The sequence below is a fragment of the Castor canadensis genome, chromosome 4 (assembly GCF_047511655.1).
Source record: "Castor canadensis chromosome 4, mCasCan1.hap1v2, whole genome shotgun sequence".
Classification (NCBI taxonomy): Eukaryota; Metazoa; Chordata; class Mammalia; order Rodentia; family Castoridae; genus Castor; species Castor canadensis.
Window position 1 is genome coordinate 171,585,831 of NC_133389.1, and position 72,089 is coordinate 171,657,919.

General features: G+C 41.7%; 1 protein-coding gene and 1 pseudogene across 2 annotated transcripts; one reads left to right on the top strand and one right to left on the bottom strand.

Moving 5' to 3' along the window:
* Positions 1–14,010: 14,010 nt before the first annotated feature.
* LOC109699511 (syncytin-2-like) lies at positions 14,011–15,498 on the top strand (annotated as a pseudogene).
* Positions 15,499–16,117: 619 nt separating this feature from the next.
* Fam124b (family with sequence similarity 124 member B) lies at positions 16,118–34,046 on the bottom strand. Of its 2 annotated transcripts, XR_012447395.1 has the most exons (3): positions 32,997–34,046; positions 18,682–19,583; positions 16,118–17,559 (listed from the first exon to the last, which is right to left on the bottom strand). XR_012447395.1 is itself a non-coding variant. In XM_020184260.2 (2 exons), exons 1-2 carry the CDS (start codon positions 33,726–33,728, stop codon positions 18,948–18,950), a joined length of 1,368 nt encoding a protein of 455 aa, XP_020039849.1. In that variant the 5' UTR covers positions 33,729–34,046; the 3' UTR covers positions 16,118–18,947. The 2 variants fall into 2 exon arrangements, 1 of the variants encoding a protein (XP_020039849.1); XM_020184260.2 differs by having other exon boundaries at positions 16,118–19,583.
* Between the last annotated feature and the right edge of the window lie 38,043 nt (positions 34,047–72,089).

The window sequence follows — 72,089 nt, forward strand, 5'->3', positions numbered from 1 at the left end:
TGCCTATAATGACAAAACTCCAGGAGACCTGACTTGAACCAGACCTCCTGCCCTCCCGTCCCCTCCAGGCAGCCCCTACTCTGATCCCTCAGAAAGGACATCACCTCTGACTTGCGAGTGGCTGTGACACTCTGAGACTTGCTTCCGGACGCCAGCCCCTGCTCCTCCGGGTGGCAGCTCCATGTTCATGTCCTTTAGTGTCATTTGCTGGCTGTGGACACTGGCATAACCATTTACTGCTGAAGTCAAGCCCTGCTGCCGTTTTTTCTTTTAAAAGTTCATTTTAATGTGGGTCAGTAAATTTCAATTTACTTGAACACCTATCTGAACGGTGTATCATTAAGAGTATGTATTAAGGGCTGAAGGTGTGGCTCAAGTGGTAGCACTCCTGTTTTGCAAGCATGAAGCACTGAGTTCAAACCCCAGTACTGCCAAAGAGTATATATTTAGGGATTTTTCCTTCATTCAAAAGAAGAGTTAATACTCTGCTCGCACCTTCTTACTAAACTTGTTCTCTCTACCAGTGCTGTGTTCTGTTAACAGGCTTCTGCCAGAAAAAGTTATTTTGACCGTATATGTCTCATGTCCTAGACTGTCTAGATTGGTAATCCCATTTAGATAGGATTTACCAGGAGAATGCCTTCAGGCAAGTTATGTAATCTGGTTAAAACAGTATCAAACCAGAAGCCTTTGAGGGATTAACTGAGTTCAAAGTTGATGGCACAATGGCAGACACAAAAAGTGCTAGACTTGTTTTACTGGTGTTCCTGCTGTTCTGTTGGTGCTCTTGCTGCTGTGTTGGTATTTTTGCCATTCTGTGTGTCAGGCAGGAATTCCCCCATTTATATTAAGCACATCTTTTCATCCTGATGCTTTGACATCTGGGGCCTTGCTGATCCTGAAAAGGCTGTGGGGTCAGCGCCAGTCAGGTCCTAGAGATAGTGCAGGGCTCACCTGTAATGATGGCTCTCACCAATCTGTCTAGAGCCCAATTCAGAACCTCCTCATCCATAGAGTCTCATAGGGCCTCTCATGTGGGCTATGATTCCTGTCCTAATCACTCCAGGGCCAGGTACCAAACAGGTAGATATAGCCCTGCACCCCTGAGTAATCCACTGAAATTACTCAAAGTAGGCAATCCTAAACCTGCTAGCTCTGATTTCCCTATTCCTTGCTGTGGAGACTAAAATAAAGACACTTTTTTGACATTTTCAATGACAGCATAGTAATTATACATATTTCTAAGGTACAGTGTGATGTTTTGGCACATGTATACAATGTGCAATGGCTAATTAGGTTATCTATAACCTCAAACATTTATCACTTCTCTGTGTTGGAAACATGTAAAGTCCTCTTCTCAAGCTCACGATACATTTCTTACTCACATTCTCCCCTCACTTCCTCTGCCTCCTGAACAACCCTGCTGCTTCGCCTTTGTGGTTCAGCAGTATGAAGTGCCCTCTGCAGAAGTGTGCATGGCAAGGCGTCTTCTCCATGGAAGTCTAGCAGTCATCTCCTGATCTGTTGGCTTTGTCATACTAGCATCATAATAAGCTACCTTTTAAAACATCATTCAACAAAGCTTAAGATAGATTTGAAATATTGATATTTTCAGTGCTATTAGGATAAAATTCTACTCATAGAAATGATTGCCAATAAAATGCATAGCGTCATTATTTAAGATCTTTTATGAGATTAACACTGAATTGTAAGACATGAGGAATACAGTAATTCTAAACCAGCAACTCGTGGACCTCATGATCTCAGCACCCCTTAGAGATCAGGTAAGTAACTTGAACTACAAGACAGGCTGTGATTGGCACAATTATAGTGGTACAAGAAATCAGGTACAGGGTGGGAGAAGGAGAGATCAATTCTTGGAAGGTATTTCCACTCCAGCATTGTTATTTATCTCTCATTCATTCTACATTTCTTTATTGTATGCAGCTAAGCCTTTCAGTATTAATTTGGAGATTTATAAAGACTTAAAAACCACTTTTTTAAACTAGCACTTTCTTGATTAGATTAAATTAAACCATTGCCACCTGACAGGACTTTTATGCATAAGGCCTTTACTGCACACGATTCCTTCCACAAGAGAAATGAAGCAATGTTCATACTTGGAAAACTCATGTATGTGGGCAACTTAAGTTTGGATGCCAACTAACCTGGCCTACTGATATCCTCATAGGTTGCATGTTTCCTTGGTATAAAGTTTAGTTAGCCATGAAAATTAGTCAAAGTATTTAGAGATTTTCTTATCCTTTTATTATACAATTTGATAATTAAGGGTGATTTTATGATGACTAAGAAGAATACCTTCACCTTTGTTTTCTAACTGGTGTCTCTGAAATTCTCCTGTGCTTTGATAAGCACTGTCATGAGTATTCCCTGTTAAATTTTCTCATCTTCTGTGCCAGGTTTCTGCACTTTTTCAGTCATGCAGAAAGCCATTCTGCACACACTCCTAGACAGAGCACGAATTTGCTGGAAACAATACTGGTAATTGAATGGTAGCCCCACAGCAAGTGTCTTTGTGTCCCACTGTGCACAGAATTACTTGCAAACCAGTCGGTGCCTTCATTGGCTTCTCCAAGCAAATGCAACTTTAATTCATTAAAAGTTCTTGGAATTTCATCAGATGGGAAGAATGCCAATGCAGACAAATGAGACATTTTTGAACTGAAGCTTTCATCACTGCTGTAACTCCTGTCTATTCCACTTGCCAGAATTTTCTGCCAAACACATTGGGCAAAGTAGTAAACAAACTTTCTTGGTGACACCTTGATATTTGGTTTTAGAAGCCTTGATCATATCTAATTCCAAATCTGTCATTATAGTTTAGAGATTCGATCAAAATTCATTTTCTTCTGCAAAGTCCACCAACTCTTCAAATAAGCATTTATAAAGTGCTTCACTTTTTTCAGGCACAAGTGACCAGGTAAGTTTTAGAATTTCCAGTTCTAACAATGGCACAAATTCTGTATTTTTGAATTTTTTTTAAAAAGTAGAGACTGTAAAATAGGTACAATGTGGGGTGGAGGTACTTGAGGGAGTGGGGAGAGTGAATGGAGGGGATGAAGTTGAAGGAATATGGTTGATGGGCCTCATATACACATATGAAATAGAAAATGAAACCTCTTGCAATTGCTTTAAGTGGAGCAGGGAGGGGATTGCAAGTGGGGAGGTGGTGGAGGTGATCTAACCAATGTACAGTGTAAGACTATTTGGAACTGTCACCATGAATCCCCCCTGTACAATGAATATATGCTAATAAAATGTAAAAAAAAAAAAACAGTTTTGAAAGTGCTGTCCATTAATGAAAGTGAAGCATGCATTGGGTTTTTGTTTTTTTTTCTGTCTCTCTTCTACATTCAAACCCTTCACCATTGGCAAGTGTCCTGGGCTCTGAAGGTCACCAAGCTTGCTGAATTCTTTTTGTTCTCTAATGAAGGACATTTGTTTGCAGGCAGGCATGGCCTGGTGTGTGCAAGGGGCAGAAGCTGTACACAATTGGATCATTTGGCAGGGGCAATTTCTCATATTTAACACCTGTGTTTTCACTTCTTCCATGATTTTCAAAACCCTCACTGCACTTGTACTTGGAGAGCAGATGTGGTCTACAAAAATTGTAAGTATAGGCCGTCCATTTTAAAATCTGGTTATTGCTTGGCAGGATCCACATATTAACCTCCTCTGGAAACACCCTCACAGATACAACCAAAATAATGCTTCACCAGGTTCTGGAATTTGTTCTAGCTAACATAGTGCACCTACCCTGGGTACAACCAAAAACACACTGATCTCAGTTTGTTATCTCTTTTTCATAGCACCCTCCCCCGCACCCGTTGGTATGGGAATTGCCATTTACAGGATTTTTGGTTTTCAGGCTTCCAGTTATGGATGTTAATCTTTCAGGATTATGAGTTTAGGATTTTAGACTTTAGAGAGTTACTCTTTCAGGATTTCAACATTGAGGATTATGAAGTTCAGGATTGCGTCATTTGGGATTAGGGTTGACAACCTCACCCTCAAAAATCCTAGTACCTCAGACACACTGACTACTCATCACAGTTTTCCCTGATAGCACTGAAGTTTGAACTCAGGGCCTTGTGCTTGCTCGATAGGCGCTCTATCGCTTGAGCTACACCTCCAGTCCTTTTTGCTCTGGCTGTTTTGGAGATAGGGCCTTGCTGTTTCCCCAGATCAGCCTGGATCATGATCTTCCCCATGTCAGCCTCCCAGGTAGCTAGAATTACAGGTGTGAGCCACCACTGGCACCTGGCTGTTCACCACAATTGTCATTATGCCAGAGAGCTGTGCGTTCCACACACAGGCACACACAGCTCTCCTCTTTCCTTAGTTCCACACTACTGCCAGTGGGCTGTGGCATTGCCCCACGCTTTCTGAGCCCCATATCTAAGATGCTCAGAACCCTACAATCCTCCCCATGGCAACCCCTTCGCTGAGAGTCAGGGCCATTGATTCAGCTCCTGTCACACTAAACAAAGGTCCTGTAGCATGGCCATTGAGAGTGGCAAGCGAGAACTTGGACCAATTGCTTTTCCCACTCCTGCTTGAGTGATTTGATTCCAATCCAGCAGAGTCATTCCTCCCTTCTCTCTCAGGCTTCCACTTGTTTGCAGAATAAAATTATCACACAAAGACAGGCATTTCTTTTTGCCCCTTCATAAGACAGAACTGTACCCAGCACTCCCAGCTCCTGAGCTGCTCACCTGCACAAGTGACCTCACTGGACCTTCTCACACCTAAGGCTCAGGGGTAACCAAACAGAAACAGAGTCATTGACTGAAGGAGGCTGAGCTTGAGGCAATTACTTTTCAAGTTTCTCCTATTTGGCCTCTTTGTGGGTCAATGAACTGAGCATAGCCTCCTGGGACAGCTGAGACCATATCAGTTTATTTCATTACATAACTTCCTATTTTCATCCTGTTCTGTAGCTTCCTGCCAAAGCAACCCTACCACACCTCACATGGGTGCAGAAACTTACCATGTATACTTTAGTACAACATTGGGTAGAGATGCACCAACTCATAGCATAACCCATGAGGCACTGCATTTTAAAGTCAGGTGGTGGTATTCACTACAATGTCACTGATGTCACCATTAAATCACTTTTCACACTTAATAAAGGCTGCCCAGGGCATAGTTACACTTTTGCCTCTTTCCTAAATAATGTTCACATCAAAAGAGAAAATTTTCGTTAGGATGAGAGTTTCAACTGCCTCCTTGAACAGCAATTACAGAGTCAAATGTTGTGTTAAGTGACTTGGGACTTGCTTGGACTTTTGTGGGTGTGGCTGACAGCCAAAGTGGCCACCTCAGTATGGTAAAGCCGGTGACCAACAATTTAATTTTGTGTCTCATGAATCTGATCCCAATTTGGTTTTCATTTGCTTAGATTTTCATCCCTATGATAGGTATTTTGGTAAGGTAACATTTACAAATGGACGTTTATGTTTTTGTGCTTTTGCAATGGGGGACCATTTTTGCGATTCCTCAAATACCTCTTCCCTATTAAAGCCTACTCAATTAGCATTGTGATGTGGAAAATCATTGTAACCTCCTTCTCTGGGCTATAGAGTACTTTGTTCAAAAAAACAAGAAAGCAGCAAGAATCCATTTAAATCCCTATAGTCCTGAACCAGGCAAATCTTTCCAGAGTGTCTGTTTGCTGGGGTGGGGGTAGCGGGGAGGAATGGTGGGGGGAGCAGTGAGTGAAGCCTTATTAGAGGCTGGCTGGAAATTCCCGTGCAGGGCAGATGTTCACAGACCTTCAAAGCTGTAGGGCTTCGGTGCTGTCTTCTGTCTTTGTGACTGTGAAGTGTCTGGATAGAATGCTCCACTAATACTTCTTCCCATTAGGTGTTTCAGAGTGATAAGGCCACTGGTCTGGTGGCAGAGCACATTAATTGTGCTTGTTTGAAGGAAGGCAAAACAGGTCCTGTCTGGGGGGTTGGTACAAGTGGGAGGGGAGAGGATATAAGGAAGAGGAGTAAGAGGGTGAATATGGTAGAAATATTTTCTACTCACATATATAAATGGAAAAATGAGACCTGTCGAAACTACTCCAAGAATGGGGGGAGGGAGGATAAAGGAGAATGATGGAGGGAGTGAATTCAACTATGGTATATTGTAAGAACTTTCATAAATGACGCAATGTACATCCAGTATAAAAATTTTTAAATTGTGATTATTTTACATATTCAATTGAAGGCAGTCAAAAAAATTCTCCTCCTATTTTTCAATCTATGGGACCAGTTTAATATCTATCTGAAGGTGCCTGTCCAGGCCTCAGTTGTTCAAGGCCAATTTAAGAAAATAAAAATTGGGAAATGTGACTGATTTGAAAAAGAGAGCTAGACGGAAAAAACACGTCTAAGTGCTGGCCACATGAGGTTCATTTTTTGGTAGCTGAACTTGTAATGCCATGTGAGAAAAGTATTAGGCACTGGAGAGATGCCAAATTACTTACATCTGGACAGGCAATTAAGAGAAAACCAAACTTATGCAATGTGTGGGCCATGTTTATACTTGTCTTTATTATTAATTTCTAGAGTAGCATCTAGCACATTATTTGGTACATAAATTTCATTGCCCTTAATTATAAGGCAGAAATGATTACCTAGAATTATGAAAACCAGTCTCAGAGAGTACATAGTAAAACTAAAGACCCAATGGTGATCCAATGGATTAAGAGTAGACTAAATTTATGAAGAGAGTGTTAAGGCGACACAACCCAAGGAGATCAAGTCAGTTATTCTTTCCTTTAGTCAACTAACATTCACTGGACATCTGGTTCAGGCACTGTGTTAGGACTTATGGACAAAATTATGGAGATATGGGCCCTAACTCAAATGGCGAGAGAGAAAAGAAAGAACATAAGCAAGAGAGTGAGCAGTGAAGTGGGCAAAAGGAAGGTGACAAACAAATGAGCCAGACAATGTTTTATCATTATAAAGGCATTGTAATGGGTTGAGTGGTGGCCCCCCAAAAAGTTATGTCCCCAGCCTACACTCGAGTACCTGTGAATGTGACCTTACTTGAAGAAGGAGTCTTTTTGGATGTAATTAAATTAAGGATCCTGAGATGAGCTTATCCTAGATTAACCATGTGAACCCACTTGTCCAGAGAAAAATGTCCTTGGAAGACACAGGGGAAAGACACAGAAGAGGAGACATGAAGATGGCAGCAGATGGGAGTTGTGCAGCAGCTGCCCAGGAGTGCATGGAGCCTCTGGAAGCTGGCTGGAGCCAGCCAGAAGTCTCTCCTGAGCCAACCTGGGAAAGCCAGCCTGATAACACCCTGGTTCTGGACATCTGGCCTCCGGACCTATGTGAGAATAACTGCCTATTTTAAGCCATGAAGTTTGTGGTCACTTGTTGAAACACCTAGGAAACTCACAGGCTCTAGAGCAAATAAAACAGATTTCTGAACGACACCATGTGCGGGAATAGCTCACATTGTCAAAAGGCTTGCTCTTTGTAGGAAAGAGATAGCAGGACCACCCCAGGTCTTCTTCAAAGGAGACACACAAACGGTGATCTTCTGTCCCTGCCGGCAACAGTTTGGGCCTGGACCAGATGCTGTTTTTGTCATCCATTCAGGGACAGAAGTGTACAAGTAGATCTCTTCTCTGAAGGGATCCTGACTCATCTCAATGGGTCTCGTCTTGCTTCCTTTTTAGCAAGAAGAAAGAAGCTACCCCAAAGAAAAAGAGTAAAAGAATCAAAGCCAAGAGAACTTTAAAGATACACTGAGTCCTCACATGAATAGTTTTTAACATCTTTGTTTATTCCTTTGAAAATTCAATTCCTTTACATGGTGCCAAATTTTGTACTTGACCTTAACCAGTAACGGTGCAACCCCTAAGTCAGCCTGTTATTTGGTGCAAAAGAAGGCTGGAGATGGAGACTGGGCTTAGGAAATGCACAAGAACAAAAGGAGCATAGCCTGGCAGATTCACAACCAAAATCAGGAACCAACAGGGTCTAAAGGCTCCATTGCCACCACAGCAGTGACTGGACATTGCTTCTCCCTGGGTTTAGAGTGACGCTGCCCATCTCTCCCACCCTAAGGAAGGCGCCCCATCCCTGCAGGACAGCATCAAACCTGAAGGTGAGAACACTTGACTGGCTGAGTCCAGGTCATGAGCTCACATCAAGGGAGTTCTGTCTTTCAGGTGAACTCTTCCTTTCACCAAGACTCATGTGGGGAAATTTCCTAAATATAGGTCTCTAGTCAATGGGCAAATGAGGAAATAAAGGGAAACAAGAGAGGGGCCCTCAGGAGTAGAACTAGAAGTTAGAACATGGACAGGAATGAAATAGCTATGTCTGTGTGGTTTGAATGTTTGTGAGTCTCCTGCCCTTACGAGATTCACATGTTGAAGCTACCCCCCAATGCGATGATATTTGGAGGGGCCTTTGGAAGGTGATTAAGCATGGGAATGGGGCCTTATGATGGGATTGGTGCCCTGAGGAAGAGACACTAGGGAGCAGGCTCTCTCTCTTTCCTCACCATGTGAGGACACAGCCAGAAGGTGGCTGAGGGTCAGGAAGAGACCGTCACCAGAAGACAGTGCCAGGACATGATCCCAGACTTGCAGCCCCCAGAACTGTGAACAGCCAATTTCTATTGTTGAAGTCCCCGCCCTATGGCGTCTTGTTATAGAGGCCCGGACTGACACACAATCTCTTTCCTCTGGCGTCGGCAGGTTGGAAGTCTCTTTCGTGTTCCTACCCCTTGCTGTGCATTTTAACTAGCAGTAGTAGCGCTTGTCTCAGCCCCGGGCAAGAGCGTTCGTGCTGGTACTCCTTTGATAAGGTGGCAGCTGGTCACACCCCTACAGGGGACTTTACCCTGAATTCTAGATGACAAGAAGGAGCCCACTGGGCTAGTCTGAGACAGAATGGTCCAGAAGGTGGGGTGTATGTGAGGAGCAGAAGGGAAGTCAGAGCAGTGTGCCCATTGTTCTGGCAAGAGTAGAGGCAGTGTGGACATAGTCTAAGCTGAGCCCACTTGGGGTAGGATAGCAGAGAAGTTGGAGGCACAGAATCTAGCCTGAGAGCCTGGATTCTAACCCACTGTGTCATTAATTGTGCAGTTCTGGATTCAGCTCTCCACCTCTCCATGCCTCAATTTTCTCATTTGTAAAATGGAATAACCCTACTTCACAGGATTGTTGTAAACATGGAAATGCGTAGGAAAGTACCTTGCACACAGGAGTGCCATGCAGACCAGTGTCATTATCAGCTCTGATTTAGTATTGTTGTTCCTGTTTAGAATTATTGTTCTTAAAAGACATTCCCCAGAAACATCTCTAATAAAGGTGGGATTGGGAAGGCAGTACATTCCTTCCCACGCTGAGCAGAGACTTTGTTGTGTCTTCAATAGCACAGGTGAGTTCTCTAGAACAAGACTATTTAGACGATAGATGTGAATTCTTAAGATAAATTTAAATTTAAGATGAACTGTAATTATGTGCCCCAACAGCCATAAGCATCTTTTCTTTCTTATCACATACTCCAGGAATTTAAAAAATTGAGAAACACTCAAGAAATATCTCAAAACACAGAGAAAGGTTTAGCTGGTGTGAAGAGAGAGAGACTTGTGGGAACAGACACCAGTTTGTTTCCAAGCGATGTGGGTTTAGTCACCCACAGCAACAGCCTGACCATGAGCTAGGAGCTGGGAGAAGTTCTTCAGAGAACACCTGCTCCTTCTGGGTCTCTCAGAGCTCAGTCAAGGAACCATCACAATGGGCAGCCCTGTCATCCCCCAAGGGAATCCCAAGCAACTCAGCAAGAAGTGGTTTAAAACAAAGTACAAACCACATGTGATGGTGTATGCCTGTGATCCCAGCACTCATGTGGTGAGACCCTGTATCAAACAAACAAAAACTGAGTAAGAAAGTATCAACTTCATACACATTAAGAAAGGAGAAGAGGGAGGGAAGATAAAAGATGAAAAGAAAAGGAATGGAAAGGTTGGGGAAAAAAGTGTAAGAAAAGTGATTTTCTCTATCAAAGTATTTGTTACCCTCTTAGATTACTTAAAAAATTCCAATCAGGTCCCCATCTTAGATGATTTGCATGTCTAAAGCCTGCTTCTCCTTCCGGATTCCTGTACAACTCCATTGCCAGCCAACTGCATGCCCTAACCCATCCCCCAAGCCTTTTAGCCAATTGGGAAAGACTGTGAACCTTTTACCTAGACAAATCCCAGGCACGGGGCAGGTACGACTGCGTCAGGGATATAAGGAGGAGCCACTGTCAGCCATTTTGTGCTTGTGTGTGTGCTTAGCAGGAGTGAGCACATGCTTGCACCCTCTTGATCAAGAGAAATTGCCTTGTCAAGACTTTCTGTCTCTTGTGTATCTGTTTTCAGCACCAGAGGGTTATCAATTCTAACAATTTGGGGGGGGTCACCCTGGATTTTACATTCCATCCAGGAATGGGGTCCTGGCCCTTCCCTGGGGAGACATGTCCTTCTGCCTGCTTGCAGAGGCCCCGAGGTTCAGCCAAGGGCAACAACTTTCCAGATCTGCAAATGAACTTGGACTGCAGCATTTCTTGACAACATGGTGAAAGAGCTCTGAAGACAGGAACTGCAGCAACCACATAAGTTTTGTGCACAAACCAAGACAAGAAACCTCACAGGGGCGACCAAGTAATGTCTTGGTGGTTAGAATACTGGAGGCTGTGTGATGTGCTAACGAGACATGTCTGGTGACAGGAAGGGAAAGTGAAGTCCTGATCCAAAATTCTGAGGAGTAGTTCTTAAACCTCATACTGTTTAAGGTGGAATTAGCTTCTTGAATCTAATCCAGATCAGTAGCATATACTGATCTGCCAGCTAAAAAGAGGTGCCTGAAGCTCCCACAAGGGATGCAGCTAGAGATGGACAAAGCAAAACAGAATCAGAGTACAAGAAACCTCCAAGGCAAAGAGGGGCTTGAGCTCCTGATAGAGCACAGTCAACCAGAAGGGAGAAATGGGAAATAAAGGCAGCAAAGGGTGGGGGGCAGAAAACAAAGGCCCAGGATAAAATACCCTGAGAGCCCCCTAGGGAAGATGTTAAAATATTGGGATGATAGCCCCCGTACTAAAGTGAAAAAGAAACAAAGAATTGTTAAATACTGTTGTTTTATCTGGACCCAAGAACTGATCTTAAAGCCTGGTTTTTTGACCAAAGTTTGGGTCTGATGAGGACTGGATCTGTCAACTATTAATTGAGAATGTAAATGATAAGAGCCCAGCCACTCAGGAGGAGATGGAATATGCCCTCTGTTGGAGACAGAGTCCTGTAGTCCTCTTTCCACTTAAAGAAAAGGAAAAAAGACAAAAAGATGAAAAACAAAAACAAGAAAACCTCAAAATCCCTTCTAACTGGGATTTACTCTCCTCCCCCCCCCCCTTTATAAACCTGCTGTTCCTCCAGCTCAGGTGCTAGAGCCGGCCCCTGTGCCACCACCCCAGGCTTCTGCCTCTCCACCTCCCCCTCCTAACCCTTCCACCTCCACCCCCTTCAACTCCCTGCCCCCTCACTCCTTACCTGAAACCTGTCCCTACTGCGACTTCAAAAGGAATTACAGCAATGTCGTGGGGACATTGAGAATCTATCTTTTCCTCAGTCTCAAGGGAAAAGACCATATTCCCTTTCCTCTCAGGAAGGTCCACCTAGTAGGGGTGATATTGGGTTTGTAAATACTCCTCTTACCAGCTCTGAGTTCTGAAATTTTAAAAAGGAGTTGTGACCCCTTCTTGAGGATCCCTTTGGGGTCTCAGAACAGGCCAATCAATTTCTGGGACCACAGATAATATACTTGGGCTGAGTTAATGACTATTTGGGGAATTCTCTTCTCAGGGGAGGAAAGAGCCATGATCCGTAGAGCGTAGACAACAATGGCTGTCTGGGAGTGTGAACATCCCCTAGACAAAGTGTCCTGGTGGCTGAGGTTAAGTCTCTTAATCAAGATCCCTAAGGGGATAACAACACCCCATGGCAATGAGGAAATATAAGAGACTTGAGAGATTCAATAACAAGGGGATAATCAGGGGGAGGTGATTAACACAACCTTTAGCTTTATGAATTTCCTGGGAAGCCAGGGACTTTGTATTTCAAAGAATAAGTTACAATTTGCTGAGACTGAAGTAAAATATCTGGGTCATTTGATCAGTAAGGGCCAATGAAGGACTGGTTCAGAAAGAATAGAATGTCCAGAAAGAATGGAATTGAGAAAGTTCCCTGGCTTAGTGGGATATTACCATTTGTGGATAGACTCATATGCCCTTAAAACTAAATCTTTATATCTCAAATTGACCCAAGAGGGACCACACTCCTTCTTTGGACCCCTGAGGAGATAGAACAAGTACATGAACTAAAACATGCCCTTATCACAGCCCCATGCTAGCCTTGCCCTCTCTTGAACAGCCTTTTCACCTCTTTGTAAATGTAAACAAGGGAGTTGCACTTGGGGTGCTAACCCAAAAATATGTGGGTCAACATTAATGTGTGGCCTTCTTATCTAAATTTTAGATCCTGTCACCTGAGGTTGGCCTGGGTGTATGCAGGCAATAGCAGCTACAGCCCTTCTAACCAAAGAAAGTAGAAAAATCATCTTTGGGGGAAGTCTAGTTTATTAGCACTCCCCATCAAGTTAGAACAATCTTAAACCAGAAGGTGGGTAGATGGCTGATGGTTCTAGGATCCTAAACTATGAGGCTATCTTGCTAGAAAAGGATGACCTGACTCTAACTACTGATGAGGCCCAAAATCCAGCCACTTTCTTGGAAGGAGGAGCAGAAAGGAGGAGCCCCACACATAAATGTTTAGATATTACTGAATACCAAATAAAAGTAAGGTCAGACCTCAGGGAAACTCCTTTCCAGAGTGAGTTCCATTTCTTTATGGGTGGATCCTCTTGTGTAATTGAGGGAAAAAGATATAATGGGTAGGTCTTGGTCAGCATAGATTTGTGAATTGTTTGCTCTAAATCAGATTCTTAAAAATCAACGCACTAAATTAGTCTTAGAGACCACATTACCTTGGATTAAATGCCTTCCTGTAGCACTACTCAGGATAAGGATGGCTCCCAGGAAGGACATTGGCCTCTCCCCTTATGAAATGTTTTATGGTCTTCCTTACCTTAGCTCTGTTACTGATGTGCCTACCTTTCAAACCAAAGACTATTTCCTCAAAAATTATGTACTTGGATTGTCCTCTACCTTACTTTCTCTTAGGAAACAGGGGTTGTAAGCACAGGTTCCTCCACTTGACTTTCCTGTTCACCCACACTAGCCTGGTGAGCATGTGCTGATCAAGACCTGGAAGAAAATAAGCTTGAGCCAGCTTGGGAAGGACCCTTCCTGGTCCTGCTGACCACAGAGACAGCTGTCCAGACCACAGAGACAGCTGTCTGGACCACAGAGTGGGGGTGGACTCATCACACACAGGTAAAGAAGGCACCCCTACCCAACCAGAAGGAACAATGGGCTGTGCTGTCATATCCAGGCAACACCAAAGTGACTTAAAAAAGACTATAGTGAAAATATTCTTTCTTTTTCATTTGGGAAATGGTATGTTTATTATTAATGGAACTTAGAGTACTTTTCCCTTAACTGTTGAATTCAATGCATGCCAGATCCTTCCTTGTGGAGGCCTTATGTCCCAACTCTAGCTCCAAGGATATCCCTTTTATACATGCCCCATCCTGGGACCCACAGGGAAGATGGTATTCATTCAGAGTGGACGGATGTGGGGTGAAACACTGGGTATAAAGGATACACTTCTCCTTTTTATGACAGTCCTAAGGGCTGGACCAGACCCCAAGACACTGGTAAGACTCCAATTTCCACTATCCAGAACAATTGACAGTCTTTTAACAGACTACAGTGGAAATTACAGCTGTTTTGGACACAAACTTCTCCTACTTGTAAAGATAAACAATGTAACCCACTTAGATTAGTTGTAGAAATCCCTTGGAGTATGACAAAAGGACCACCTATATTTCGTAGATATGGGTTGGGGGCAGATGTCTCAGGAACAGACCCATTAGGTGCTTTTGAGCTCCATCTAGCTCCCAATCTCTCCCAGGTGATACCCAGTTCTACCTCCACTCCAATGTTACCTCCACGTTCATACAACAATCGAACTCAGGTAACCGTAGTAGAAGTCAAGGACCTAAGACAAACTGCAGCTATTGAAATCGAGTACAGGGATACAAATGCTTGGATAGAATGGATAAAATATTCTGTCCACACACTAAATAAGAGCAATTGCTATGTTTGTACTACTGGGAGTCCAGAGTCTCAGGTGGTCCTGTTTTCATTAGGGTGGTCCCCGGACCCAGATGGAATGTATTGCATTTTGGCTTTGTTTCAGGATGCCAAGGCTTGGGGCAACGAATCTTGCCAGATGCTATCACTACTGTTCCCAGAGGTCAGAGGTCCTGAGGGTCAGCCCTCCAGGACTATTAGGCCACCCGCCCTAGACGTCAGTTATACCCCGTGTCTCACCAGATAGGGGGGACGATTGACAAATGTGGAAAACCTAAACAGGATGCAGTAAAAGCCAGTCCTTCAACAGCCTCATGAATCAGTCCACACTCTCAGTGGGCAGAGCTGATGTCTGGTGGTACTGCATGGACCTGTACTTGAGACTCTCCCAGGTAACTGGGCAGGCACCTGTACTTTGGTACAGTTGGCAATCCCTTTCACCCCAGTGTTTAGATCCCCAGCCCGTGCCACAACATCAAAGGAGAGACACAGATAAAGCACTGCAGCCAGCTGCAGAGGTTCCTTTGATCACCATGTTTTCATTGATGCCATTGGGGTTCCTAGAGGGTGCCAAATGAATTTAAAGCCAGAAATAAAATTGAAGCAGGATTGGAATCAGTATTCTTCTGGTGGCCCACTAGAAATGAAAATGTCGATTGGATTAATTATACTTATTATAACCAACTAAGGTTTGTTAACTATACCAGGGATGCTATCAAAGGAATAGCAGAGCAATTAGGACCAACTAGCCATATGGCTTGGGAGAACAGGCTAGTGTTAGACATGATGCTGGCCAAAAAAGGGAGGAGTCTGCATAATGATTGGAGTTTTGTGTTGCATATATATGTCAAATAATACAGCCCCTGATGGAACTATTACTAAGATCCTACAGGGATTAACTACCCTATCCAACGAGCTAGCTGAAAATTCAGGTATAAATGATCCCTTCACTGACTTAATGGAAAATCAGTTTGGAAAATGGAAGGGGTGGATGCTCTCAATCTTAATCTCCTTGATCGTAATTTTTGTAGGATGCTGAATAACTCCTTATGTCTGAGGACTAATACAGTGGTTAGTTGATACAGCTCTCACCAAACAATCACCCCTGCCGTACCAAAATAACTTGTTTCTATTAGAAACGCAGGAACACGAGAGCCAACGGCTCCTGAAAGAGTTTGAAGAAAACAATTTAAATTAAAAGAGGGGGGAATTCTAAGAAAAATGATCTTTTCTATCAAAGAATTTGTTACCCTCTTAGATTACTTAAAAATTCCTCAGGTTGCCATCTTAGGTGACATGCATGTTTAAAGAGTCCTTGCTTCTTCTTCTGGATTCCTGTACAACTCCATTGTCCACCAAACTGCATGCCCTAACCCATCCCCCAAGCCTTTTAGCCAATTGGGAAAGGCTGTGAACCTCTGACCTGGACCAATCCCAGGTGAGGGGCAGGTACAACTGCGTCAGGGATATAAGGAGGAGCCACAGTCAGCCATCTTGTGTTTGCATGCTTGCTTAGCAGGAGTGAGCACATGCTTGCACCCTCTTGATCAACAGAAAATTTCCTTGTCAAGATTTTCTGTCTCTTGTGTGTCTGTTTCTGGCACTGGAGGGTTATTAATTCCAACAGAAGGAATAGACAGGAAAAATGGGGAGTAGAATCCAATATAAGAGGTCTTGGAGAAGGTACTAGAAAGACAGACAGTATTAAGTTACTTTAGGAATTTCTGAAGACGTTTTGTGACATGGAAATGAAACTTAGGAGTTTTTAATCTCCTAAATTAGTAAAGTTAAAAGTAGTTAAACAACTACAACACACCTTTATTTTTAGTTTTTATTTTTATTTTTTGGTGGGACTGGGGTTTGAACTCAGGACTTTCATGCTTGCAAAGCAGGCACTCTACTGCTTAAGCCACACCCCCCCAGTCCATTTTGCTCTGGTTATTTTCTGAGAGAAAACTATTTGTCCAGGCTGGCCTTGAACCATGGTCCTCCAGATCTCAGCCTCCCGAGTAGCTAAGATTACAGGTGTGAGCCACCAGCACCCAGTTAATACAGCTGATTTTTTAATATACCTATCATGAAAAATAAATGAATCTGATTAGGCAAGCTCTCAGATTTAAAAAGCAATATGCTTTACATTTTAGGAATTTCAGTATAATTATAGTCAAGCCTGACCTATTTAGATTAAATTAGTTCATAGTTTATTCTTGCTGCATACATTCTCAGACATATTTGATTATTTGTTATATATAACCTTCCTGTGAGATATAAGAACTTGAAAACAAATGGCATTTGTAGTAAAAATCTTAGGTGGATTTATTTTCTTATTGTCTCATTGATTTTACTAAACCTGGTCTCATAAAAAAAAAAAAAACTTTGTTCTCATGACATTTTTAAACTGTGGATCTAAATGACTAATTGCATAAACAATACAATATATGAGAAAATATAAACTAGAAGACAATAAAATATAATAAAAATATCTCCTGTGTTTATAGTCCTTAATAATACACAAATGCTTTCACATACATCACCTTGATTCTCCTAACCACCTTTGTTACAGTAGATAAGGCACCAGAAGAACAAAGAGCCTGGCGTGTTCAAGATCACATAGGTAGAAAATTTAAATCTGGACTTTCCTCACCCACTCACTGGCATTTCCATCCCATCATGCTGTAAATTAGATTTTATACTGAGTAGGATACAGTAGGTGACATTTTAAGAGTATGTTATTTTACAAGTCAATTTTGTAATTTCTCAATATTCTTGTGATTTCCATGTTCTTATATTCTCACCCAAGTATTGTGTTACAGAAATAACATAATTTTGTTTTAATGAGAAGGAAATTCTAAGACTTCTCCCTGCTGTGCCTTTCTAGGCATCTCAATAGTTCAACTATAATAAGACATTTTTTAAAAACCCTGATACAGAAAGCCATACCAAAATTAAGTTTTTCATTCTATTTTTCCTGATCAAATTTTAATCTGGAAAAGAGAAAATAGAAAAAAATACTGATATTTTATGGACAGAAAAAAAAATCAATCATAAGTTTCACTTTGTCCATTCTTGAGTGTCCTCATTTCTATCAGTTTTCTGGGCAGAGCACACAAACCCAACCTCCACTTGATCTGTCTTTAGACCTGAGTTCATCTTTCTCTCCCATTAGGTATAAGTATCCAGGTCTTCAAAGATCCAGCTGGGGGTGTAGTTCAGTGGTAGAACACTAGCATCCATGGGGCCTTAGGTTCCATTCCTAGTACTAAAAAGAAAGGAGTGGGGAGGAGAGAAGGAAGGAAGTCAGCTAAATCAGCATTTATATTCTTTGCTTTGGTTTGGTGGTGCTGGTGTTTGAACTCAGGATCTCATGCTTGCCAGGCAGGCATTCTACCTACCACTTGAGCCAGTCTGCCATCACAGAATCAAGTATCTTTATAAATTAACTAAAACACACAACCTTGGATTTAAAAAAATGTGTATAAGATCTAACCAAAAACTTCAGCATATGGATGGTTGAGAATTTGTCCCTTCCAATCATAATTGTAATTCTCAACACACCCTGTCTCCAACTGTGACTTGTGACTACTTAACTATACCCTGGTGTAGCAAATGTGGGTATCAATCATGAAAGAAGTTCATAGAAGAATAAGTTTGAACGTCAACATCTTTTTTCGAGTTAGTATAGGGGCAAGTGCAAGGTCCTGAGTTCAAACCTCAGTAGCAGAGAGAGGGAGAGAGAAAGAGAGAGAGAGAGAGAGTTAGCAAAGTAGATTTATCATAGTTGTAAAACCATAAACACCTTTTAGGTTTGATTGCCACTGAATGTATATGCAATTTATGTACAATGTCTTATTCAAACAAAGGTGTTCCATAAATATTTGTTGAATGAATATACAAATGAATGAATATGAGTATTGCAAAGGACCTTGGGGACTCAAATATGGCCAGAAGAACCCAAATCCTATGTCTGCCTTGGTTTGTAGCAAGAACCACTGGCCTCTTTGGAGAAGGGCATAAACACACAAGAGACCAAGGAGTAGGAAAACTTGAGAGTCTACCATCCACATTAACCTGATTTTCTGGCTTCCAGTGTTTCTGCTCTCGTTTATAATTTTTCAGAACACTTTTTATTTTCATTCACTGCAGATGCAAACAAGTTTAAAGGCAGAATCACAAAAGGGTATGTGGTAAACAGGGCCTCATTATCAAAGGAGGTCACATAAAAATTAAAAAGCACTAACAAACAGTTCATGCTGTCCAGGGGATAAGCTATGCAACCCCAAGTAAAAATTAAAACCAAATTACATACACAAATCAGCATTGCATAACACATATTCGATTCATTTGCATACAGTGCAATTATCCAGATAGGTGCTGAACTCACACATCCAGCTGGGTAGGATGCATCCCCAGAGAACACAGGCATTGGGCTTTCTTCCTGTCCCTGGCTGTGTTTCCTTATGATCGGGACAGCAAACAGTTACTCTAGCATCTGTAGACTTTGAATATTTGAAGTGAAAGCAATATGGATCTGTGCATCGAAAGCACTCAAGCCCCTCAGATGAACAAGAAACAGGATTCTGGGTGATTGCTCCACTTACTTCTAGAACATTCTATCTGTCTGTGTTTTAGAAAAACATATTTATTATACTATATAAAGAATTCTTCTTTTTCTTCATCCTGCACCGGCAGATGATAGGAACATTCTGACATTGTCTTCCTTGCTCCAAGGTCCCTTTTGCCACCAAGTGACAAAGGAAGGACTTTTGCCTTAATGACTCTTTTGTTTTGGGAGGGAGCCACCTCCAAGGAAGAGCCTGGCAAGCAGGATGGTGGCTGGCTGGTGCCCAAGTCCCTTGGAAATTTGCTCAAACAAGATTGCCTGGGTTTGGAATTGATGATGGTGAAGCCTGTGTCGACATTCGTCTCTGCCTCAAGCTTCTGGAAGCTGTTTTCCTTGAGGATCTTCATTCTGGTGCCAGGTTTGGTGAGGGGAGAAGGCAGAGGTCGCTGGGTGCTAGTGGCTAAACTGCTAGCCTGGGAGAACCAGCCAGGGCTTTTCCAGGAAGTACCACTAGAGCTGTCAAATATCCCACTGGGCTCCAGAAGCTCCAGAGAACGCACCTTGAATCTCCTACCCTGGCTCCTCCGGCTCCTTGATTCCAGTGTTCTATGTCCAGAGACAGAGGTCATCTGGGAGCTCTGATGACACATGTCAGCTCCCAAGGTGCCTTCTAGAAAGGAAAGCTCACCATTCCTAACAGCAAGTCCTGTGTTTAACTGGACCTATGGGACAGGAAAAGAGGAACAAATAGAATGTTTTCCATGAACCATGTGCCAACAGCACCACATGCTTTATTCACCCCCTGCCATGCCACACCCATAGCATTCTTTCAGTGAAGCTGGTGGACAGAAGTGACAAGTAAATCTGATTATGAGATGTAATCAGCATCAGCTCATTTTTTGACTCCTTATGCTAACTACTTGACAAGGGTAAGACTTGCCCCTTCCTCTTCTCAAATGGCCAACTGACACATCATACTTACAGTAGATATAGATGTATGAACAATGCAAAGACATTCACAGATGCAATTCAGTGACCTCAATAGATTCAGTAAGTGATATATTACTAACCAAAAATGAAAAAAGAGCCACCCAAATGTGGTTACCATCAACTTACAGACTCGAATAAGAAGCCACTCTTCCATATTTGGTGGTTCTTCTTTCAGATCATGCTAATTATGGCATATCTCAAAAAATAATAATAATGACATATCTCTTGGGCTATTTCAAGATACATCAGCACTGTAGGTACACTAATAATTTGGCACCTTTTAAAAACAAATATTCTTTATATTCTCGGGGGTGCCATTTGTGTAGAGTAGAAGCTAGTGTTGTATGAGGAAACAAAAAAGGGGAGTGCTTGTGTGGAAGCTCTGGTGTTTTAACCCATGGCAATTCCACTTTGGTTCCAATCTTACAGAGATCACTCAGCAAAACTCCCAGCCTACAGGTTGCTCCTTCTCCCTCCATAGGATGGAGTCACTGGTGCATCCTCACCCTTGTACTCTTGGGAGCCTTGCAGCCTACCCCTTACACTGTACTTTCTGGAAAAGGCAATTTTCTCCATCTTCTTTAGAGCCCTTAGAAATTCATATAGGGACTCATCTCTGCCTGGCCTAGCCCTTAATCAAATACCAAAAAGAATGGTACAGAACTCTAACTACATATTACTAGTTGAAAGAAACCAACCTTAAAAGGCTACCTACTGTGTCATTCCAACTATAGGACATTGTGTAAAAGGCAAAAGTATGGATGCAGTACAAAGATCAGTAACTGACAGGGGCTGGGGGGAGAGAGTGATGAATAGACAGAACACAGAGAATTTTTAGGCTATGAAACTACTCTGTATGATACTGTAATGGGATGAATGTGTATATTTATATAACCCACAAAATGTCTGAGAGTGAGCCCTGATGTAAAATATGGACATTGGGTGATAATGATGTATCCATGTGGGTTCCTTCATGATCACAAATGTACCACTCCAATGGGAGATGTCATAGTGGTGGAGGCTGTGTGTCTGTGGGGTTGGGCGTCTGTATGGGACCTCTGCTTAATTTTGATGTGAACTGCTCTGAAAAATAGTCTATTTAAAGGGGGAAAGGAAGAATGACACACATTTATCTCCCAAGACAAGAAGGAAGAAATCAGAACAGTGAAAGAAGCAGGTCTAAGATAAGTCAATTGCTATACACATACAGAGTACTTGTTTGTGTATATGACACACATATGCATTCTCCTCTAATTTCTCTCTGAAGAAATGGAGAGGTGACAATTACCAAACTGCAAAAACAAAGAAAAAAATGAGGACATCTATTGCTTCTTTTAGAAGTTGACAAATATTTCCTGTGAAGGGCCATGTAGACTTTATCCGAGCTACTCAGCTCTGTGTGAAACAGCCATAGATAAGACACAAATAAATGTAGCTGCATTTCAGTAACACTCTATTTATGAACACTGAAATTTGAATGTCATATAATTTTCATGTATCATAAATGTTTTTCCAATCATTTAAATATGGAAATCTATTCTTAGCTCCTGAGCCACAATTGGCCAATCCTCACTCTCTCTAAATCAGTGATTCAATGATTTTCACATTCTCTCTCTCTGAAGTCTTTTTTCAGTCTAATCAGAGCAGTTCAGGGAGTAAAGCACAGGAGTGGCCCCTGCCTGTTAGACCTCCTTAGTTTGTCTCCCTGCCCATCCCATTGTGGCTCCTGACCCCACCTCAAAAAGACTGGATTTAAACCCAGTCCTTTCAACCCACCAGCCCCAACTCTCAATTCTCCCATTTCATCAACACCAGCACTGTTCCTTACTTTCCTCGTCCGAGTCTCCTCCTGTCTTCACTTCCCTTCCAGCCAATTTTGTGTCCAAAGACTGTCACTTCAACTGGCTCCTTGCCAATACCTCCGCCTCTCCTGCACTACTCCCTTTCTGTCATAACCTCCTTCAAAATTTCCCAGCCCTGGATGAGAGTCAGGATTGAAGTCACACATCTACATTTTTTTGAACTTGTGCCCAGGATGCTGTGGAAAAGCACGTGGCTGTGATGGCTGGTGCTGCCAAAAGGTGTGATATCCAGCTTCATCCAGGCTTCTTCCCAGTTCTCCTGTTTTTTGGTCGCCTCTTTCTATGTGTCACAGCAGCTGCTCCAAACTCTCTGAACTGTCTCAAAACCTTCAGAGGCACAACCTCTCCCTCATTCTCATCAGATGGTCTGACCATCTGTGTTACAGAGAAAGCAAAAGCATCATTAGTTAGCAACTCTCAGTTTCCTACCACCAAACTTACTGGTGACTTCACCCATCCTCTCCACCCAGTGGCCAGTCTCCTCTACCTGACCCAATCTATCAGTCATTCATTTTTTTCCATTTTATTATGGTATATATTCAATCTCAATCTCTCAATCTCTCTCTCTCTTTCTCTCCTTTTTTCCAACAGGAATTAAACTTTCTCAAGTCTCCTTCACTCTCTCTCCTCCCCCCAGCCTTCCCTCTCTCTCCTTTCCATCAGATCTCTTTATAAAATTTGGCAATTCATTTTTCCTACTAACTTCCCCTGACCTGCTTCTCTTCTCACTCCACATCCCCAGGGCAATCTCAGACATCTCTGCCTCCAGCTCTCATCAAGATGATAAAGGTTCCCAAAGTTCAACAACAGCTCAGGTCTGTCTCTTGAGCTCCACACCTAGATATCCAACTACCTTCCAGGCCTCTCCTAGCCCCTCAAAAATGTGCCCAAAATCATCTGGACCATTGGACTCACCTCCCTCTTCATACCAAATCTATTCTGCTTCCTCTTTTCCCTGTCACAGAAGGTGGCATATCATTAGATCTGGTGTTACCCAAGCAAGAGAATCATCTGCCCCCTGGATGACCCACACATAGCCAGTATCCATTCCTGTGAACTCTGTCCCCTAAAGATCTCTCAGATCCTCTTCTCCCCACTCTTACTGCCATCAGTCCTATAGGAGGCATAAGCAACTCTCTTTGAATTCTTGCAACAGCCATCTATCTCCCCCACAGAACCCACTGGTTCTTCTCTCACTCTACTACCAGAGGAGCTTGGAAACACATTTGATAGTGTCACTGTCTTGCTTCATGGCTTCTTGCTCTACTCAAGATAAAATCCAAGGCCCTTGATTGGTGTACCTTGCCCTTCACAGTCTGTCCCTTCTCACTCCAGTCTGATAATTCATCACTTTCTTCCTTTCAAACTCCATAGGCCAATATTGAACTTAGAATTCCTTAAATGAGTTGCTCTTTTCCAACGCCAATGTTGGTATATACTATTTTTTCCACGTGGGATGGGCCTTTTCCCCCCTGAAACCTCTATTTATTGTCAATTCCAAGATCACATATCCTTTCCTCTTTAAAGTCCTCTCAATGGCACCAAGCTGGTGTTACATGCCCCTAAATATTGACTCTGCTGTGGGATTTTAGACAAACTACTTAATATTTTTTGCCTCAGTTTCCTCATCTGTAAAAGAAGATAATAGTAAGTGCCAACATCATAAGACCACTGTGAAGATTGGATGATAGCAGTGCCTGGGACTCAGTGACACTAAATATGGATTGGTGTGATGGCCGTCATTAATGTCATCTCTCATTCTCACAGCAGCTGCCTCCTTCACCTTAGCACTTGCTGTATTGTTTTCTGCATGGCTAGTGGACTCTGATCTACCCCTAGACTTTGCCATGTGGAACAGCAGGGGTTGTAAACACCTTCTCGTCATTATACCTCTAGAACCTAGCACAGTGCCTGATATATGACAAGTAACCACAAAATCGCTGTTAAACAAACAAAGCTTAACACTTAACAAGATGTAAGTGTCTGCACATAGAGATGAGTGGAAATGTAGCAAATGTAAACAAGGTCCCTGATTATGATTTAGATAGACATGAAACCTTATTTGAAAATTTGGGGTTAGGGATGTCACCAAGTGGTAGAGCACAAGTTGAGCACACTTAAGGCTCTGGGTTCAATCTCCACCACAGAAGAACAGAAAAAGAAAATTCAAAGTGACTTGTCTTTTATTATGGCTGGACATCCTAAGAAAGAAGAATGTCAATGTTTTTTGAATACAGTTCTAAGATCCTCTGACCATATGGCAAAGTGAGTGCAGTATTGTGAATACAGAAATGCATCTGGAAAGAAAAATTTCCAAGAGAAACAATGCTGAGTGATTGAGAGAAGTCCTGGAGGGAGAATAAAACTCCTCTAGCCAAAAAAACAAGCTGAAATGTGTTTGTAGGATTTCTGATCATTTAGAGCTCATCTTTCTAAAAACTATTTGTAAAAGTGCTGCAAATTGAGAGCTAGGTTTTTCCAAGTTCAAGGAACTTTAACAACTATCATGCTGAACAGTGAAATCATTTCTCTCTCATTTATGACTCTCAATCTTTTTTTTTTTTTTTTGGTGACTCTCAATCTTAAAAAAAAAAAGAAAAGAAAATGCATCAGAACAAAAAATGAGTAAGCTGTTAAGGGGCAGGCTTGCTTTCCAGGAAGGGAAAAGAACATTGCTTGTTCCTGATTGTGAGTTCACAAAAAATAGCCAAAAAAGGGTGTAACCAACACTGGGGGAAAAATAGTTGCATGGAAACAAATTAGATAGACAATAATAAAAAACCCAAATAGATTTACTGACGAGTGGAAATCAGTCTTTTCCAATTAACTGGTGACTTGAAAGATGCTTATTTTATTGATCAGCCAAACTACTGACTTTGGCCTGCTGTTCTGTAGCACCAGAAATTGAGCAATTCTTGGGTTGCTGCAGCATGACCCAAGCATCCAGTGAATGCAGAAGTGGGAGTGGACATGGGTCTCGCTGCATGCGGTGTGTTGGGAGTGTGTGTGGAGAATGAGAAAGAAAGAGGAAGAGAGAGTAATAAAGCCCAAGCGAGTACAACCGGAAGCCTCAGACATGAGGAAAGGGATGTTCTATAGAAGAGGAGAATAAATTGCTTATTTTTGGAGAAACTGTGTTCTTTTATTTCAAATGGGAAAGAACATAATGATGAAAACAGCTAAGTAATCTGTTGATTAAATGAATTAAAACACAGGCTTGCTTATGCCAAACTAGTATCTGGCATATATGCATCTTCTTTAAATATGTAAGCTTATTTTCTATAAACAAGGAGTCGATCAACTGACAAATACTGCATAGCAGCTGTTTGCCTAGTACTCTGTTGGAAATAAACACTCATTTAATAAAAGACTGAAAAAAGAGAGACTCATAAAGTCCCACCTTACAAGGAGATGGCACAATAACAGGAAAAATACACAGTCACATATCACAAAGATTTAGGTGCCAAATATTGTAGTCAGGAATGGACGTTAACATGCCCTTAGGCATCATGAGGAGTTTCAGTGAGGAAAACAATTTGAGCAGAGCCTTCAAGATGGATAACCATAGAGGAAACACAAGATATTCTTGAATAAGGAGCAACTGGGGCAATGTATGGGTGCAGATATACATGGAAAGGAGTATTAGTCATTCATTAAACGAGCTGAAATTCTAATAAATGCTGCAAACATGGATGAATCTTGGATACATGCTAAATGAAACAATCCAGACACACAAAAAATATTGCATGATTCTGCTCCTACGAAGCAGAAATAGGCAAATTCACAAAGACTGAAAATAGAATTGAGGTTAACAGCGGCTTCAGAAGGAGGGGATGGTGAGTTTGGCTTAATGGGTATGAAGTTTCTGTTCAGGGCAATGAATTTCTGGAAATCATCATAGACTTGCATTATATTGCAAATGTGCTTCATGACACTTAATTGTCAAATTTGATGTGGTGTGTATTTTAGCCGAATTTTTAAAAAGAAAGGAATCTTCCAGAAAAATTTAAAAAGTGCAAATAGTAAAGTTTTGTTGTGAAAATTTTACTACAACAACAACAAAAAACAATTAAAGATACAGGTGCAAGAGTAAGCCAAGAGTTCTGGAAAGGAAGGAAAGGCAGGAATATGGTGACGGCCAATGAGTATGAAGAGCCTCAGGTAGACTTGATTTTATTTGCTCACAATTCATTATTGAATTGAGAAGGAAAATAAACCGGGCAGACATTTAAAAATATCTTTTGAGCCATGCACCAGTGGCTCGTGCCTGTAATCCTAGCTATAGCAGGAAGGCTAAAATAGGTGGATCACAGTTCAGGTTTGCCTGGGCAAAAAGCAGACCCTATTTCTAAAATAACCAGAGAAAAAAGGGTTGATGGTGTGGCTCAAGTGGTAGAGCATCTGCTTTGCAAGCACAAAGCCTTGAGTTCAAACCACAGTACTGTTAAAAAAAAAAAAAGGCTTTCAAAGTGCCACAAGGAAACTCCGTGTGTAGCTATCTTAAACAAGCAAAAAAGTCTTTTTTTCTAAAATCAGAGAACAGGAGGGCACAACAGGTCCTGCCTGGGGGGGGTTGGTACTATTGGGAGGGGAGGAGGTGGGGAAAGCATGTAGGAGGGTGAATATGGCACAAATACTGTGTACACATGTATGTAAATGGAAAAATGATACCTGCTGAAACTATTCCAAGAATGGGGGGGAAAGGAGGATAAAGAAGAATGTGGAGGGGGTGAAGTCAAGTATGATATATTTGATATATTGTAAGAACTTTTGTAAATGCCACAGTGTTCCTTCACCCAGCACAATACAAAACAAAAAAAAAAGCAAAAGAAATGTTTAAAAAATAAAATTCAACAAAAGTCTTTTGACTGTTGTGTACAGGTTAATGCAGGAGGCCTGGAGTCAGGGCAAGGTATTAAATGCCACAGTCATCATATACATTTGAACCTATATGGGCTGAAAGAAGGAAGTAGAGAGAAGAAATGACTTCAGAGGATAATTAGAATAGTTGGCAACTGATTAGATGTGGGGTTCTTTAAAAAGGAGGCTTTAAAAATAACTGGTTGGACTTGTGGAGTGGCTCAAGTGGTAGAGCACCTAGATACAAGCTTGAGGCTCTGCGTTCAAACTCCAGCACCACACAAAAAAAACAAAACTGATGTTTCGAAACCTGGGCACTCTGACTTTCAGAGTTAGGACAGAAAAACCAACCTCAGTACTAGAGAGCCACATACCTCATGGTCTTTAAAGAAATCACATTAAATGCTGGGCATTGCTGGGTGTGGTGGAGCACACACCTGTAATAACCCCAGCACTTGGTAGACTGAGGCAATTTCAGTCTACCAGTCTAGAAATCTCAATTTCTAGGCCATCCTGGGTTACATGGCAAGAGCCTGTATCAAAAAAAAAAAAGTGAAAACATGCTTAATCCATCTACCACATTTAATAAAGTTGATGATAAATCTCTTGATTGTTTTTCCAAAAGTCAAGTTTCACACTTAGAAGATGAGGCTTTGCCACCATCCAAGCTACTCATGAGATAGTTACAGAAGCTTAAATTGCAAGGAACAGCCCAAATCACTAAATCATCCTCCAATACAGTAGTCACTAACCACATTTAAATTCAAAGAATTAAATTACTTTCAATGGTAATTCTGTTCTCCAGTCTCATTAGCCACATTTCTATCGTTCAATAGCCAAGTGCGGTCAGCAGCCACCATGTTGAACAGTGCGAATATGGAGTATTTCATCATCATAGAAAGTTCTAGAGGACAGTTTTAAGTGTAGGGTGAGTCTCAGTTGGAGAGGTGAAAGAGGAGTGTATGGGTGAAATAAAATCTATTTCAAAAGCATATGGTGGCCTGGGGTCATGGTGCAAGTGGTAAAGGGCTTGCATAGCAACCCTGAGGCCCTGAGTCAAAACCACCAAAACCAAAAACCACTAACAAAAACGCATGGTTTTCTCCCACATGCCCTGTCTTGGAGACTTGAGTGAATTCTCACTCAAGTTTCCCAGGGAGGAGACCAGAGGGACCCAGAGGGAAGACCAAGTTCTGCAGAAAGGATAGGCAGGCCTGAGTTCAGCTCATTTGGAAGAATAAGTTGGAAAAATCCACCAGGGCAGATGGTGCACAAACCAACATTTGTTGTTGACTGGAAACTCCAGACTTACTGATGTTGGGTTCATGTGCTACTGTATCTGGTCTGTCCTGACCAGGTCAACTATTCCTAGGGGTAGGAAATGTGGTGGATGTGACTTTCCCCTTTCACTCAACATGCAAAGTGCTCACCTGGTCCCTGAAAGAAGACCAGGAAGGTGGGTCTTACTGGGGATGGGAAGGGAACCCTCCTTCTTCCACTCTGAGTTTGGCCTGGGTGTGAAAAAGACTTGGAGAAGATCCACAGAGGACCTCACAGTCTCTGTGAGGTTGGCCTAGGAGCCCTGAGGATGGTGACATCTAGAGACGTTTAAGTTATTCTGCTTATAAGGAATCCTCTGGGTTTATTTTTTTCCCTCTTTATCCTCCAATCTTCAGAAAGATCTTGCTGAAAATTATAGCTTGGTCTCAGTAGTGTTGTGAGGACTTTCCTGTAAGCCCAGGGAGTGGTGACAGCAGTAACCAGTAAAGGACATTGATTCCTACAGCAAGTGGTACAAAGGGCAATGGCAACACCACCAGTGGCCTGGTGAGGAACCTCGTGTGGAAGAACCCGAGAAATTTGCCCTAGTACACCCGAGATGCCATATCTTAGGACTCACCATGATCTTCTCCAGTTTTCTGGTCACTCCTTCTCAGTTTCTCTCACTCATTCATTTCCCCTCATCCCTCTTGAAGTACAGACATGTCTCAGGTCATGTTTCATCTCTTCTCAATCTACACTCTCTTCCTTGATAATATCACTCCTTCTCCAGGCTTCAACTACCACCTTCAGCCTACAGTGGCCCCTTGACTGTCTTCACCTGTATGACCTTTGAGTACCTCAGACACCAATGTGTCTAATTCATTGCCATCTCTGAAATGCAGCTCACATTTAGCGCCATATTCCCACTGTGAATTTCCTATTTCACAAAGTTGCTGGCCCTTAACTAGACAACTGAATCCACGTCTGAAGTGCTTAGTTCATTCCCCACCAAATCCACCGTATTGGATGGTACCAGTCACTGTCCTCAGTTCTATGTTACAGGCATGATCATGTCTGTCCCTTCTCTATAATCCTGAATAAATGGCTTTTGTTAAGTCATACTATCCCTTCTTACTCATTCTCAGTGATCTGAAAATTGTTCTCTTCAACTCATTTGAACTCTCTCCCCTTGACCCTATACTCTGCTACAGTAGATTTGGTCATCTTCCAAGTCATACCTCCTTCACTCCCCAGATACCCTTGGCCAATTTAACCTCTCCTTTCCCTGTATTCAAGGTAGGTGCAGCTCTACAGTTGCATTTATCACAGGCCTGTGGGAGGGTCAGCTTCACGTTAGACTGGAAGGGCAGATGACAACACACAGAACACCTAACCAGAAGTTAACAATGTATGTAGTCTGTCTTCTATCATTGTAACAATACCCAAGATAATCACCTTATGAAGAGAAAGATTTCTTTTGGCTCACATTTGGAGCTTCTAGTTCATGGCCAGCAGGCCCCATTGCTTTTAGGCTTGTGGTGGGGAAACACATCATGGTGGGGAGCACAAGGTGGAACAAAACTACTCACCTCAAATCTGGGAAGCAAAAGAAAGGAAGAGGAAAGGACCAGGGTCCCACTATCCCTTTCAATCCAAGGACTTTTTAATTAACATAACTTCTCAAGTAAACATCAAACAGAATAAGATTTTAACTCAGTGATCTGGGTGGGATTCTGAGTCCATCAGAAACCTGACACAAGAGCCACTCCCTGGGCTTACAGGAAAGTCCCCACAACACTACTGAGACCAGGCTATAATTTTCAGCAAGATCTTTCTGAAGATTGGAGGATAAAGAGGGAAAAACTAAACCCAGAGGATTTTACTACAAAGCACCCCATTATATTCCCTCATTTGAGGTTCATAACACAAGTTACTGTGCCAGTACCATTCACAGGATCCATCAGTGATTGTGCCTAACACTGAAGTTAGCATAGAAGCTATTTATCAAGACATGTAATCATTCATTCATTCATACCAGAATGTATTTGCCTGCCCTGTGCCAGACAATGGTCTGGGTTTCAGCTTCACAGGAGTGAACTAGAAAAGTCCCTTGCCCTCTTGGTGCTTCTGTCCCATGGCTACCTGCCCAACCTCTCCCCATGAGCCCCCTTCCTTCACTCCAGCCACATGGAACCTCAGGCAGTCTACTACATATGCCCTGCTAAGGAAGTGCCATACCACACACTGTCCCTCATTGTCCCCCCTTTCTCCTTCAGGCCTAACTTCTCAGGAAAAGTTCTCCATGCCCCCTGGATCTAGCCCCCCACACGCAAGCTCCTAGGCACACATCCTCCATCCTAATCCTGTGGAGAGGCTAACTTGTGGTTATGGTTGTCCCTCAGATAGTTATTATTTTCTTATTTGTGGTAGACATCAATCATTTGGAACCATTCTGCGTTCCTCTCCTGCACTCTGATCTTTGCCTCTTTGCCGTGGACCCTCACTCTTCCCCAAGCACCACACAGAATCTAGAGTACAGGGTAGAGCCTTGACCTCGAGACTGGCTTGATCCATACAGTCCCATTCTCCTGAGTGCAATTGTTGGTTTAGAGACTAGAATCTGAACCAAGTTGGTCCAATTGGAGTTGGGTCCAGAAACTGTGTTGGGCTACAATAGGGGCAGGATAGGGCCAAGACAAAGGGGGCAGAGCTAAGAGTTGGCTCTTGAGTATTCTGTTTAAAGCCTGAACTATTTACTTACAAAATCCAGAGCATCCATCACCCATCCCCTTCCCTTGCCCCAAACCAAGAAAGTTTGGGCTGGGCAGTCTATCGATCCTTAAAAATTCACTCCATCTAAGAGTGAAACAGCCCTGTGGTAGTTATAACATGCTGACGTTTATGATCTGTCATAACCAAGCCTCTGGTACTTTCATGACAAAAAGCAGAGCAGAATTTTCCATCCCTCATTTTGTTTGCAAAAACATAGAGTCATGGATGCAGCCAGATCAACGAGAGGGGGCCAAGACCAGTGTTTTAGAGCAGGAAAGAAGTACAAAAAGTTTGGAGATCTTCCCAGGAGATTGGGAAGGAGCCTGTGAGGACAGCTATGAGACAGAAGAACAAGCGCTCTGTCCCCAGGTGAGAGGTCGGCAGACTCCTAAAACTCTCCTGGGAGGAATGGGGCTATTTTTTATTCCTCACGGTTTTGTCTGTAAAAACTCTTCCACTCTCCCTGATTTGACTAAGTTTTTCAAAGCAACAGATTGTGTAAGATGTGGCTCCAAGAAAACATGTTTGCTTTCAAAATAGGAATGAATAAGACTGTTCCCCCTACTACACACAAATACATTGTATTTTTATTTGCCAGTGATATTGCTGCTAAATTAACTAAGACTGAGAGAGAAACATCAGACACTTGGCAAATAAAGGAGTAACTAAATACTAAATAAGTAACTAAAAAAAAAAAGAGTGCCTATCTACCTTTTGTGAACAGAAAGATAAACTATTTAGAAGTCATAATAGAGAATCGGTATGATTCATGCTTTGTGAATTAAGAAGTCAAAGCAATGCCAATAAAATCAACTATAGAGAAAGAGTCATGCTTACACTGCTGCTGCTTTACCCTCTAGGTCTTAACAGGGACTGACCATCTCTCAAAGCCATGGGGTAGTTTGCTGTGAACATTTACACACACATACACACCAGTGCACTGACCACTGGACTGCAATTGTTGGATTTTATTGTTTTTGTTGTTTTGGTGGTACTAAGCTTGAACTCAGGGCCTTGCACTTCCTAGGCAGGTGCTCTCCCACTTGAGCCACGTCTCTACCCATTTTGCTTCAGCTATTTTTTGGATAGGATTTCAAATTTTTGCTCTGGGTCAGCCTTGGACCACTATCCTCCTACCTCAGCCTCCCACACAGCTGGGATTATTACCATGTACCACCACTTCCAGCCCACAATTGTTAGCCACACACACTTTAAAGCCTGATAGATTTTCCTAACTGTATGTCGGGCAAGTAACCCTTGTACACCTCAGTTTTTTCATCTACAAAATGAGAAAAATAGTATGACTCCATAGGTTAGTATAAGGATTAAATAAAATTATTAATTTAAAAACCTTGGTTGAGGGCATAATACAAGCAATAACTACTAAAACTGAGTACTTAATAATATGCTTTATAAGTAATTGGTCATTTCATGTAGATAACAACCTTTACTATAGGAAGATGCCAATGGTGAGCTAATTAAGAAACTTGAGGCCCCAGGTCACAGGGCTCAGCTATCACATCACACCCCATAAAGGACCAAACACGACAGCCTTCTTGGTTAAACACACACTCACTGTTTGGCTTCAACAGAATGGCTACAAGACAAGGTTATGGTTTTAAGATTTTCTCTTGAAGGAGTTCTAGCCACCTAACAATTTGTGATCAAATACAAATGTGATACAAGGTGCTGGAAACTTAATTCAACAGTACTACAAACAAACATCCCCAAACTTAATTACAACTTGAACTTCTTTAGGGTGAGGTGGAAAGAGTGTATCATATTCCTGACCTGTGTTGGACAAAGTGAAGGACTGACTTGCTCAGTAAAGCCCTTCTGGGGGGAGGGGGGATCCGCTTTCTACTTCTACCACAAACTACTCGTCAGCTGCAAGTTCACCAGGCCTGAGCTTTCTTATCTGTCACGTGAAAGAGTTTTAATTAGATCAACCCCACTACATTGTAGAATTAATCAAGAAGCTTTTGTTTAAAAGTCTGTCTAACTGGCCTGCAGTACCACCCTGGTTTGGGAAAGTATGAAAGCTCCCCAGGACTTCCAAGATGCAACAAGGTTGAGAACCATCTCTTAGGCCCATTCAGATGTAAAATGACACAGTCCCATATGTGTATACAAGACCATAAAGGTAAATAAAACAAGAAATATCTTCAGTTGTCAATGGCTCACACCTGCAATCCTAACTACCGGAGAGGTAGAGATCAGGAGGATTGCAATTTGAGGCCAACTTGGGTGAATAGTTCAGGAGACCCTATCTTGAAACTACCCACTACAAAACAGGGCTGGAGGAGTGGCTCAAGTGGTAGAGTGCCTGGATAGCAAGCATGAGGCCCTGAGTTCAAACCCCAGTACTGCCAAAAGAAAAAGAAATACCTGTAGCAGAATCTTGTTGCCATCATAGTCCTCCGTCTGCCACCTGGTGCTGCTGATGGGAACACAGGGATTGGGTAGAAGAGGCACCAGCTGGCCGATCTCTTGAACCTTGAACTGCAGCACGGAGGACTCCTTGGGATCCACAGACGTGCCCAAGGGCAGCTGCTTCAGGGAGAGCTGCAGAGCAAAGTTCTGGGTGGTGTACAGCACAAAGAAGCAGAAGTTGCTCTTTTGCAAGGTGGGCTCTCTCTGCAGGATCATCTCATAGAGTCTGATGGCATCTTCGTAGTTATCAAAACTGCAATACAGTGTCACCCTGAGGATCTCAGGACCACAACGCACCTGCCTTACACCCCAGACAGGCATCTGGTTGTCCAGGCTGTAGAACTCCTGAGTGGCAGGGGGGCAGGGGCACATCCTCCCCTGTGCAGCCTGGGTAAGGTAGCACTGCCAGGGTGGATGCTGTAGGGAGTCCAGAATGCGAAACAGCCGCTCCTGTCCCAGGCTTTCCTGCAGGAAGAACAAAACAGACATCCCTGGGAACCGGGCCCGCCTGGGGTGGTTCTTCTCACAGTATGTCACAGATCTGATCCTCTCAGACACCAGAAAGAGGCGTACTTCTGGACAGATGCAATCCAGGAGCTGGTCCAGAGCCTGCTGCAGAAGCAAGCCGTGCCCAGAGTTGGCAAGGAGATGCACGGTCATAGCCAGAGGCTCCTGTGTCTCATCCATGGTGGAATTGCGTGAAGACACAGGGCAAGCGTGGAGGGCCCAGTGCTCAGGCTTCTCAGATGAAGGAAAGAAGTGAGGAGGCCACTTGGGATGTAACACCAGGCTTCAGACACCAGAGATGCTTCAGCTACCACAGCTCCTTCAGAAAGGAGCCCTTGGCCAGAAAACAATCACGCCTGACTGAGGGCGGATGCTGGGGACAAAATGACACGCAAGTCTGGCTCCCAGCCTCTGCTACACACAACAGAAGTGGCTCCACGTCATCCAGTCTGTGAAGAATGTAACTGCTTGTTTGGCTTTTTCAGGCATTCCCCAGGGTTTCTGTTTGACCTAAAAACCTATAATCCTGAGAACCACCCGAGTGGGTGGTTCCTGCAGACACTCAGTAAAGGAAATGACCAGGCACAGAGTAGTGGCTGATAGTGATCTGTTTAGTTGAAAAGACATCCATTTGAGGACCCACAATGGGCTCTGATTTCCTACTTACATCTCCTGGTGTTTACAGTGGCCTGCCAAGCCACCTGAATACAATGATTTCTTTAAAACAATTCCCAAAAGTTGTTCCCCTGCCAACTTCCCTCCCCCCAACCCTTCCTCTCCTTGAGTAATTTTTTTCTTGAATATTTTATGCTGTGCTTAATGCATAAGGTTTAAGACGTTTTGTCTAAATAACTTCAACTTCACTGAAAATTGTTTGCTTTACTGAATGAAGAATGTGAATGCACTAAAAAGATGTCGAGATACTAAATTGCCTCAATTTGTGCAAATTGTTTAGAAAGGGCGAACATTCCAATGTGAATAATAATTGCTTATAACTGTTGAGGATCTACTGTGTGCAGTCATAAACTGTCCTAAAACTTGTTATAAATCCATTTAGTCATCCAACAAACCTGCGAAGAGAATATTTTTCCCCAGTTGCTAATGAGGAAAGGGGCATAGAAAAGTTAAGTAGCTTATCTAAGCTCTCACTGCCAAGAAGTGGCTTTAGAAAGATTTGAACCCAGGAACTGAGAGACCCACTTTTTGTGCTGCTGCTCTGGGGCTGGGAAGTTCCTCCCTATATTTTCTTCCTTAGGGTAAAGTAAGGACCTCCATGGCAACTTCTCGCTGACACATTTGCCTCTGACTATGTGCTGTTGAATCTTAAAAAAGAATGTTGTCAAGCTTCAAATATAACCATCTAATGTGTTCTAAAGATCAAATCCGAATCATTTGCTCTGTTGATGGCTGTGCTCCTAAATAGGTGTGGATGTAATTCTATACATTCTTTAAAACTCTTAACATTCTTTAAAATTATTAAATGAAGTAATTTATTAACTATAATGGATTACAGTGTGGCTTCACTTTTACAAATTAAAAACAACTTTTCAGATGAAAACTATAACTTCCTCTAACTTTAATTTTAGATATGTGGATCCCTTGAATAGTAGAACAACCAAATTTAATTCAAAATTCATTATCCAAGGAGGGAATTGAGGCAGGCTAGAAGTTTGGGGCTCATGTGTGTTGCCTGGGGATGGCCCAGACCACCCTCACATGGCTGGGAACCGCCCATGCCCCTCCCCACTCTTTCATTATTGGGGGAACCTCCTGGGCCTGCCCTCCCATGGGGTAGTGTAGGTTTTAAAGGCACTTGGAAAGAAAAAGGACTCTCTCTCTGCTGGCAGACTCCACCTGCACCCACCATGCCCTCTGCTTCTTCTTCCCTTCCCTCACCTGGCAACAGGCGACTCCCCTTTTCTCAAAAAAGCTATCCTACCTCACCCCACCCATGTGCTCTGCTTGGATTTTTCCATTTGGAGCATAAAAACCAGGATCCTCAGATCACAGATTGCATCAGAATCATTTCTATTCAGATTTACTTTGTAAATCTACCTATAATTCTAATCATTTGAGTTTCATAATTCCTATTCTTTCTTCACTGGAAAAATATAAAATATGGTTTATAACAGATGAACTTATTTACTACACACAACTCAGTAATTAAATTCCTTTTACTTCAACTTATCAAAAAATCATTAGAGTATTTTTTAAGGAATTACAGCTCTCAAGCTTTAAAAAAAAAACAACAAAAAACACCAAACTCTTAACTCATGTCATGCTGGCATTGGAAGGCAATAACTTTGTTTTCTCTTAGTATAAGTCCCTGTCCTTCCACTTACAGAGCTGACTGTGCCAGTCATGTTAGACAAAACCATGGTTTTTGAAACAGCTTTTGAAATTCTGGAAACAGCAGAAATAACTCTACAGATTGGAGGAGAAAAAAATGATACCCCCAAGACAATAACATGAACTCATAACATTTCGTACAAGGCATGTGTTTAAGCTCGTGTATAGAAGATTTGGCTTCTTGATAGTGCTGTTTAATCTTCCATCCAGTGCTGAAAATGGACTTTTTATCTTGAGGAGGTTATCATTTCTGTCAGGATCAAAAAGATTTCATTAATCTATTATCAGCCAAAGTGCAAGGAAATTTGGGTCAGGGGTCAGAGGAACAGGGGACCACCAGCATCCTTCTGACTCACTGTCTCTGCAGTTACTTCACTAGGAACAATGTAAAGTACTGACCCACAGTGGCTGCCTCAAATCACTGCCACCCTTTTCCCCCATCCCTCCAATAAATGCCAGCTTCTCAGCCCTGCTTCACAATGGGCTTTGTTTTTGCAGGATGCTCCTGAAGAAGGCCCAGCAAAAGCCTTCGGGAACTCATGGTACCTGCATAGCTGACACTTGACTCTCTATCTTATTTTCCCCAAACTTGGCACCAATACCCAGGTTCATCAGTCAGTCATCAGGGCCTGGATGGCAGCCAGCTGTCCACCCTTCACAGCAAAGTAAAGTAGCTGGTTACAGATGGGACCTGGAAATCTAAGAAATCAACCCTTGTGAGGACTTGCTGAACCCATGGAAGACCTCAGGGATTTGTCCCTTCTGCAAGTCTCCTATACACAGTGGGATACATGCAAAACCTGAGCGTCCTACCCCAGACCTCAAAAAAACATTGGGAAAATTGCTTCCCATCTTTAATTTATAAAATAGGCCATTTATGCCATGCCTTGAGAGCCAGGCACTGTACCAGGAGTGGAAGATAGCTACCAGGTCCCACTGTGAAGAGGCACCTTAAATGATGCCATCAATGTCATGGTCAAGGGTAGCCGGGGTACCTCCCATAGAGACACTGGGAAGCTTAGAGGAGAGATGCTACTTAAACCCTAACAATTGAGGGGGACTAAGCAGGTCAGGAGAGGAGACAGGGCTGGGACTGAAGGGATCAAAAACTGATCGGAAAAGGGTTCTCAGGACTGTGGCCCGCTGGAGGAAAGGCAGGTAGCACAAGGTGACTGGAGGACAGGCAAGGCCACAAGCAGTCAAAGGCCTGCTTCCCCCCCCACACCCCTGCCCCGTGCCCCGGAATGGTTTAGAATTTGTTCTGAAGTGTTTTGACAAAGGCAGTAATACTGGAGTGGCTAAAGTGGTAGAGAACGTGCCTTCCAAGCCTGAGACCCTGAGTTCAAAGCCCAGTCCAGCAGCACAATCACAAAAAAATAAAAGGAACCCATGCTTTGAGGAACTATGGACCACAGTGACACATGGGAACATGGGAAGCCAAAGGTCAGGTTTGTTACCCAGTGGTATGTGGGCAGAGAGCTGCCAGACCAAAAGACCTCCCTGAGTGGAGCTCATGGGTGTCTGGGTAAGGCTGCCAGTCCTGTTAAGTCCTATGTTGAGAACTTGAGGCAGGCTAAAATTAGGGAAAAACATTACATCTCAGGACCACCCTCACCTGGCCAGAAACCGCCCATGCTCCTCCCCATTCATTGATTATTGGATTGGAGTCACCTGCTTTCTCCCTTCCTGCAGATTAGTGTAAATTTTAAAAGTACCTGAAAAGGCACGCTCTCGGCCAGCAGACTCCTCCTGTGCCCGCTGTGCTCCTTCTTGTATTTCCCTTCCCTAACTTTTAATAAACTCCCTTTATACCCACGTGTCCTGCCATGGATTCGTCCATGAGGGACCAAGAATTTGGAAGTCTTCTGATCACAGACTGAACTGGCGCCTTTAACAGTCCCAGGTAAGGAATACTGGAGAAAGGGGGCAACCAGGAGTAAAGATGAGAGGGTAGTGTGGACGTGTTGAGAAGATGTCTGTCAGAGGCCAGGGTGGAGGTAGATGTGCAATGGCCATTTCAGGTGCAGCTGCTAGGGGAGCAGCCTACAGCAGGGTACAGACTGGGGAACATTGATCTTTGGGTAGCCATGGGGCTGGATGTGATTTCCCATGATGGGGACAGGGTAGCTGGAATGACTTGAGATTAGGGAGGAGGGACATTCAAGTGGTACTTTTAGGAAAAAACAGAGAGGCGGTGTAAATCCTACCCCTGTGTGGATTCTTGGACCTAGACAGACGAGCATTTAGCATTTCAGGATAACTTTGGTGACTCAGTCTACCTTTTCAACCAGGCTAATTCAAAAGAAGCTGCTGAATCTCAGCAGAGCCCAGAACCATGCACACCTAATTTTTCCCAAAACAACCTTATCTTGGATTCTTTTTAAAAAAATTTTTTATTAGGATAAATTAATTGCACAAAGGGGTTTCATCGTGATATTTACATACTTGTATATAATTGTAATTTGATCAAATTCACCTTTTCTATATTACTCTTCCTTAACCCTTCTCCCCCATCCTTTTTAACAGTTTTTATTGGGGCTCATTATGCCACTTTAATATATATAATGTACTTCCATCATATCCACATCCTGTCACCCTCTCCTTTCCAAACCCTCACCCCCTCCTACTGATTCCTCACCCCCCTTTTACAAACAGTCCCCCTTTACAAAATATCATATTGTTATGTTTTTCAGGTCTAATTCTACATATGAACAAAAGCATGTGATATTTGTCTTTCTGAGCTTGGTTAAGCTCACCATGATTTCTAGTTCCATCCAATTTCCTGCTTATGACATAATTTCTTTCTCTTTATTTTATTTCATTTTATTTTACTTGTGTGGTACTGGGGCTTGAACTCAGGGCCTTCGCCATGAGCCACTTCACCAGCCCAATTTTTTGTGATAGGGCTTTTTTGTTTTGTTTTGTTTTATCCCCAAGGTAGGGTCTTGTGAACTATTTGCCCAGGCTGTGATCCTCCCGATCTCTGCCTCCTGAGCAGCTAGGATTACACGTGTGAGCCACCAGCGCCCTGCTCATTCTTCTTTATGGTTGACTAATATAAATATAAATATATATATATAAACATATAGACATGAGCCACATTTTCTTTATCCAATCATTGGTTGTTGGGTTAATTTGGATTCTTTGAGTCTCCAGTGCTGTTCAGGCACCAGGTACTATAGAACCTGAGCTGTTACTGGAGAAAAGGAGCTGGTGCTGCCAGAAAGTTTAGCACTGATGTATACCTTGGTTCTTACCTGTGGCAAGAGAAGAATTCAGGCAAGATGTGAAAACACAGTAAAAGTGATAGCAAAGTTTATTAGGAAAGGAGTACCCTTTCCATAGATTGAAAGCTGTCTCTAGAGAGACAATGACAGTGTCAGCATTTGGAGCTGGAATACTTATTGGGGAATTCTCAGACCCAGATCCTTCTGATCCCTAGATTGGGCTCCTGGGCCTGGGTCTTTATCTTTTTAAATTAGATTTCCTGTATGAAATTCTCAGCCCTTAAATTTTGGGATGAAATTCTCCATCCTTGGTCAATCTGACCCCTAAGGTACAGCTCTTGGGCCTGGGTCTTTATCTTGTTAAATTAAAGAGATTACCTATGAGGACCTCCCAGCCTGGCCTAGCTGATATTGAGGGTGTGGCTTACTCTTGAGTAAAGTTTAGCTGAGTGTCAGACTTTAAAGCATCCTATGTTATCCCCTGGCTTCTGTGGGCTATTTTGATTTTAACAGAGACTGGTCACCTGTGGGGCTGGAAAGTTAACTTGTAAAGATTTTCTTCCTCTTGTAGCCAACACTATGTCTATCTGCCACCATCACTGGGATGGGGCTGTGCTATCATGCTTCACCTTTTGACCCCTATCAGCAGCCTATGACCCTGTACCTGAACAGCGGGCACTGAATGGCTCTGTCAGGGATTTCTAGAGTTTAGACCATGCTTCCCTACCACAGCATAGAGGAAGAGTACATAGCAGTTACGGCTACTCAGGGAAGAGCCTTGGAAGTTGAGGACACATCAAAAGGAAAAGGGGAAATGCAAAGAGTAGGGATTATTTTCAAAACCCTAACACAGTGTCTGGGCTGAAATCCTCTCTATTCCAGCTAGTCTCCCAACCTGGCCCTTCCCCCAACGCACCCCCTTTCACAAAGGTCTTTGAGTCACAGCTCCTGACTTCTGGGGAGTTCTGGCAGGAGAAACAGCAGGCAACAATGGGGGCCTGTGCGCCTCCAGCCCCTCTGGGCTCTCCTAGAGGGAGGGAGAAGGCAGTGAGCACCTTCTCCCAGCTCTGGCAGGTCTCAGCTGAAAGCTTCTCTCCCAGAGGACACCTCCTGCTCAACCCCAAACAATGCTATCAGGTTCCTATTCCATTGCCATCTGTTTCCCCTTGTCCAGGACAATGCAGCCCAGACTCAGTGTGAGTTGACACCCTGGCTTTCACAGGTGCAAACAAAGAGGGTGTATTTCCTCCTGGCTCTTTGTTGTGTGGTGTACTGCCACTTAGCCTTTCCTCCCTTGCTCTGGCCGGCTAGTTCCCAGCTTCCCAGCAAGGCCAGAGGCTTGGGCCCTTGACCTGCCTCTGCTGTGCATCCAGAAAGGACCTGAGATTCCCAATCCCAGCCATTCACTGAAAAACAACAACAACAACAACAAAAAAAAACAACCAAACAAAAAGTAATGGGAATAACTGATCCAATTCTCAAAAGATTGGATTGAATGAATTCAAGGGCCCGGGAGCTTTCTGAGTCCTCTCTACCATGCAACACATGGCAGACTTTACACTTCTATTGTTTTAATCCTCAAATAAAACCCAGTAAGTGCAGTGGGTAAAGTTAAATAAATTAGTGAAACTTATTTTCATGGGATGGTCTGCAGGTGTGAAAACCCAGCAAAATAACCTCAGAGAACTAGCTTTGCATCATCTGATAAGGACAAGATGTGCACATCTTGCCCTTCGGCACTCTCCTTCCAATTAGAACCTCTGGAGAAATCCTCCTGCATACACACTGGGTAAGACTGTTTATGGCCACATTGATTAAAATAGCCACAAAAGCAGAGGGAGGGGAGAACCATGTAAATGCACACCAGTAGAAGATGGGAGTATTAATTATAGCATATTCTCACAGTAGAATAGTCTATGCTAAGGGAAATGAATAAATCGGAGCTACTCTTTTCATTTCTGAATAAAATAAATCTCACAAACGAAATGTTGATGAAAAGAGAGTTGCAGAGGATGCATACAAAATTCTACCTTTGATATAAAATTTGGAAATATTCAAAGATACTCCAATGGTTGTAGAGATAATCCTCAGTAGTCAAAGAATAGAGGGATGGGTGCCAGGCACGGTGGTTCATGCCTATAATCCCAGCTACTCATGAGGCAGAGATCAATAGGATCATGGTTTGAGGCCAGCCCAAGCAAAAAGTTAGCAACTTCTCAACAAACAGGCAGAATGTGGTGCTGCATTCCTGTAATCCTAGCTACATGGGAGACATATGTAGGAGGCTGGCTCTGGGCAACAGTCCAAGACTCTATATGAAAAGTAAAGCAAAAAGGGCTACGGCATGGCCAAACATCTGCCTACCGAGCACAAGGCCCTGACTTCAAACCTAACACCATAAAAAAAAAAGGGGGGGGGGGGGCTGGGATTAGAAACACCAAGTTGCAGAAACAGTGGTTATGTCAGGTGTGGGTGGGAGAGGATCAGTGTATTAAGTTGTGAGAAGTTCAAGAGAGCTTGTTTCATTTCTTTCAGACCTTTCTGGAGTGAGATTATCTACAGATCTAGACGTACAGCTCCACTGTGGGGGTAAATATCTTCCCAGAAACCCCTCATGCGCATGTCTGCAAGTGCAGGCGGTTTGTCACACGCGGGTGAGGGATGCTGGAAGGACAAATGCCGAACCTGTACTGATAGCGGCCTCATAGTGGATACTTCTGGGAAATGAGAACCAGAGTTCAGGAGCGTGTCATTTCTTCTCATCTCCCTGTCGTGGTATTTGTTACAAACATCGTGTACAGCTTCTGTAATTCAATAATAAATAATACTGGAACCAATTCAAACAATACATGAATTATTCCCTTTGAACCCGTACTTTCAGCAAATGTTTACTAAGGCCTTCTCTGCAATTCAGGGAAAGGGCTGGAGCAGGAGGATACCATGATGGAACAAAATACTTCCCTGGTTCACTGAAACTTACATTGTGGTGGGAAAGGCAGGCATTAATCACATTACTGCGTATAAAATGTCACCTTTGCTGAGTGCAAGACAAGTGGCACTAGCAAGGTCAAGGATTTGTCCCGCTCAGGCAGGCCATCTCAGCCAAAGCAACTCGAGCTGTGGCCTTTGACGAGCAAAGGCAGAAGGGAAAAAGGTAGCTAGGATGAGGAGTCGTAGGGAAAAAGGCCTTGTGGCAGATGGCAGCATAGTGGATGAAGGACCAGCTTGTTTCTAGTGGTATGGCATGGTAAGACAGGAAATTCTGCAAGAAGAGCAAATTTGGCTGGAGTGTGACAGGAAGGTTTTTGATGTATGAGCCTCTGGGAAATGTTACGATTCAAAAATCATTTAGCAAGTCCAGACAATTCAATCACTGGACAGATAACAAGAGCAACTGCTAATACTTATGGAGCATTCAATTTGTGCCAGACACTGTTTAAACACTGACACACATTAACTCACATAAAAGAACATATGTGTATATATATTCCACACACACAAAAAAAAATAGGGCTCATGGCACAGTGCCTGGCACCTAGAGAGCACTTCACAAATGTCTGCTACAGTCAACTGTTAGCTATACATTTGCAGAATTTTCCACTTGATATGTGCACCTGACTTCTAGTCTCCTGAGAGAAAAATGTTAGCTATTAGTCACCCATCTGAATAGTAAGACAATGAGTAATCCATCTCAATCTTCCCTGATGAGAAGTTTAGGAAATGACTCCTCTAAACACAAATAAAACAAAACAACAAAAGCAAAACTCCTGCCAGAGATTGCAAAAGGAATCCTGATGTCAGAAACACTCACCTTGCTCTTAGAGAAACACCTTTCCTACCTAGGGACTTGCGTTCACAAACTGACACATCTATGAAGTGGCAAAGGTGACACCAACTGACTTTGAACCATAAACAAATGTGAAAACATTTTACTAACATATAATGCGCACCTTTAAAAGCAAGGTAGAAATGGGCACTTACTAGAATACCACACCTGAAATACTGCTAAAGATGATGCTCCAACAAAAGTCTGGATTTAATTACCATGTAGGTTACAAATAGAGATGGATAGGCTCATGGCAAGGAGCCCAGCCTCCTGTGCCAACCTTTAAACCACTAAAGCCTGCTCAGCAGAAAGCCAGCCGTCCATCAGACCGAAACCAGTGTGCCTGGGCCATAGGTTGGCCCTGCAGGGCCTGGAGCTGTGCTTTGCTGAGTCAGCTGTTCTCTGTTCCTCATGGGCCTCAATTCCCAGAGGTATTTATATACCAGCAGCTTCAAAAGGACTTGGCTGGGCCAACCAGACAGACAGCAAAAATAGAAAGAAGAGAGGAGGAAATCAGGATGGACATGCATAACCACTCTGCTTTTAAAATACAAAGCAAGAATTGTGGTCTATTCAGCTTCATAAAAGAACTTTCATAAGACACAAATGGAGGTTGTGGTTTCTATTGTGGCCTAGTACATATATCTTGTGACTGATTCTGTCTTCTAATAGGGATCATTATGAAAAACTTTTTAGATTCGTTGGGGGTGTCTATTCAGTAGAGTAGCACATGAGAAAAGGGGGGTCAGCTCTTGAATTGCACACAATGTAACCACCAATGACAATATTGCTCAAATATGCAACTTCAACTATTGAGTTTGAACACTAGGAAAGGAGTTGGTCTGAGAGGAAGGAGACCTGAGTCAGAATCCTGGCTATGTTGCATACCAGGTCAAGGTGCTTTGCTCACTCCAAAATGGACAAGCTAGCTTCCCTGTTGGTCCCTGTGTCCTTAGTAAGATAATGAGCCTGCTTGTGCAATGTTATCAGGTCTAGGTCCTGCAATGCATTTTTTTAGTGTAGCCAATGTATGTGCAGAATGTCAACTGATCCATTCAGTACTACCATATTTACTTACTGTCTTTTTTTAATCCAACCAAATTGTAAGTAACCTTATAATTGCACAGATTTTTAACATAATCACTGATGTTAAGTAGAAAAGTGAGTAGTTTGTATATGTGAGAGACCTAAAGCAAGTAGACCTAGACATGAAATGACCTGTTTAGCAAAGTCATACTTAAAGATGACGATCAGGGACATCCTGCATCATGGCTCCCTAGCCATTATAGAGCCTGTTGGTGCACACAAAGGCAAGAGCCTGTTGGATGAGGTTAGAGCAGAGGAGAGAGAAATGGCAAATTGGATTTACTATTAACATGAGGTCATTGAACTCACTGGCCTGATGGGGCCTTACAAGCCCAGTCCCATCTCCTGACTCTCAAGTTGAGAACATAAAGTTAAGGAAAAAGATATCATAATGATTCAGCTGGAATGAAGTCTAATGGAAGCATTTTAGTCGACAAGTGTAACCTGTGCTAGTTAACTACTGGGCAGTCATTTCATGGAGAAGTTAGGGTTTTTTTAAAAGGTAATTTCCTTTCATTGCATGAAAATATTAAGACCCATTGCCCACACCTCCAATGCATGTGTACTGTAAGATGTAAGGTTACTAGAGAGAATACTAGCACTGATTGTCATTCTGTCATGGGAGTCCTCATTTCCATATGAGAACAGAATTTTAAAAAGATGAGATTTAGCCAGTGAGAGAGAAATTCTGTAACTATCTTTGCCCCTGGTGGAGATACTTTATAGAGCTGGAGGAGGTTGCACACATTCCTAAAGTCAGCCATGGAAAACCAAACTGAGAACCATCAAAGAGGTCAAGGGAAATCACATGGGGTGTCCAAACAACTGATGCCCAATCAGGGAAGATTAGTCACCGACCCAAACACCCACAGGATTGAGGAACAGGGATTCTGCCTGAACCTGCTACACATCCAGTCAGATTCAAGTCATGGCCAGGGGGTTTGTTTTATTTTCTTTGCTCTTGAGGTTGAGTTTTAGTAAACACCAGATCAAAACTATCATTCATGAAATAAAGACACCAAATTTTATTATGATGACAGGACTATTATACCCATTGTTGCCTTCTTGGTGAGCAGTTAATAAAACAAGGCTAATTGTAGAGTTCTTCATCAAGTCAGTGAGGTGGGGGTGAGGGAGAAAACTGTTCTAGATCAAAAGAGACTTGGGAAGAGCAACCAAATGCAACACATGGAACTTGATTGGGTCCTGGCTCACATAAGCTAACTGCAGATGACTTTGGGAAATTTGAAAGAAAGACAAATATTAAAGATTATCAAGGGATTACTGTTGATCTTGTTAAGGTGATCATGGCATGGTGGTTAGGTGATACACAGTCAGTACTTAAGGGAGTAATGTCATATTATCTGTGATATATTTAAGAAAAAGATAATAGATTAAATAAACTAGCAACTAAATGAGCATACATTCTACTATTCTCATTGGCCACCCAGAGAAAACAATCCTTGGGTTTTCAGTAGGGAAAAGAATAGCCATTCTGTGACATCCCTCGAGTTAGTTTATCATATGCATTTACTTCTGTAACACTGATACCAAAACCGGAATTTTGGACCCAAGACCCAAACTCCTGGGATTCCACATGCCAGGTCCAACCACTAGCTGCTACATACCAAATAAAGAGGCATGGTAAAGGGCAGACAAAGGAGATTTATTGCACAGCTTGGGATATGTCATGGGGATAGACAAAGTAAGCACTCAGCCCATTTTCAGCCATCTTCAGCGTACAAATATGAGCTATTGGCTTAAATAGACAAAAAATGGGGGGCAAGGGACAAAAAGTATGCATAGTTAAACATTCCCAATCATGGGTGTGGCCTTATTCTTCAGGGGTTCCTAGAGCTTGTTAACTAGTCATTGTCACTTGGCAGGTGGTCTGTCCCAAGAAGGCTCTGCTGTTAGGGGTAGTTTCTGTCCCTTGTCATGAAGATGTTATCAGTTCTGTCTTCCTGGACTCCAAGATGATTGCAAAGTGCCTGCAGAGAGAATGGCTTAGAGCAAAGACGATACAAAATGATGGAGAGATGCCATGCCTTTCTCCTGTTTTTAGTTAGTAGTGGACCCTCATAGCTTTTCAGCAAAAGTAGTTTAAGCAACTCTTACAGTACCATGGAAGCTATACTTCTTAAAAGAAATGGGATACTTTACATGTGTGTATCAGGATCCTTTTAAAGCAAAGATTACTAACTTGATAAATGTACCATTTTATAGTATTTTTAGGTTTTTTTCATTTTCCCTTTTTTTTTTTTTGTGGTACTGGGGCTTGAACTTAGGGGCTACACCTTAAACCACTCCAATAGCTCTTTTTTTGTGATAGGTTTTTTTCAAGATGGGGTCTCTTGGAACTATTTGTCCAGGCTGACTTTAAACTGTGATTCTCATGATCTCTGCCTCCTGAGTAGCTAGGATTTCAGGTATGAGCCACCAGCACCCAGCTTAGGTTTTTTTTTTTTTTCTTTTTGATGTCTTTAACAGCACTTGGTCTTGGCTGTATGACAGTTTCAGACTATAGAATTAGTTCTAAGTAGTAATAAACACGATGAAAAAAAGAGCTGCAAGTAAGTTCTCCCAGTAAATTAGAAAGTACATCTTTTAACATGTTAAAGACAGAACCAGAAAATCCTTCAGGAGCCTGGGCAAGCCATGGATTCTGCTCTTAGCAGGCTGGAAGATGGAGATGGTCAGATGTGGTTGTTGGAGCACAGGCATCTTTGTGTCTGATCTGCCAATAAATATTTATTGAGAGCTTATGATGTGGTGAGTGTTGAACCACAACCAGAGCAAGCCTCTGACTACTGGACACGAGGTACCTTGGCATCCCGACCAGCCAGGACTTCCCGCGGGTACTAAGAACCCCCCCACACTTCCTTCTTCCTGTGATCACAGATGTGGCCTCTTTGTGCCCACCTGAAGTGTTAGCTTCGACAGTTGACACTAAAGACTGGTGGAGTGGCTCAAGTGGTAGAGCACCTGCCTAGCAAGTGTGAGACTCTGAGTTCAAACCCCAGTACCACAAGAAAGGGAAAAAAAAAAAAGCAATTAACAGTTGGCAACTATCATTTGCAAGGTAGAGCCATTTTCAATTCTCTGTTAACTAAAGCGAAAGCCCTCATGTTGTAGAATGGTGATGATGATAACTCATCACCCCGAGGGGAGCCACGAGGTAAGTTTGAGTTGAACCATCTTTTCCCATTAACCCAGTTTTGGTCTCGTGACTAATCCAGTTAGCCACAGATTGGACCTGCTGGTAAGGCTGAGGAGAATTATCTATTTGGCATCAGTGGAGTTGTTTTTCTGGTCTTCAGGAGTCCCGCCTTCATTAAGGCCCAGTTCTCACCAGAACAGCTTACCCCTCAGCTCCCACTCTGCTAACTCTATCCATTTCATTCTGCATTTACAGGACCTTGAGAAAACTACTCTAAAAGATTCCTAAAAATAGCATAATCATAGTGTCAACAAACATGCTTAAAAAAAAAAAAAACTCTTAGAAATAGGAGTCCACTTGCCTAGCAAGTAGTGAACACCCAAGCCTGCCTTCAAAGGCAAGCCTGACATAACCCAGTGATTGGGATCTCATTTCACCAGGCAAGCTCTTGAGCAACAGGAAACACAGGGCTGAGGAATTTAACTCCACTCGAACCGTGACTTTGAAGACAGGCAGACTTATGCCAAACTTTGTTGTTCTGCAGGTACAGCACTGTTCAGGCTCTCAAGATGTCTAAAAGGAAAGCTCCAATCTGTGTGGATGCACAGATATGCAACACTGAATTAACTAAGGCTCCCTATCTGTACACACATGCACACACACAGGGAGAGACAGAGACATTGTTCACTTGTTAATTCACATTGTTTACTTGTTCACAATCAAACCTGTGAACAATTTCTCACTGCATTTGGTCACTTAATACTCAGATGGAAGAGCCAAAAATATTCACTAGACTCAGAAGTCAGCTCCTACCTCATTAAGAATAAAAATGACTACTTTCCCGAAAACTTGTCAGCCTCCTGGGATTTCAGTTGTTCACTTGATCTTGGGTTAAATTTTTTTCTTAAATGTCAATGCTTGCTTCCAAAGATATTTATTTACCCAGTGGCCCGAATCTGACAGGATGCACAGCTGTGAATGTGGAATTCACAAAGCTTGAAAGCCTGTTTTCAAGCTCAACACACTGGATTTTTCTAGGTCTCTTGGCAATATTTCCTTTCATCTCTTTTAATCGTAACCTAAATTCTTCAGGCATCATGGGGCCAACTGAAATATAAGTATCTATTTAAAAATTGTAGTTTTTCACTGATGTGAAGCAATGCTCTGGGAATTTAAACTACCTGTCTCCTCTACTTTTCTCTTCAACTTAATGCTCAAAAAACCAGACCTGAATGCTAACACTCCTTCCTAGAATAATGAAGAAATGAATGCACAAGGGACATAGGTGGCATTGTCTTTGGGTGTTCATGTTTCAAGATCATTTTTGATGGAAGACCTCCCCATGGTAAGGCCATTCTTATATGTTGGTAGCACACCTCTTGGAAGGAATCCAAGATAGGCTTGATTCACTGATTTCGGTCTAAAGTGGAGTGCCAAAGCAGCTATGAAATACAGTAGTAGATGTGGGCAAGTAATTTTTCTGGAAAAAAATTGGGCCAAATGTTATCAAGAGCTGTAAAAATGTTCATATCATTTGGCTCTGCAATTCCTTTTATGAAGCTATCTACTCCTTTTATGTATTTAGTTTTGGATTTGTGACCCTTTGTTTGTTTATTTGTTTGTTTTTGCAGTGCTGGGCCAGAAATCTAGTAAACCAGGGCATGCCCACATGCTAGACAAGAGCTCTGTCACTGAGCTAGATCCCCAACACTTCCAGAAAACTATTTTAAACAAACAATAGAAACACTTGTACACAGAGACATTCATCACATTACATATTTGTAAAAATAGAAAAAGTAGCCTAAATTTCGAATAGGGTAATCAGTTATAATGCATCTGCATTAGAATAATAAAGCAAATCTTAGTACTTGTCACTTAAAATGCTGCTTTCAAATAATACCAACTGATGCAGAAACCACTGGTGCTAATATCAATTCTTAAGTGAGAATATAATATTTCATACAGCCTCTATTTTTCATACAGTGTCTAGTTTTAATAAAGAAGTATTCATAGGAGGAAGAATATGAAAATATAAACATGACTCTGGATAATGGGATAACAATGATTTCTTTTTATTTTTATCTTTCTCTATTTTCCAAATTTTATGAAATTTGGAAATGCATTTAGAAATTTAATGAGAACAAAATGATGCATTTCTTAAAGTAGCAGAAATGTAGTACTCATCTTGCTCCTTTATCCTGCACAAAAATATCAAAATGAGTCCAAATAAATTCCAGGGTTAGTAATGGGAAACTAAAAATATTCAGACCTCACTGTAGTTTCTGCATTTGGCTTTACAACAGACTGCAGTTTCGAATTAGATAACACAAAAAATGGAATCATACATGATACACATTTAAAGACAGAATCTCTGTGTGTGTATGTGAGGGTCTACCATATTAATAAGGCTGACGTTGAACTAGAGATCCTCCTGCCTCTGCCTCCCGAGTGCTGGGCTTCCAGGCTTGCATACTATGTTACCTGGCTTAAGATAGAATCTTCATTGTGCACCACATGCCTCAGTATTTTACCAAACCGAGTATCTTTTGATATTTCAAATTAAAACAAACCTTCTAATGGAACTATTTTAAAGATAATTTTGACACTGATATCCCCATTTTTGAGATGCTAAAGCACATTTGTTTTCTTCCTTTTTCCATAAATTTGTATTGAACAGTGATTATGGGCCAAGAACTATACTAGTGAAGGATATATAAGTAAATACAACAGATATGATCTGTTATTTTCTCTCACTCTCATTAGACTATAAGTGCCAATGAATATAAAGTAAACATTTATTATAGATCATAAATAGTTCTATTAAGGAAAAGAGCCAAGTAGGGACTCAGTGTCTATTAGGTGTCAGGAAATATTTCTCTTAAGGATGAGGAAGAACCAGTGATGTGAATGGTATTCTAGGCAGAGATGGTGGCATATGCAAATATCCTGGGGCAGAAAGGCATTTGATGTGTTTTAGGAACTGCCAGGAATCCAGTGTAGCTGAAGAGTAACCAATGGGAGAGTGACATTGGGGTGGAGCTGTCAAGGTGGGTGACAAGAGTCATCTCACACAATGATTTCTACAGGCTGTGGTAAGCACTTGGATTTGCCACAGTGAAAAGTCAATGTAGGAATTCCTTTCCCCTTCAACGGGTGTTTTAAAACTTTTTATTTTCAACTAATTATTGATTCTCACGAAGTTGCAAAATTAGTATAGCTTTCTGTCAACCCTTTTTCCAGTTTCCCTCAGTGATAGCGTCTTATATAGTGTTATATCCAAAGAGGAGATTGACATTGGTCCAACACTTGTTAACTGGACTACAGACCTTCTTCATATTTATTGAAGTCCACAAGCATTCATTTACTTTATTTTATTTTTTGGCAGTGCTGGGGATGGAACCTAGGGTCTTGTGCATGCTAGGCAAGCGCTCTCCCACTCATTCCAAGCCTACATTGGTTTATTTTTGTGCGTGTATAGTTCCATGCAATTTTATTCAACATAACATTCTAGTGAAGGATTTAAATGAGTAATATAATCTGATTTGTGTTTGTGGCAACTGTGGAGAGGATGGATCAGAAGACCAATTAGTAGTCTGCCCTTTAATGCAGAGAGAGTCAATAAGGTTCAGACCAGTGAGGAGAGTGAAAAGTAGATGGGGTTATTTGGGAGGTAGAAGAGGTGGAGCCCATGAAGTTTGGAATAAACTGGATGGGGGAGGGGTGAGGCAAAGGGAAAAATTAGAATATACCAGGCTTCTGGTTCTAACAGCCTGGTGTGTGGTGATACCATTTCCTGGGATGAAGACATTTGGTCCAGGAGAAAGTTTGGTGGGAGGCTGCTTCAAACATGCAAATTTGAGATGCAGGTGGGAGGACTTTGGATGGAAGTCACACATTTGAGAGTCAACAATATAAATACTTTAAAGTCATTAAAATCCCTGCCATGAACTCATGAGATCACCAAGGGAATAAGTATAGAGAGGGAAGATGGCCAGCGCTGAGTTCTAAGCAATTCACCTTCATACATGCAGGTGCCCTCTCCTCTCTATCATCTGCGGGTCATTTCATAGGTAGTAATGTCTCCTGAGGGAGACTGAACCCTCAAGCAGCAGAGACTCTGCCTTATAATCCTGTTCCTGACAATACCTGGCATGGTTGGGCATAGTAGGAATGCTCAGTAAGTTCAGTCCTGTTCAGTGAACACTGACCTATCAGGACCTTTGCACTGGGGAGACAAAGCAGACACTGAATAATTGGTTAAAGAGTCAACTCCATGTGTATAAAAATAATGAAATGAATGGAGTCAGTAGGCATTTTCCTAGCTTCTGATATTGAATTGACTGTACAAAAACAAATGCCAATTCAGAACAAGTTATTCATGCTTTCTCTCAACACTGGCACCAGCCACCTCTAACAATACTCTTTAAATATTAATGTCCTACAAGTATTATGTGCCTAAATAACAGTTGCTTATAAAAGACTTGAGAGTTTTGGAAACTGCTAAATACAGGCTGTCATGGCTATACTACAATTCCTAAATGAGAATGGACAACTTAGCAATTAGTTGAATATTTCAGTTGCTCCAGAAATAATTTCTAGTATACCGGGTTTCAGCTATTACCATGGTAAAAATGACCTAATAGATCAAACACAAGAAAATCTTATTTTTTATTCTGTTGATTCTTCCATCTGATTGATGCAGGCCCTGAACCTGGTTGGATACTTAGTTTGAAACTGAACACACAGCAAGAAAGGTACAAGGATGACCTGAATAGTTTTTGCTCTGTGAGCCTATAAAACCTTTTGTTGGATGACCCAGAAACTTTTCTCTTTAAAAAAATTCAGGATTTTTGTCCCTTTCCAAATACCTATAATTGGATTTGCTTGTTTTTTTCCCCTTAGTTAAAAATCCATTCATCCATTCACTCCCTCATTCATTTATTCACCAGTTCACTCACTCATTCATTCATTTGCCCATTCATTCATTCACCTATTCAATGACTATTTGTTGGGTTCTACTATGTGCCAGGTATTGTTCTAGACACAAAACAGATTTTTTTTTAAAAATCCTTGTTTCCTTCCTATTCTACTGGAATGCTAAGCAAACACACAAAATACATCTCATGAAGCAAATTAGTAATGGAATCCAAGTGCAGACATACAGTTGTGATGAGGCTGAAGACCAAAGTCAGAGCACATGCCCTACTTTGTAGAATTAGCATTCAAACCAGTTTGATTAGTGCTATGTACTGAAAGTTGTGTACTCCTTGCCCCAAATTCACATATTGAAGTCCTAACCCACAGCGTGCCTGTACATGGAGTGGAGATTCTAAGGAAGCAGTTAAGTTTAAATGAGATCATAGGGAGGATGGGGTGCTGATCCAATAGAAGTTGTGTCCTTGTAAGAAAAACACCACAAAGCTCTTTCTGTCTTGCTTACTTTCTTTGCCACGTGAGGACACAGGAAGAAAGTGGCCATCTGCAAGTCAGGAAAAGAATCTTCATCAGAAATCAACCATTCTGATCTCAGCTTTCCAGACTCCAGAACTGTGAGAAAATGAATTTTTCTGTGGTTTAAGCCACCCTCTCTGTGGTATTTTGTTATGGCAGCCCGAGCAGGCTAATACAATTAGTCAGCCAGTATCATCAAGAATTCAAACAACAAATATTGGCAAGCATGTGGGGAAAAAGGAACCCTCATACACTGTTGGTGGGAATGCATATTTGTACAACTGCTATGGAAAACAGTATGGAGATTCCCTAAAAAACTAAAAATACAACTGACATACAATCCAGTGATACCATTCTTGGGCATATACAAGAAGGAATGCAAATCAGGACACAATAGAGCAACTTTGTGTCTTGATACAAAGTACACCAATATGCATTGCAGCACTGTTCACAATAGCCAAGTTGTGGAAACAACCCAGACGCCCTATAACTGATTAATACATTAAGAAAATGTGTATGTATACATAATGGAGTACTCAGTCACAAAGAAAAATGAAATTATGTTGGTTGCATATATATGGGTGGAACTTGAAATCACATTAAGCCAACTAAGCCAGAGTCAGAAAGATTTATATGTGTTATATATGTATATATATATATATTTTTTCTTTTTCTTTTATTATTCATATGTGCATACAAGGTTGGTTCATTTCTCCCCCCTGCCCCCACCCCCTCCCTTACCACCCACTCCACCCCCTCCCTTACCACCCACTCCGCCCTCTCCCTCTCCCCCCTACCCCCTCAATACCCAGCAGAAACTATTTTGCCCTTATTTCTAATTTTGTTGTAGAGAGAGTATAAGCAATAACAGGAAGGGACAAGGGTTTTTGCTGGTTGAGATAAGGATAGCTATACAGGGAGTTGACTCACATTGATTTCCTGTGCGTGGGTGTTACCTTCTAGGTTAATTCTTTTTGATCTAACCTTTTCTCTAGTACCTGTTCCCCTTTTCCTATTGGCCTCAGTTGCTTTTAAGGTATCTGCTTTAGTTTCTCTGCGTTAAGGGCAACAAATGCTAGCTAGTTTTTTAGGTGTCTTACCTATCCTCACCCCTCCCTTGTGTGCTCTCGCTTTTATCATGTGCTCATAGTCTAATCCCATTGTTGTGTTTGCCCTTGATCTAATGTCCACGTATGAGGGAGAATATATGATTTTGGTCTTTTGGGCCAGGCTAACCTCACTCAGAATGATGTTCTCCAATTCCATCCATTTACCAGCAAATGATAACATTTTGTTCTTCTCCATGGCTGCATAAAATTCCACTGTGTATAGATACCACATTTTCTTAATCCATTCGTCAGTGGTGGGGCATCTTGGCTGTTTCCATAACTTGGCTATTGTGAATAGTGCTGCAATAAACATGGGTGTGCAGGTGCCTCTGGAGTACCCTGTGTCACTGTCTTTTGGGTATATCCCCAAGAGTGGTATTGCTGGATCAAATGGTAGATCAATGTCTAGCTTTTTAAGTAGCCTCCAAATTTTTTTCCAGAGTGGTTGTACTAGTCTACATTCCCACCAACAGTGTAAGAGGGTTCCTTTTTCCCCCGCATCCTCGCCAACACCTGTTGTTGGTGGTGTTGCTGATGATGGCTATTCTAACAGGGGTGAGGTGGAATCTTAGTGTGGTTTTAATTTGCATTTCCTTTATTGCTAGAGATGGTGAGCATTTTTTCATGTGTTTTTTGGCTATTTGAATTTCTTCTTTTGAGAAAGTTCTGTTTAGTTCACTTGCCCATTTCTTTATTGGTTCATTAGTTTTGGGAGAATTTAGTTTTTTAAGTTCCCTATATATTCTGGTTATCAGTCCTTTGTCTGATGTATAGCTGGCAAATATTTTCTCCCACTCTGTGGGTGTTCTCTTCAGTTTAGAGACCATTTCTTTTGATGAACAGAAGCTTTTAAGTTTTATGAGGTCTCATTTATCTATGCTATCTCTTAGTTGCTGTGCTGCTGGGGTTTCATTGAGAAAGTTCTTACCTATACCTACTAACTCCAGAGTATTTCCTACTCTTTCTGTATCAACTTAAGAGTTTGGGGTCTGATATTAAGATCCTTGATCCATTTTGAGTTAATCTTGGTATAGGGTGATATACATGGATCTAGTTTCAGTTTTTTGCAGACTGCTAACCAGTTTTCCCAGCAGTTTTTGTTGAAGAGGCTGCTATTTCTCCATCGTATATTTTTAGCTCCTTTGTCAAAGATAAGTTGCTCATAGTTGTGTGGCTTCATATCTGGATCCTCTATTCTGTTCCACTGGTCTTCATGTCTGTTTTTGTGCCAGTACCATGCTGTTTTTATTGTTATTGCTTTGTAATATAGTTTGAAGTCAGGTATTGTGATACGTCCATCATTGTTCTTTTGACTGAGTATTGCCTTGGCTATTCGTGGCCTCTTGTGTTTCCATATAAATTTAACAGTAGATTTTTCAATCTCTTTAATGAATGTCATTGGAATTTTGATGGGAATTGCATTAAACATGTAGATTACTTTTGGGAGTATCGACATTTTTACTATGTTGATTCCACCAATCCATGAGCATGGGAGATCTCTCCACTTTGTATAGTCTTCCTCAATCTCTTTCTTCAGAAGTGTATAGTTTTCCTTGTAGAGGTCTTTCACATCTTTTGTTAGGTTTACACCTAGGTATTTGATTTTTTTTGAGGCTATTGTAAATGGAATTGTTTTCATACATTCTTTTTCCCGTTTGCTCATTGTTAGTGTATAGAAATGCTAATGATTTTTCTATGTTGATTTTATATCCTGCTACCTTGCTATAGCTATTGATGATGTCTAGAAGCTTCTGAGTAGAGTTTTTTGGGTCTTTAAGATATAGGATCATGTTGTCTGCAAATAGGGATATTTTGACAGTTTCTTTACCTATTTGTATTCCTTTTATTCCTTCTTCTTGCCTAATTGCTCTGGCTAGGAATTCCAGTACTATGTTGAATAGGAGTGGAGATAGTGGGCATCCTTGTCTGGTTCCTGATTTTAGAGGGAATGGTTTTAATTTTTCTCCGTTAAGTATAATGCTGGCTGTAGGTTTGTCATATATAGCTTTTATAATGTTGAGGCACTTTCCTTCTATTCCTAGTTTTCTTAGAGCTTTTATCATGAAATGATGTTGGATCTTATCAAAGGCTTTTTCTGCATCTATTGAGATGATCAAGTGGTTTTTGTCTTTGCTTCTGTTAATGTGGTTTATTACGTTTATTGATTTTCGTATGTTGAACCACCCCTGCATCCCTGGGATGAAGCCTGCTTGGTCGTGGTGAATAATCTTTTTGATGTGTTGCTGAATTCGGTTTGCCGTTATTTTGTTGAGGATTTTTGCATCAATGTTCATTAAGGAGATTGGCCTATAATTCTCCTTTTTGGAGTTGTCTTTGCCTGGTTTTGGGATAAGTGTAATACTGGCTTCATAAAATGTGTTTGGCAGTTTTCCTTCCCTTTCTATTTCGTGGAACAGTTTAAGGAGGGTTGGTATCAGTTCTTCTTTAAAGGTCTGATAGAATTCAGCAGAGAATCCATCAGGTCCTGGACTTTTCTTTTTGGGGAGACTCTTGATTGCTGCTTCAATTTCATTTTGTGTTATAGATCTATTCAGGTGATTAATTTCCTCTTGGTTCAGTTTTGGATGATCATATGTATCTAGAAATCTGTCCATTTCTTTAAGATTTTCAAATTTATTTGAATATAGGTTCTCAAAGTAGTCTCTGATGATTTCCTGGACTTCCATGGTGTTTGTTGTTATCTCCCCTTTTGCATTCCTAATTCTACTAATTTGGGTTTTTTCTCTCCTCATTTTAGTCAGGTTTGCCAGGGGTCTATCGATCTTGTTTATTTTTTCAAAGAACCAACTTTTTTTTTCATTCATTCTTTGTATGGTTTTTTTGGTTTCTATTTCGTTGATTTCATCTCTTATTTTTATTATTTCTCTCCTTCTATTTGTTTTGGGATTTGCTTGTTCTTGTTTTTCTAGGAGTTTGAGATGTATCATTAGGTCATTGATTTGGGATCTTTCAGTCTTTTTAATATATGCACTCATGGCTATAAACTTTCCTCTCAGAACTGCCTTAGCTATGTCCCATAGGTTCCGGTAGGTTGTGTTTTCATTTTCATTGACTTCCAGGAACTTTTTAATTTCCTCTTTTATTTCATCGATGATCCATTCTTCATTAAGTAATGAGTTATTTAGTTTCCAGCTGTTTGCATGTTTTTTGTCTTTACTTTTGTTGTTGAGTTCTAGTTTTACTGCATTGTGATCAGATAGTATGCACGGTATTATTTCTATTTTCTTATATCTGCTGAGGCTTGCTTTGTGCCCTAGGATATGATCTATTTTGGAGAAGGTTCCATGGGCTGCTGAGAAGAATGTATATTGTGTAGAAGTTGGATGAAATGTTCTGTAGACATCTACTAGGTCCATTTGATCTATTGCATATTTTAGATCTTGGATTTTTTTATTGATTTTTTTGTTTGGATGACCTATCTATTGATGATAATGGGGTGTTAAAGTCTCCCACAACCACTGTGTTGGCGTTTATATATGCTTTTAGGTCTTTCAGAGTATGTTTGATGAAATTGGGTGCGTTGACATTGGGTGCATAAAGATTGATGATTATTATTTCCTTTTGGTCTATTTCCCCTTTTATTAGTATGGAATGTCCTTCTTTATCTCGTTTGATCAATGTAGGTTTGAAGTCTACTTTGTCAGAGATAAGTATTGCTTATGTGTTATATATATAACATGTCTCCAATAGTGAGGCTGCTTGAGGAGACTAGAGGAGGAGGGATAGGAAAAGAGAATGGTAAAGAGTATATAATATTAAAATATAGCTGGGTAGGAAAAAAGCACATTGAAATGTACTGAGAACAGTTGAACAGCACAGGGTATGGTGAAAGGGTAAGGAGTAATTAGAGGGGTTAGACCAATTAAAGTATAATATATTCCCAGGTCAAATACCATAGTGAAACCCCAATGAACATACACTTAAACAATGAAGAATAGGGGATGTAGAATGGGTCCTGTTAGGGGTATGGTACTAGTGGGAGGGGGAGGAGAAATGGAGAGGGTAAAGGAGGGTGAATATGTTTGGATTTACTTTCTATACGTATATGAAGAACACTGAAACCTGCTGAAATCACTTTAAGTAGGGGGAAGGGGATGAGGGTGAATGATGGTGGGGATGAACCTAGTCAAGATATGTTGTAAGCATATATGGAAATATCACAATTAAAACACTGTACGGCTGTTATATGCTAATAAAAATGTTAAAAACATGAAAAAATAGTCAGATGAAGTTGGAACCATTTCTTGCTGCAATGACTCTTCATAATTACCCTCTGATGTTTTAGTTTTATGACTTTGACAGGTAACCTCACAGCAAACAAGTCTGATTTTGAATTTTTTTAAATTGGTATGTTGTTTGCATCTTAAGTTCTCCATTCTAGTTTATTTACATTAATTTATCATCTGCCTCCTTCTAAACAGGCTTGGAATGTCTTTACTATAAAAGTTATAACTGAAATATAAATGACATGGAATAAAAGGAGAAACCAAAAACAGGAAAAGAAGGAAACCTATGTTAGAATGAATGTCATGGTTGGTGTTGACACTCCTGGTAGCCAGAGCAAAACTTCCAGAAACAATAGACTCTATTCACCATGCCAGAACCAATTTAGAGGCTTAGGTTCCATGTGTCTTCTGGGATCTAAGCAGGGCCAGCAAAGACATATCTGGGGGTCAGCAAACAAGAACTTCTCACCACAGATCTCCACCCCTCACCTGGTGAACTTCATACACTTTCTCATGGGCTCCTCTCTTCTCAAACCTTTGTCTCCAGGGCCCCCAGAGCAAGCTTTCTACTTCGTATCTGATCACATTGCTGACTTCTGGTAATAACAGCAACCATTTATTAAGATGGGCTAGACCCTGTTCTAAATGTTTCATATATATTAAATCACTGAAGTGTCTCAATAATTTTGTAAGATGTGTCACATTACTATCCCGGTATTAAGATGAAGAAATCATAGTACAAAGAAGTTAATTGACTTATTTCAGGTGCACACAACTGGTAAAGAGCAGCTGAGTCCAGAGAGCACCAGTCATCCAGGTCTGGCCAGATTTTGCCCAGGTGCCTTATTTGCCTCTGTGTTTCTGGTTCAACCTTCACCCACCTCTACCTGCCTCTTCTCTACTTGCCACACTCATTGGCACATTAATTACAGACACTTAAAATCTCCCTGGAGGAACAGAGCCCAACTCATGGGCTCGACACCCAGATCCCTTCACCTATCCCTGACAACCTTTCCAGCTGGTTTATGCACAGACCAGAAAAAAATGGTCTCCCCACCTGTTTGCAGCTTTTCCAATAAGCTACATTCTTTTTGCCTTTCACAGGTAAATCCCTTCTGATCCCTGGTCTGACCTAAGTGGGTCAGATCCACTTTTTTTTTTTTTATTGCAGTACTGGGGCTTGAACTCAGGGCCTACACCTTAAGCCACTCCACCAGCCCTTTACAGTGAAGGGTTTTTTTCAAGATATGGTCTTGTGGAACTATTTGCCTAGGCTGACTCCAAACCACGATCCTCCTGATCTCTGCCTCCTGAGTAGCTAGGATTACAGGTGTGAGCCACTGGTGTCCAGGCCCAAGTGAACAATTACAGATTATACATAAACTTTTCTTCCTCTGAACGCCTTCCCTGACCTCTGCTGGCCTCGCCATGGTCACACCCACACTACAGCACTTGGCCCATTGCTATAACTACCTCAAAATGTCTGTCTCCAGAGGAGACAGCCCACAGCTCTAATCATTTGTTAGGCCTCCAGTACCCTAAACATACCAAGTTTTTCAAAGCTGGGGAATCAGTAAATTAATAAATAGTAAAAGAAGGATTGAAAGGCAAGCACAAGGGAAACAGCCAAGCCTTCTGGACTCTGATATCAAGTAACATTTTCTTTTTGCCAATATTAGGATTTGAATTCAGGGCTTCATGTTTGCTAGGTAGGCGTGCTACCACTTGAGCCATTTGGCCAGCCCTTTTTTGTGTTGGGTATTTTTGAGATGTGGTCTCTCAAACTATTTGCTCACTCTGACCTTGAATCATGATTCTCCTGATCTGACTCCTGAGTAGCTATGATTACAGGTGTAAGCCACCAGCACCCAGCCAAGAATTGTAACTTTTATAACTGCAGATCAGACTTTCGCTGGATATACATTTAAGTTGGGACATGCAGGGGGAATTTGTCTGTAACTCACACCTGACTAAATAAATAATGCCAGTGTATTAAGCTGGTTTTCTTTTTAAGATAAAAAATATCAAATAACTCTTCCTTTACCCAGTCAAGTGTAAATACAAATATCACTCAGCCCTAGAACTGCTTTTACAGTTACATATGCAAATATTACTTTTCTGATGGTGTCACAAGTCTTAAGGGGAGAAGTATGACAGACAATACATTTAACTGAAATGGAGTCTCAAAGAAGAATGTGTTTGGACATCGTGTCTACTTCCTGAAAGCTCACATAACCATTGTTCAGGGTCTTCCTCTTAGGAAGAACTGAGAGTCCAGCTAATATAGGCCAACCCACATAATTACTTATTTCCTCTTGAAGAGCCAAATGAAACAAGAGTGAAATTCTTTATGATTAGAAAGGCAAAACAGCTTCCCTTCATTTCTTTTAGTTTACTTCGTTTATAGTAAAATCTCCAAGTAGGTAGCATTCTCTTAAAAGAAGACCTGCCTGCAATTTTATAAGAAAGAGGAATGTTACGCTAACACAACCCAACTTTGTCAACAGAGTCACTTCCTGAGAACTCCATATCCTCAGCTGCTTGTTCACCTTAGCTGCTTCAGAAAATAATGTTCATGAAGCTGACATGGAGCCAGGGGATATTCACTTGTGAACTAAATTCAAATATGTTTCATATACTATAGTTACAAAGTTTTCCCTCTGTTTTCCAATAAGAGCTGAAATCCTTAGAGCTAAATATTCAGAAACCTCTAGGCTCCAGGAGCCCACCGCTGAGCATTTGGGTGGCTCGTTCTAGAGTAATTCTCAGAATATAGCTTCTATTTCATAAAAATGAGGAAGGGGCTACTCTATAATTTTTTTCTTGGATAGTTCATCAAAAGAATCCAGGTAGAAAAGAAGTAAAATAGTTGGGAAGAGGCATATTCAAAGGAGCGAGAGACGGGAAAGAAAGTAGTCATTGGGAGCTATGGGCTGCACAATTTTGTGTGAGATTGGTCAGTATAAAGTCCTCTAAAAGCTCACCCTGTGAATCACTGTAAATTTTCCTCTATACTATGACCACCCAGAGCAGGAAAGGGTACATAAATGCACTTTAACACTGAGTTCTTCTGCCAGACTATCATGGGCCAATCCTTGAAATGGAAAACAGTCCATTTCAAAACTGTAGGAAGCATTAAAGATTACCACCCTGGAACAAGACAAAGATTTCAGCTAAATAGAACCTGAATCTAACAATTACAAATGTTCAATGCTGACTGTCTGTGACTAGAAATTTGAGGTAGTTTTAAGCACCAGCATTTCTAATAAGCTCACATCCTTGTGGCAGATGCTAGGCAAAGATGGCCACCAACACCAACATGTCCTCCCATCTAGAGGGGGCATCTGTTTCTCCTCCCCATGGAACAGGGCCATCTTTATGACTTGTTTTGCTCAAAAGAAGAATGTAGAAGTAGCACTATGTGACTAGCACGTGTAGGAAATATTAAATTTCTCTTTCCCCTCTGAAGGTTTGAACATTTTAGTCTTGTGAAATAAACTGAGAGTAGATTAACAGGAAAAAAATCCAATGACTGTTTTCACATGCCTAAACACAGAAGCCATATATACAATATGAGACTGGAAGAAAGGCTAGACTTAAAGAGCATTGGAGCTGGGTGTGGTAGTGCAAGCCTGTAATTTCAGCACGCAGGAGGCATAGGTAATAGGATCAGGGGTTTGAGGCCAGCCTGGGCTACAGAGTGAGTTCAAGACCAACCTAAGTTACATAGTAAAACCCTGTCCCAAAAAAACAAGGGCTAGATGCCCAGCAGAATACTGAAAAGGGAGGTTGTTTCTGTGCTCTTTGTGATGGAGAATCCTCACACTCTCTGAGGTGACTTCCTATCCACACATTTAGTAAGTTCTGAATTTCTCTGTCCTTCATGCTCCTGATCTAACCACATTCAGAATAGAAACTAGTGTATTTTCTGGAAAGTCCCAGCCCTCTCTGTGGGGGCTCCTTCTACCAGCACCTCCTGAAGGAGCAGCACTGGACAGTTGTTTTGTGGTACTGGAGGTTGGACCCAGGGCCTTAGGCAGGCTAATCAAGCATTCTACCTCCAAGCTATTCTCCAGCCCAATATGGACAGTCCTTTTTTTTTAAATTTAATTTAATTTTTATTCTTTTTTATTATTGTTACTGGGGGTACATTATGTCATTTATCAAAATTCTTATATCATAGTTGAATTCACTCCCACCATCATACTCCTTTATTCCCTTTTCCCCTATTCCTGGAATAGTTTCAACAGGTCTCATTTTTCTATTACCATATATTAGTACATAATATTCCACCATATTCACCCTCCTATACCTTTTCCCTTCATCCTCCCCTCTCCCATTGGTGCCAACTCCCAGAGAGGACCTGTTTTACTTTCCTGTTCTGTGTTTTTGAAAAAAAGACATTTTTGTTTGTATAAGATAGCTATACAGAGAGTTTTATGGTGACTTTTCCATGTATTATAACCCCAATTGGTTCATCCCCTCTGTTTTTCTCCTTTCTACCTTAGTCCCTTTCTTATGGTGATTTCAACAGGTTTAAAAATTCTACATTCAGGGGCTGGTGGAGTGGCTCTAGTGATAAAGTGCCTATCTAGCAAGCCTAGCAAGTGTGAAGCCTTGACTTCAAGCCCCAGTACTGCCAAAAAGGAAGAAAGAAATGCTGTCTTAAAAATACTATATTTGTTCTTGTATCAAAAGTACATCAACCATATTCACCTTCTTAACTTCTTTCCTCTCCCGTTAATGACCTCCTCTTAGCATGACCTGTTTTTTTATATTGCTTGTATTTGTATTGGGTTTATATTCCACATATGAGAGAAAACATGCAGCTTTCCGGACCTGGCCAACTTCACTTAAGATGATGTTCCCCAGTTCTATCCATTTACTTGCAAATGACAAAATTTCATTCTTCCTTATGGCCGAATACAATTCCACTGTATATAAATACCACATTTTCCTAATCCATTCATCAGTAGTGGAGCATCTTGGCTGTTTCCACAGCTTAGCTATTGTGAATAATGCTGCAATAAACATGGGTGTGCAGGTGCCTTTATTGTAACCTGACTTACATTCCTTTGGGTATTTCTCTAGGAGTGGTGTTGCTGGATCATACAGCAGTTCTAATTTTAGTTCCTTTTTTCAGTACTGGGCTTGAACTCAGAGCTTCGTGCTTGCTAGGCAGGCATTCTACCACTTGAGTCACTCCACCAGCCCTCTTTTTTTAGTTTTTTGAAGAGCCTCTGTTTTCTGTAGTGGTGGTACTAATTTACATTCCCACCAGCAGTGTATGAAGGTTCCTTTTTCCCTAACATCCTCACCGACATTTGTTGTTTGTGTTCTTGATGATAGTCATTTCAACAGGAGGGAGGTGGAATCTTAATGCAGTTTTGATTTACATTTCCTTTATGACCAGGAATGTTGAGCATTTCTTCATGTGTGCTTTGACCATTTCCAATCTGGACAGTTCTTAAACTGCAGTCTTCCACTGTGGTTCCCTTGCCACCTGCAAGGGAGAGAGCCATGGTAGCAAAATCAGACCAGATGGGTTTTTTTTTTTTCCCTAGGGAAGTGTAAGTAGGGCACATAGAAAGATATGGTTGTCATCAAAGACAGTCTGGAAGGAAGATAGCAGTGGAAGACTGGATGTTCTTGCAAGAATAACAATTAGAGCAAAGAAGAGACTCCAAATCACCACAAGGAAAATGTAGCTGATGCCTGTCTGCACAACAGTCAGGATTCCTTTACAGCATCTGTGAAGACTGCTGGGTTTCTGTGGGAAGTAATGGGGGAGGAAGGTGCATAACTTCCCTGATATCTTTATGATAAAACTCAAGTTTTTATAGTTACTGTAGGATTAATTCTATGTATCAACTTGACTGGGCCACAGGATGCCCAGGTATCTGGTGAAACATTTCTGGAGGTGTCTCTGAGGGTGTTTCCAAGAGATGAACTTTTGAACTAATGGACTGAGTAAAACAGATGGCCCCTCTCAGTGAAATTAAGCATTTTTCTTATGGTGGTGAGAGGCTAAATAAAACAAAAAAGAGAGGTACTGAGTGTGGTGGTGCTTACCTATAGTCCCAACCATCAAGACACTGGTATAGGAGCATCACTTGTGCCAATGAGTTCAATGTCAGCCTGTGCAACAAATGAGACATTCTTAGCCCACCAATGCTTGAGCTGAGCAGATTGAGGCTCCTGGTTCTCAGTCCTTCAGACTTGGACTAGAATTTACACCACTGGCTTCCTGGGTCTCCAAATTGCAGACAACATATTATGGGATTTCCCAGTCTCCATAATCCCATGAGCCAAGTCCTTATAATTAACATCATTTTATACATTGATATCCTGTAGTACCATTTCTCTGGAGAACCTAAGCAAAACAGTAGTGACCTTTTCTCCTTCCTTTCCTCCTCCTCCTTCATCTCAGTTTGAAGAATTTAAACAAGACAGTAGGTACTTGGGAGGAGTAGCACTTGAGACACTTTTCAATCTAGGACTATCCACTCCAAGTAAACATGCAATCTAAGGAAACCAGTACACTTGACCTGCAGGTGAATTTCCAGACAAATACTCTCAGAAGGTTGCTGCCCTGAATCACCTCCCACACTGGAAATTCTGGAGCTGCCTCTGAAATCACACCAGGTTTCTTTTGAACCAATCATTTTTTTCTTATTTGACCCTTGCAGGACCCTGAAATTCCTGGCCAGGTCTTTAAGGCTCATTTTTATTAGCCAGTTCCTTTTCCCTCCTGACATCTTTGGCATGGCTTTGTGACCTGCCTTCTTGGGATTCGTGAACTAGTTCCAGCCCAAGATTGTCTACTGTCCAACTCCCACCTCTGCACATCACGAGGACTGTCACATGGATTGAGAGGTGACTCACTGTACTTGTGACAGTAGCACACTGTCGTCCGCGCTTACACCTGCCTCAAGCTTTTGTCCTGGCACTCCCACCACACACTTCCCCTACCAAGTCCTTTGATATTTCCTTCAAATGTTATCTATCATATCACTGTCCACCACGTTTTCTATAGAACTGGAAAAGTTAAAAAATGGCATTTAGTGAGTCTAGGCAAGTCTTGATAGGCCTTTGCTCAAGAGAACTGAGTTATAAATGCCTAAAAGACCACTTTATAATGCAAATTCAACCTCTGTCCTGTAAATCCCACTGCATGGTCTCTGAGAGCCGAAGGAGAGCAGTTTTAACTTATTCTCCCCTTTCCCATCATCCCCTGGGATGCAAGGATTCCAGGAACAAAAGAAGAGCTGCCACTTCTTTCCTAGTACTCCAAAGCACCTTTCCCCCTGGGAAGGCTAGATGCTGACCTTGGCAATGATAAGGTCAGCAATAAGACAAATAGGGAAACTTCAGAAGCAAACTTGATTTAGAATGACCAGTCCTCTGGGCAGTCTTCCTAAGGTCCCCATTCTCATTCTTTTGATTACAGAATTGTTACCAGTTTCTTTATGCCACAATGTATGGACTTTTCTATCATTCTTAAATAGAAAAAACATCAAAACTAAGAAAATGCTAATACCTTAAATTGGAAATTAGTGTCTTTCAGATAAAGTAGGAAGTATGTGACTACCTGTAAGGCTTAAAACAGTATTACTTAGGAATTAGGGTCTTTTCTTAAGAAAAGCATGATTTCTACAAAAATAGTTTATCTAATGAAAGAAATGTGTCCTGACAGCATTGTCTTATCTAGACCCATCCCAGAAGATTTTCTGCAAGAAAGGATTGACTTAGAATAAACTACATTATTGGAATGTTGCTTTGTACTCTCCTGCCCAAAATAAGCAACTATTGCAAAGAAGAAGAACCACATCAAACAAAAGTTCGAAAAATAAGAAGTAGTTTACTGTTGTGCATACTGATTTTAATAGTGGCAGTTATATTTGTGGACAGCACCTACCAGGTGTGCACAAGCACTTTATGTCATTCAATTTTAATGACATAAATCCAGGTTAGCAGATAAAAGCAGAAGCTTTAAGAGGTTAATAACTTGCTATCTTAGATCACACAACTTTAGGTCACACAAGACCTGAGATGATTTCCTTTGACCCCAACTTCCATGTTCTCCTGCAAAACCATGTTGAGAAGAGAGAGAAGGGAGAAAATGTCTTCTGTTCACAAGACTACCGTGTGATTCATCACTTCAGCAACATATAGTTCTCATCTTTGGCTTGCAACAGCTATTGAATCCATCAAAATAATCATTCTTGAATTGGGCTTACTCATGACTACCTTTCTTCACTTCTTAGTTCATGCTTTTTGAAGTTTCCCCTATTAACAGAGATCAGGCTGGGCCCTGCTATAAGTTAATTCATAGTCTAACTTTCATAGATTAACTTTCAAGGTGTGCCTGAGTCACTCCACTTTTTAAAACAGCATTTTGCTTCATTCTGAGTGCAAATGTTCAGGTAGAGTGACTCTACATCCTGTTTGGGCAAATAAACATCCACCATGTCCAGTACAAACCTTAAGACACAAACTGAAAACTTATTTACACAAATAACATATTATCACATATGAATTTATCAAATGAAATCAGGAACATGTGGACACATGAGCATATCAAAAACTATATTTGACCTGTGAGCTTGTCAAATACACCATACCAACAAATGATGCAACCCCTTCACTTGCTTCATATAAAAGGAGGAGCATCTGACCCTGGGACGCCCACTGATCTGTCATCAGGTCCCGTCCATGCATCATGGGATCAAAAGGAAACAAACTCCTGATTCTGTCTGCAAGGCTTCAGCTCAGCATAGTATCCCAGATTGACATTTCCCACTTGAATCCTGTTCATTTAGAACCAGCAAGCCTGGAACGAGCTCTGCACTTTGGCACTCCTGTGACAGAACAGCTCTGTGCCTGGCTTCTTTATATTAATATCTAATCTAATACCTATAGTGATTCTCTTTGCTTCTCTCTCAGCTCTCTGCTCTTGCCTTTGGGTAAGACCCCTTAGTTAAAGAACCTGTGATTGCCAATAGCCAAAAATATCAAGTGAAATCAGTAGTACTTGGTGAATTAAAGCCAATGAAATTGACATAACTTGTGAATTTACTGTTTTCCAATAAATTCTGACATTGTAGAAAGACACAAACATGCCCATCTATGTTTCTCACATAGCTTACAATGCTGTTTATCTTTTGCCCAATATTCTCCAGTTTAGAACTAGGAAGTAATGACTGTGCCGCATTGTGTTTGCTTCTTGGGGACCTGCTTCAGTTGGCCTTTCCTAGCTACTTAATTCACTCATTTGAACTTGAATCTGATGATTGGCAGCAATTTGAAGGGATATGTCGTTTCTATCCTATGCTTCCTACTTCTCAGAGTTGTTGAGGTTATGGGGGGCGGGCAGAGTCCCTCTAATTTGAACCATTATTCTCTAACTCAAGCAAATAGCAAATTTGTCATCTGGATTTTCCCTTTCACTGGGTCAGCATTACAGAAGCTACAGTAACAACCAATGTGGCCTTTGCAAGCACAATCTGATCCACCCAGGGGACATAGGGGAAGGGAGATACATCCTGGATATTGAGGTACCACATCCTGTTCTAGCCCAGGGAGTCTTCTTTGTCACTCAGGCTTGTCATTCAGATACCTGTGCTTCACCCCCTCCAGTCACCCTCCCTTCTCCTTACCTTTTCCTCTAGCAACAATGGCTGGTATCACTGCTCACATTTTGGTACAAAGAGAAAAAAGGAAAGAAAAGTCCAATATGCAGGAGAAAGCCAAGTCATAACCACAGAGGGAAAGCAGGGATGAGACCAAAAGTGGATTTCCTCAAACCCAGTCAAAAGGAGATAGATGGGGTTTGGTGTGGGGCTGTAGATAACCGGCTGGGTGTGAGAACCCATTCAGAGAAGCTGGTCTCTAGCCCTCGACGGGAACTTTTCATGATGGATGTGAGGGCAGGATTGATAAAAACTGTAAAATGTTAAAGTTTCCACCACTGTGTTCTGTGCAAAGTGACAGCTGTGTGCAGTGACAGAGTGGGGAAGGTGTTTTGAACTCAGGGCAGATGGATTTGGGGGGATTCAAAATGAGAAACTCAAGGGTGTCCCCACCAATTCTTGAGTCAGGAACCAAACTAATACTGGCCATGAGACGATGTCAGGGACCCTGCACAGATCCGAGGGAGGGGAAGGTTGCCCCGCCAGTCCAGCATCCAACGGTGGGAGGGGCCACAGGCAAGGCTCCATTCCCCAAAACCCCGCCTCTGCCGGCAGCCCCGCCCCCGCCCGGGCCCCTGCACCTGCTGGAATCCGCTGGCCCCGCCCCTGTTACCACTGGCCACGCCCTAGCATCCACTGGCCACGCCCCTGTTACCACTGGCCACGCCCTGGCATCCGCTGGCCACGCCCCAGCTCCCACGTGCCCTCCATGACCCCCGCCTAGCCAAAAAGTGCCGCGCACCTAGTCCCGCCTGCAGTACTGGCTGGTGGCCCCTGTGCTCTCCTGGATCACAAGGGTCCCCGCTCATCTCGAAACTGCGCCACCTCCTCCGGGTCCCCTAGGCCTGAGGTTCCCGCTCTGAGGACCAAGAGCCGAGCCGAAGCCGCCTAGGGATCTGGTCCATCCAGGCCTTGGTGGGGCCTTTGGGAGAAGTGTGCTATCCGGACAGACTTCCTGAAGGAAAGGAAACTAAGATCCCTTGTAGACCGATCTTAGTTCTGAATTTTGTCTTCCTTTCACCTTTTCAATGATGATTGTTTTCTTACTAATCGCATGCACCCGCTCTGCTTTGGCTGGGACTGTCCTCTCTTCCAGGACAACCTGTGGGCCTTATGGCATCCAAAGCTTCTGGACCGCGCACAGGTGCTCAGGGTGTCGTGCGTTTCAGGGTTGTCTTTCACACCCCTCCACCTGCTTTGAGATCTGCAGACTGGTGGGTTTCGTCATTGTCATCAGAAACCAGAAACAGCGTTCACTGCTTCCCTGGAACTGTTTTGTAGTTGACAGCATCTCCGTCCTCTCTAAAGCACTGAAACACTTAAAAGCACCCTGTTTCAGGTGCTTAAGTTCCTTCACTTCCTAACCCAGGAACCTCAAGCTGTAAAGGCATTCTTGCTCGCTTAAATGCACGAAGCACAAACTCATAGAGCAGAGGGGACCGCCCAAGGGTGCAGCCTTGTTCCTGTTAGGCTGGTCTCTTTCCTCCCACTCTGCTCCCTGTGGGGTTTGCCCAGCAGACACCACTGTGCCAGGCTCCGCCCACCAGACAGGACAGAGGCCTGTTTTCCCTAGTAGTGGAGGCAAGATGGTTTTCCAAAGGACTTGACTCTAGAAAAATATTTAAGAAATGTTGTAAAACTTTCTTCAAAAAGTCATTTTTAGAAGTTCAGATTTTCAGCCGGTTCTTCCATCTGTTCTCTGCAGATCTGACTCCTGAAATCCTTGATTTGGAAATGCCCTCTTTCTCATCCCCAAAGTCTTCTCCGGGGAAGGTCTGGGGTCTCAGCCAGAGCCTAACAACCATCATCATCAGTCAAATGTGCACCAAAGTAGTTTTATGAGTTACTTGTTTTATAAGGATAAGCCTTCGCTATCTTCAGCATCTAAAAGCCACAGTCAGCTCAGAGGATGTTATTAACTTTTTTAGAGTGACAGCATGTGGTGAGGGATGGACCACCCAGCTTGGCTTTCAAAGTGCCCATATATTTTAAAGAAGATGCAAGACGTAGGGGGGGCTTGATGGAGGAACCCAAAGGCTTGAACCGAAGTCAAATTAGGGGATTTAGGATCCAGTTTCTGGCTTTACCTCCCTGCACAGGTGAGAAGCCTATCCCTAGCCCACAAGGCTTCTCCCAAGGTCCCTGGGAACTCCCCTCCTCTGGACAGAAAGGGAACCAGAGGACTTAATGATGAGGCTTTCACTACCAAGCCTCAAGAAACAAATCAGATGCTCATTAGAGACCAACCCTTGCAATGTTCAAAAAGGTGTTTTTACAGAGTCCTTAACACTCCCTCAAAATGAGGACAAAGCAGCACTTTCAAATCACACTCTAGGAGTCTGTGTTACACATGAATCAAAGGGTTCCAGGGCCAAACAGACAGGAGTAAACAAATGCTGGGTTTTCAAAAAACTTATCAAGGCAACCTAAGGGCCCCTTGTAGTGTAGGAACATTTCTGTGTCTTGGCTGTGTCAGCGTGAGTATCCTGGTTATTATATTGTGTAATTTTAAAAACAAGGGAGCGGGGTAAAGGGTAAGTAGGAGCTCTGTGATTATTGCTTATATTATTTCTTAAATTACATATAATGCATATTTCAATATATACTACCTACATAGTATATATTGTTTATAATTAGCTATATAATAACTATAACTATTATTTGTAATTATCTCAAATTAGCAAGGTTAATTGTTTTAAGTTTAACCATTTACACTAACACTTACTTTAAAAACTAATAAGCTTCATAGATTTTCCAAAGGAGAGCATGTGATAGTCAGTGTTGGCCTCTAAGATGACCCCCAGTGGTCCCCGCCTTCTGGTATAGGCAGCCACTGCACTGAATTGGCCATGTGTGTGACCAAGAGCAAGTAGCAGGATGTGACTTCTGACACCACCAGGGGCAAAAAGGCATCAAAATGTCCACTCAGATCTCCTGAAAATATATTGTGCTGAATTCTACTCTCTAGCATTTTAATTAGTATGTTTGCATGTAATTTGCTTATCACTCTTTTCTTTCACTGTGCTTGACCTATTTTGGTACCAAGGTTATATTAACCTTATAAAACGAGCTGGGAAATTATATTTTCTTTTTCTATCTGAAAAAGTTTAAGATAAAATAGAGGCTTTCTCAAAGTTTTGAAAGGCCCTCCTCCATGTAAAATCATCTGACCTGGTGCTGAAGAGATGGGGGGGATGCCAAGAGAACACTGTGGTTACTGGCTCAATTCCTCTCATGGCTATTGGTTTCATAAGAATTTCTTTGTCTTTTTGGATTAGACTTGGAAGTTTATCTTTTTTTTTATTTTTAGAAAAGACAAATGTTTTATGGAAGTTTTAAATGCTCATGTGTGATTTTAAAAATCTATAGAGATATCCTCTTTTATTTTCCAGAATACCATTTGTGTGTGCATGTCTTTATTATTTTATTATTTTATATTTTCTTAGCCAAAAACCTCGCTTTTGATTGTGTTGACTCCCAATTTCTTTTATGCTTCATTCCTTTCTACTCCTTTTCTTTTAATTCCTTCCTTCTGGCCTTCTTCATATTGACATTCTTTACGCAACTCCTTGAGTTGAATGCTTTAGTTACTTCCTTTCAATATATTCCTTCTTCAAAATATACATTTAACTCTTTAAAATGTGCTTATAAGAATTGTTTTTTGTGCCCCACAAATTTTGATGTGATAAATTTATTATCATTCTGATCTTAACTATGCTGAAATTTCCATGGTGATACCTTTTAAAATTAATCCACAAAATTTTCAGGAGTGCATTTTAAAATTTTCAAATATGTGTATATTTTTGGTGGGGCTGGGGTTTGAATTCAGGGCTTTGCTCTTGCAAAGCAGGAGCTCTGCTTGAGCCACACTTCCAGTTCATTTTGCTCTGGTTATTTTTGAGATGGAGTCTCTCAGAATATTTGCCCTGACTGACCTCGACGCACAATCCTCCTGATCTCAGCCTCCCAGGCTCCCAAACCATGTTTATAAGCTATGTAGGTTATAATTCTTTGTCATACCAATGAGAATGCACTTACACACATTTGTTTTCCATCATATAGCCTCTTTTCTATAGTGAACTTTCCCTGCTTTCAAATTTTGGGTTACTGACTGGTTTAAACTTATTTCTTCCCCTTAGCTTTGAGCGTCTTCTGTTTACCTTCACTGGTCTTTGTTTCTTTTCTTCTGGTTTCCTGCCACATAGTGAATTAGTCGAACTTTCGCTCCTTCCCCCTTTTTTGTTTAGAAGCTGTCAATAGAGTTGTCATTTTTGCTTGCTTACCTTCAGTATTGAACTTATTACATCATACATTTTCCAAATAATCCAAAATACTCAGAAACTTTATTTTTTTTAATCCTGAACATCAGAAAAAAAACCTTAGCACACTTTTCT

Bases quoted from the DNA above. Each gene is read 5' to 3' on its own strand.
- Fam124b (XM_020184260.2), bottom strand. From the start codon at position 33,728: ATGGATGAGACACAGGAGCCTCTGGCTATGACCGTGCATCTCCTTGCC. The intron at 19,584-32,996 runs GTATTTCTTTTT...CCTGTCCCATAG, and splicing joins GCAACAAGATTCTGCTACAG to GTCCAGTTAAACACAGGACT.